General features: G+C 43.6%; 2 protein-coding genes across 4 annotated transcripts in view; both read left to right on the top strand.

Moving 5' to 3' along the window:
- RAB27A (RAB27A, member RAS oncogene family) overlaps window positions 1–3,323 on the top strand; it is a 175,610-nt gene extending 172,287 nt beyond the window's left edge. For 2 of the 3 annotated variants that reach the window (XM_040342719.1, XM_040342720.1), the window contains one exon: window positions 1,869–3,323. In XM_040342719.1, coding sequence (XP_040198653.1) covers window positions 1,869–2,070 — 202 coding nt within the window. In that variant the 3' untranslated portion in view covers window positions 2,071–3,323. The remainder of the gene's footprint in view (window positions 1–1,868) is intronic. The other variant, XM_040342721.1, reaches the window with a different exon arrangement.
- A 21,982-nt stretch (window positions 3,324–25,305) lies between these two features.
- RSL24D1 (ribosomal L24 domain containing 1) lies at window positions 25,306–40,255 on the top strand. Its single transcript, XM_040341547.1, is given in 7 exon segments — window positions 25,306–25,455; window positions 31,275–31,287; window positions 31,290–31,376; window positions 34,220–34,333; window positions 36,701–36,764; window positions 36,845–36,930; window positions 40,033–40,255. Coding segments are annotated over 7 exon segments (516 nt in total). The 5' UTR covers window positions 25,306–25,374; the 3' UTR covers window positions 40,104–40,255.
- The last annotated feature ends 31,834 nt before the right edge of the window (window positions 40,256–72,089 follow it).

Below are 72,089 nucleotides of genomic sequence, written 5' to 3'. Positions count from 1 at the left end.
AAATCTAGAATAGAATACTTTTTCATGGCACTGTATGTATGTGCCATACCCCTGGGATTCCAGTGGAAGCTGGAAATCTCTATTCACACTGGTAGTAATTAAGACGAACTCTGAGTTAGGCCCCTTTAACACTTGTGCGACTTGTCTTGGGACTGCAAAGTCACATGACAAGTCGTACCCCATAATTTCCAATGAGTACCATTCATATCTGTGCAACTTTAAAGTAGTCCCTGTACTACTTTGGTCCGACTTTGATGCGCGTTGAGGTCCATATACCTCAAGTTTACACAGGCATTCCCCATGTTGCGTCTAAATCACGGCAAAATAGCGTGACTTGGAAGTCGTGGTAGTGTGAATGGGGCCTTAGTTTGCAGAGAGATACCACTGCTTGAGTTTTCTATATCTGCTGGGAGGCTGTTAGTATTTTAGAATTTCCAGCACAAGGCTTGTGGTAGCTAGGACACTAGCGGCCGCTTGCTTCATAGCAACTGTTAACTTATCCCCAGGCCACATTCAGCTGTCTGTAGTGAGATTCCCCAGCCCACAACTAAAGGTAAGCAAAGGGACAGGGATGCTGGATCACATCATTATACAAATATGGCAATATTTGGGTAATGACATCAGCCAGCTGACTTGCCCCTTTATTTTTACCTGCTGCTGGGGGCTAGACATGCCATAAGAATGAAGTGTGGTATACACAGGGCTTTTTTTCAGGGGGAACTTGGTGGAACTCAGTTCCACCACCTCTGGCACAGACCCTTTGGTGCCTGCTCACCACAGTCTCTTGTAAACACAGAAGTCCAATTTCTGTGTTTACAAGTGACAGTTCTGCACTCTGTGTGTAACCCCCATAATGTCTGCACTCTGTATTTAATGCAATCCTGGCATTTAATGCCCCTTTAAGACCCTTCTACTGTTTGTGAAATCTGACCACACCCACTATTTGATGTGATTTGGAGGATTTGTGTGGGGGATGGGTTTTGGGGGGTCATGGTTGAGTTCCAGCACCTATTATTTGAGAAAAAAAGCCCTGGGTATACATATTCCAGCCTCTGTGCAGCCCCCTCCATGTGACAGATTCATGTACCTGTTCCATCAGGGTACATGAATGTCACTTGCAAAGACATTTGAAGAGCGAGGGAATTGTAAAGCGTATCTGACACTCTATGAATTTCCCAGATTGAGTCAACATGGCATACAGGTAATGATCATTTTCTGAAGCGGAAGTAATGGCAGCCTTCAAGCTTTTTGTGCACTGGTTTACTTTTAAAGGAGAGGTGCAGGATATAAAAACCCCCAAAAAACAAATGTACTCGCCTATGTGGGTGTAGCATGATTCTGATGCTGCAGCAGTCATTCGCCGGTTCCAAGAGCGAGAACTTGACTGATCATGTGCTTGCGGATCACTCAGTTGTCAGTCTTCACTGAGCAGAGAGCGGTGATCGTCAGCCACCACGCTTTGCTCTGCCCCTCCAGCGCTCACTGGAGCACTGGGCTGTGGAGGGTTAGGAGCAGCAGGCACGGGCTCTCTGCAGCATGCTGAGAACCTGAGCCAGCTGCTAGTCGGGCATCTGAGTGGATCCTGACATTATTGTTGGGATCCTTGAAAAGCTTGGAGTGGCTCTGTGACGGGTCACTGGAGTGCAGAAATAAGTGCATTCCTGTGACCCACAGGAGCAGTAAAGCCAAAAAAAGCTTTGGCCATACTTCTCCTTTTTAAGGGTTTATAAGTATAAAGTCGTTACTCCATGCTCTGTGCCTTTTAGTAAACCCCTCTACGAATTTTAGAAGTCTTTCCAAAGCAAATGTATATCATATGTCCCCTTTAGCTCAGTCTCTGTAAAATCTTTCTTTTTGTGTCCTTCCAGAATCCCTTACTTTGAGACAAGTGCTGCAGATGGAACCAATGTCAATAAGGCGGTGGAGACTTTATTGGATCTGATCATGAAACGCATGGAACGGTGTGTGGACAAGTCTTGGATACCCCAAGGGGTGGTACGGTCCAATGGCCACAGCTCTACTGAGCGGTTAACTGATGAGGACAAAGAAAAAGGCAAATGCGGCTGTTGAGACCACCCCTTTCCCCTCCCCCTTTTCCCAAAATCAGTAACGCTGTTGCTGTTCTGAGGTCATGATTGCTAAAATACATTCAAGTTTATATTTAGCAGGCAATGTGTTCTGTTCATGTCATCACTTCAGAACTTAAAGTGCATGTCCAGCTTAAACCTTTTTTCCTTTAAGTTTTGGTAAGAGTGGGGAAGGATCAGAACTTCTGTTGTGTTATTTCTGCTATTTGGGTTCTGTTGGAGATCCCTTTACTCATTATCAGAGTCACAACGGTTCCACCAGGCAGAGACTGAAGGAGAATCTGCAACAGGGATATACAGGTTGCAAAAAAAGTTTTATAGGGGGTTTTAGCCTTCCCCCTAAAACACTAAAAGAAAATTCTGAATGTCTTGCTATTGCAGATTTCCTATCTTCTTGTTTGTTGAAACTGTTGTCCACAGGGGCAGCAAGTGAATGTAAGGATCTCCAGTGGATCAGCAGATGGCAGTAAAAATCTACAGGGGTTCTACTCCTTTCCCAGCATATCCAGAACCCAAAAAAAGTTTTGACTAGGCATTCACATTGATTTTGCTTTCTTCTAGTTTCTGCAAGGTGCACTATGGCTTTATTTGCAAGCACAAGACTTTCTGAAGCCTTGTTGCCCCTGGCTGCGTTAGAATTTATATTAAATGTGGCATCTTTTATAAGACGGCATTCCTACTCTTGTCTCGTAGTTTACGCTTTTTTCCTACATGACTTACATCAGCCCCTTTTATAACTGTGCATGGCTGTTAATGCATAAATTATATATGCGATTTCTTATGTTTCAACAGGAATTTAGGGCAGAGTAAAAACCAGCAAAAATTCTTCAGGGCTGGTGCTAAGCGGTGACTTTGTATGTGCTTTATGGGACCCTTTTGGACAGAGACAGTTCCACATTGGTCCTGGTGAGACATGCTACCACACAAGAGCTCATTAAAAGCTGGGTTGGAAGTACTCCACTTGTTCAATGAATCGCAATACCTGTTATTTCCTACTCCTCTTTTGGTGTTAAATTGGTTGGGGGCTTCTTCTGTTCCTTTCTTTTTACATTGATTGATTTGAATATACATGTAGATGCTAATCCTAGTTGTATGTTTTGCTGAAATGTCAACCTTCCTGCATGCAATCCTACATACAAACAAAACGATTGGAACTAAGCGAATGTACTTGAATTTTTTTAAAACTCTGTTTTGTAATGTGGTTTATATAAAGATCTTGAACTTGCATTTATACTACTTTTAAAGTTGCCGGTTTTTTTATTTGTAGATTCAAGTTCCCTATCGTGTTAAAAGATAGGGCAGAGATGTAGACCAGTAAAAAATGAAATACATTAATAATTGCCTCTTTATAATGAGCGTTCAATTTTCAGCGAGTAAATGTTGTACACAATGCTAATTTGGAACATTGTTATACCTTGTTTCTTAAACTTTAGTATTAAAATAAGCGCTAGCCAATACAAATATTTCAAGCCAGATAATCCTGGTAGCCATTTTTGTCCCTAGTTATATCGTTTGTCAAGGGTTGTAGCCAGATGAGAACTAGGAAGACTCTTACAAATGAACTGCACACAATAATTAAATCCAGATACATTCTGTGTACATTACATTCCATAAATGTTCTACATTGATACATTTATGACATTAATTGACTGCAGGTGTTCTGTCAAGTTCTCCAACCTGTCAGAAACTCCAAACGCTTAACTTCCAGTTTATTTAAAACCAGCAGTAATTGGGGTTTCTGACAAATTGGTGGTTGGACACCGGCAACCGAATAGAGTCCGGTGCAGGATATTATGAGTTCCAATACTAGCCAGCAAAACTTTGTCCTCGTTAGCCGCTGTGCTGTCAAAACAGCTCAGTCTTCCTGTACTGGACTATTCGGTTGGTGTTGTGTCCAACCACCAAGTCGTCAAAATCTCCTATTTCTAAGGTTTTAAATAAACCAGAAGCGACGTGGTTGGAGTTTTTTGATGGGTTGGAGATAGTGACAGAACACAAGCCTATCAATAAATTCATCACATGACACTAGTTTCCTTGTTGATACATTTGAAATGTTACTAGAACTTTAAAATAGAACTATAAGCAAAACGTAAATTTTTTTTTCATTTCCACAGTAAGGGAGGGTTTATTTTGTACTACTTTGTTCCATTTTGAAGATATACCCTAATTTCTTGTCCCCCTATCCAAAACAGGAAGTGAGGGGAAATCCCTGCAAATTAAGGGAATCTCCTGGGGACCCCCAGAATTGGTGTCCCCATTGGAAGATTTCCCGTCTACTACTTTTTCTGGAAACAACTAATGTGGGATTTTCTTTTCCTTTCACTTTCAATGGTAATGGTAAACAGGACAAATCGAGAGAGGAAATCTCCCTAACAGGGCACAGGCAGCAAAAAAAAAAAAAAGAACCTATATAAAAAAAAAAAGTGTTTGCCTTTAGTTATACTTAAAAACTTTGGTTCTTAAAGTGGAGGTTCCCCCTAAAAAAAATTCTAACAATACATTCAGAAGACTGATTACACTGCGGGTAGGCTGGGTTTTTTTTTTTTTTTTCGTACATACCTCGTTATCGCCGTTTCATCCCTCGGCTTCCGGGTATGATTCTTGCTGGACCTAGTTGATTGACGTTCCTCCGATTGGCGCATACTGCACGTCACGACTTTCCGACAGAAGCCGAACGTCATTGCGCAGGCGCCGTATAGAGTCGGCTCTATACGGTGCCTGCGCAGCGACGTTCGGCTTCTTTCGGAAGGTCGTGACGTCAAGTATGTGTCGGTCGGAGGAACGTCAATCAACTAGGAACGCCCAGCCCCACTAGAATCATACCCAGAAGCCGAGGAATGAAACGGCGATATCGAGGTATGTACGAAAAAAAAAAAAGACCAGCCTACCCGCAGTGTAATCAGTCTTCTGAATGTATTGTTAGAAAAAATTTTGAGGGGGAACTACCGCTTTAAGGGGGGGTCACAGGTTTTACCAGTTTCTTTGTGGCAGGGAATGCAGACCTGAAGGTCAGATGGGAGGCGTTGGCTATTTTGCATCTGCTATATGTGCTGCCAAAGTTGACGTTTTGTAGGAAAATTTGAATATTCTAATTTACTAATGTAAAGTTTAGAATTTACTGTTGTACAGCTCATTGAGGTTTAGTCGGGCATAGATGGTTCGAATTTTGGCCAGTTTAGCTGGGACTGGGCGAGATTCGATCCTAATATGAGCAGGCTGATTGTACCCAAGTTGTTTCATCGATCAACTTGGGTTCAACCAGCAATTTATTGCCAGAGGCTGCTAGCATTAATCACTGTGTTCTCCTGGCAGGGATGTCTTCTCGTGCCCAACCATCCCGCCAGGGGAACACAATAGAGCTACAGCTCCACAAGAGTGACCCCCCCCATCTACACTGTGTTGATTTGGGGGGGGGGGGGGGATCGAGCGAGTGCATCTTCAGTGGCCTGCCTTCGACTGTTCAATCTGATGATGTGAAGTATATAAAGAAAAGTAAACAACCGCATTAATGGGATTAGGTGTGTTATGCCAGAGTATAAATTGGCACCTTATTGAAGGTTTGTGTCTTTTTGTATTTTTTTCTTTAAAATGACAGTTTAAAGCCCAACTCCATGAAACTTTAAAAAATGACCCCCTGGCAGGGGGGCTGCAACTGTTAGTTGCTCGTTTTAATCTAGTTGAGAGGAGACACACTTTTACTTCCTTCACTTCCTTAAGCTCCAGCAGTGGACTGTCCCTTGACGACATCATGCTCAGTGCTGAGCAGTGGACCTCACATTGGCCTTCATGGTGTCAGGTCCTTAGACTGCTGGAGTGTAGTGGAGAAGGCACTGGACCAATCTGCCAGCGAGGAGGATCCAGTAGGTAAAAAGATCCCTAGGCCTAAACGATTAGTTAACCCTTGCTGGTCAGGCTCAGCCCCACTGCATGGGATGATTTTTACGTTTCCTGAAGTTGGGTTTTATAGTTCTTCTATAGATAAGAAGCACATGGCAGTGCCCTAACTTTCTCCAGCATTTATGCACCAGTACTCACCTCTGAACAAAAGTTCAGAGAAATCTTGTGCCAAATTTATTTTTTGGCAATTTCAGATGGGGAAAAAAAAAACATAGTCAGTGAACCAGAACATGAAAGGGAAGTATCATTGTATGTCATGCGTTGTATGATCTTTTCTTCACATTTCGTTGTCCTACATTTACCTCTGGACACCACACATAAGGGATTTATATTCTGGTGTGTAAGAACTAATAGATTTCAGCAGCTTGGTGTTAATCGGTTATTGCCTGTTACACCACATTATTGCGTTGCACACAGTTTTACCCAGAAGAGCTGACCGTGTTTGACTTTTCCACTGGGGTTCTGTCTAGCTAATTACAAGCTGAAACCCCACACTGTGTAATAACCTACATCCCCGTGTAGACGCTGTACACTTGTTTTCAGACATTGTTCCCAATTATTTGATACTTTCCTAACCTAGATAAGATGTAACACAAGGGTCCCTCCCGTTCTTGTGAAAATGTTCGTTCTGCTAAATATAGCAAGTCTTCTGCAAACCTACAGAATAAAATCGATGAGTGCCTTTTTATAGCAATCATCCAAAGGGTATGAGTGTTTTCAGTCTCCGTGTGCCAAATAAATGAAACATTTGGTCTTCGGCTACATTCCGAGATGCTTAGAGTGTTGTCTGTGTACTTGTAAATGAGAATGTTGTTTTGCACAGCTGATATTTCATATTTTACTAGGCTCGATGCCATCTTGGCTACGAGATGATAAATACGTATGCCATTTTATAATGGTCTGAACGTGAAATTTCAATTGAGATTTAATACCTAAATGGCATATTTTTGATGATGTTATATTGTGTATATTGTCTTTAACTAGATGTTTTACAGATGAAATATATTAAATTCTGTTCTCAAATAAAGATATCTTACATTATTATTTCTGTTTCAGGTCTGTATTTATTTTCTGGGGATTTTCTGTATTTCTCTAGAATGTAAAAATGTTATTGCTCAAACCCACAGCAGTCGCTTGACTTGAAAATGTTTCACTCTAGCAAAACAAAACCATAAAAGTATGTAATTAGAAGAAAAGTATAGGATCGTAAAATAACAAAACTGCCTACTCGCCTGGATGGATGCAGCTTCAGTCCCCCACCACCTCTGAGAATGGAGTGATCAAAGACCTCTCAGTTCTCAGGCTTCAGAGAGCAGTGATCGTTTGGGTTCCATTCACAAGACTCCAAAGTTGTTCCCACTTTGGTGTGCAACTTTGGATACGAATTGGGCTTTGACTAGTGATAACGGGCAACTCTTGCATTGTATAACATTCAAGTATGACTTTTATGCAACTTTTGAGGGTTAACATTGGAGTCTATTGCCCTCAAGTTGCATGAAAGTCAGACTAAAGTAGTGCATGAACTATTTGTAAGTCACTGAAACTTTAAGTCACACATACATGAATGGTTATCATTGGAAAACAAGGAAATCGACTTGTCATGCAACTTGGCTGTCAACAGTTGCATGACAAGATGCACAATTGTGAATGGAGCTTTGGTCACCGCTCACTAGTAGCCTAAGTTCTGGAGGGGGCAGGAACGACTGGCTCAGGCTCTTGGCAGTGGGCTGAGAGGCTGATCCAGCTGCCAGTCAGGCATCTGAGTGGATAACGACTGTAAAGTCTGGATCGATTCAGAGCTTAGTCTGGCTGAGTGATGTCAATAAACAACGGACTTTAGCCTGCTATTGGCTTAATACAAGTCACAGGAGTGTAGAAATAGGTGCACTCCTGTGACCCACAGGAGAAGTAGGGCCAAAATCGTTTTGGCCCTACTTTTTCTTCAAAAGCACTCAGAGTACAGTTTTTTATTTCATAGCATCAGCATTGTAATAACAACAAACAATAGTTATGACAATCCAATTTAGGCTTATGTGAAATCTCTCCTCTTGTGTTGTGAGTGGTGTCTGTTTGCTGGTCAACTTTCTGGACTTCCAGTTTGCTTTGCAGCCTTTCTGCTGTTTACTTTCAATTTCTAAGGACTATATATCCCATGGTACCTTACTGTCTATACGCAGCGATTCCTTTTCCTATGACCGCCTCCAGAAACTTCTCCTTTCAGCACCTCTGTAGTTTAGAAGGCAGACTCTGTGAAATGTGTGACACAGCAGTGTCTATTCACAGGGTGTAATGAATTAGGGCCCTTTCACACGGAACAGATCTGTGATGATCTGACGCCCTGTCAGATCTCCGCTCTCCCCTATGGGGGGATCGGATGAACACGGAACGTCTGTCCGTGTTCACCCGATCCTATCCGCAGACGGATGGGGAAAAATAGGATTTCCTCCGTCTGCAGAATCGGAGCATAGCAGACCCGGATGAGATTGGGTGTCAGCGCATGTTCATCCGCTGACACCCGCTATCCCATAGGGATACATGCATGTCCCTTTTTCATCTGTAAACGGATGGATGAAAAAGTGGGCATACGGTTCGCTGGTGTGAAAGGGGCCTAAGGAGTAGGCTAGAAATCAGTGAAATGCAAGGGGGAAATGAATATGATTTTAAATTTCGATCGTAGATGCACCTACAAATGTAATGCTCACAAACTGATATTGGCCCAGAACATTTCCTTTCCTTCGTACCATGCAAATAAATTAGAACACCTATTAGGTTTTTATTGCTGTCTGTGCTCTGTTAGGGAGATTTACCCTTTTGATTGTCCTGTTTACCATTATCATTGAAAGTATAAGAAAATCACAAATATTGGGTTGTCCCCATAACAGTTAGAGGGGAACTCTTCCAATGGGGACACTAATTATGGTGACCTGGGGGTCTCCAAGGGATTACCTTAATTTGCAGATATTTCCTCTCACTTCCTGTTATGGCTGAGTAACAGGAAGTGAAAGGCAAATCTCCCCAGTAGGACACAGATTGTAAAAAAAAAAATGTGACCGGCATTATAACTCTCCTATACAGTGGGGTAATAATTTGATCCCCTGCAGATTTTGGAAATTTGCTCACTTTCAAAGAAAAGAAGGGTCTATAATTATATCCTAGGTGTATTTTAAATGAGACAGAATATCAACCAAAATCCAGAAAAAACACATGATACAAATGTTACAAATTGAGTTGCAGTAAAATAAGTATTTGATTCCCTACCAACAAACAATAATTCTGGCTCCCGCAGACTGGCTACCGTATGTGGTACACAGATTAGTCAATTTAAAGGGGAGTTCCAGCCAATATTTGTTTATTAAAAGTCAAAAGCTACAAAAAGTGTAGCTGCTGGCTTTTAATAGACACTTACCTGCTCCAGCGACGCGCCGGCCGGGGCTCCGCTCCTCTCCCCCCCTCCCCGGCCGGCGTCATCATTGTCACTGTGGGCACCCGGCCGTGACAGCTTTCGGCTTCACGGCCGGGCACCCACTGCGCATGCGGCACTACGCATGCGCGAGCGGCGCCGTCCGATTGGACAGGCGCTCGCCTACAGGGAGGGGCTGTGAAAAGGCGATTAAGCTAATCGCCTTTCCAGCCCCTCGGCAGAAGGAGGAAGTGGGACAGGAAGTCCCCTTCTCCTGAAGCCCACACCCCCCCCCCCAAAAAAAAAATGACATGCCAAATGTGGCATTTGAGGAGTGGGATAAGCGGAAGTTCAATTTTTGGGTGGAACTCCGCTTTAAGAAGAGGCACTTTATGACAAATCGTTGTGTATAAAAAGAGACCTGTCTCCAGAATCTTTCCCATTCAAACCTTACCATCATGGGCAAGACTAAAGAGCTGTCCAAGGAAGTCAGGGACAAGATTGTAAATCTACACAGGGCTGGAATGGGCTACAAGACCATCGGCAAAAGCTTGGTGAGACGGAGACAACTGTTGGAGCGATTTTTCGCAAATGGAAGAAACACAAAATAAACATCGCCCTTGGTCTGGAGCTGATGCAGGATTTTGCCTCATGAGGTAAGGATGATCATAAGAAAAGTGAGGGACAGCCCAGAACGACATGGGAAGAGCTTATGAATGATCTCCGGGTAGTTGGGACGACAGTCACCATACTACATTGGTAACACAAAACGCTGCCATGGATTGAGGTCCCCCTCAAGGAGACACATGTACAGGCCTAAGATTGTTTCTGGACAGCTGCACTCTGAACAAATTGTAGCCTTTTATTAAAAGGAGGACAGCACTACAAGTCACAGCAAAATAAAATAAAACCTGACTGCTGACGCGTTTCGCACTGAAACTAGTGCTTAGTCATAGCTTTGTTCCTGCTTTGCTAAGTGCATTGCCTGCACCTGAGTTGTCTGCAACGGAGGATATTCACCTGGGTTCCCACATGGAGCGGCTATTCCCTTTTGCCATGTACAGGCCTGTCTGAAGTTTTCCAATGAACATGATTCAGAGAAGGATTGGGATAAGTGCTGTGGTCGGATGAGACCAAAATTAAGCTCTTTGGCATTAATAGGTTTTGTAAAGGTAAAAAAATCTTTCCCTAAATAGCTTCCTTTACCTTAGTGCAGTCCTCCTTCACTTACCTCATCCTTCCATTTTGCTTTTAAATGTCCTTATTTCTTCTGAGAAATCCTCACTTCCTGTTTCTCTGTCTGTAACTACACACAGTAATGCAAGGCTTTCTCCCTGGTGTGGAGAAAACCTCTTGAGGGGGCGAGCAGGAGATTCAGGACACTCTACTTTGCAGATGGTGAAAGGAGCTGTGTTAGTGGGTGTCCTGACACTCCTGCTTCGCCTCCTCCCCCCTCAAGAGGCTTTCTCCACACCAGGGAGACAGTGTCGCATTACTGTGTGGAGTTTCTCAGAAGAAATCGGGACATTTAAAAGCAAAATGGAAGGATGAGGCAAGTGAAGGAGGACTGCACTAAGGTAAAGGAAGCTGTTTAAGGAAAAAATGTTTTACCTTTACAACCCCCCTCGACTCACCATGTTTGCAGGGGAAAAAAATGCTGACTATGACCTACAGTCAAGCATGGAGGTGGAAAGATTATGCTTTGGGTTGGTTTCTCTGCTAAAGGTAAAGGCTGACTTTGACGCATTGAGGGGCCATGTATTGTAAAATCTTGGATAAGAACCTTCTTCCCTCAGCCAGAACACTGAAGATGGGTCTTTCAGCATAACAATGACCCAAAGCATACCACCAAGACAACAAAGTGGTGGCTCAAGAAGAAGCACAATAAGATCATGGAGTAGCCTAGCCAGTCTCCGGACCTTAATCCTATAGAAAACTTGGTTTCCATCAGCGCAAATCAATACAAACTGAGTGGCCATAAACAACTGTGCAAAATAACAACAAAAGTGCAAAGTAACAAAACTCCCTCCCACCTGGCTGCTGCTAGCAAAGAAACGTGTTCACTTCACATTGATTAGATATATACCAAAAGAGCACAGCACTGTATTGGTATATATGTTATATAATGACTGTTGTATCTCATAATAAAAGGCTGTCCACTTTGCAAGGGAATGTCCCCCAGAGTTTGGGGCATGAAGTGAAGCTCTGATGACTTCCATCATCCAATCATGTGCCAGCAAAAATTTTGTTTTTTCTTTTCCTTGCATGTGATTGGGTATTCTTTGCAAAGTGACATTTCACCACATTAAAGGGGTTGTAAACCCTTGTGTTTTTTTTTCACCTTAATAATGCACCCTATACATTAAGGTGAAAAAACACCTGGCAGTCACCAGCCCCCCGTTTTACTTACCTGAGCCCTGGAATTTCCCACCCTCTTCCCAGGGTTCTCTGCTCTTGAATGGATAGATTGATAGCAGCGCAGCCATTGGCTCCCGCTGCTGTCAATCAAATCCAATGATCCGGGGAGCGGGGCCGAGTCCAACATTCGTGTCTATGGACGCAAATGCTGGACTCGGGAGCACTTCCGCAAGGTAACCCCTGGGAGAGCGTTTCTCATAGGCGGTTATCTGATGCGGGGAGGAGCCGCCGAGGGACCCCAGAACACGGTGTTTAGGGTCACTCTGTGCAAAACGAACTGCACAGTGGAGGCAAGTATGACATGTTTGTTTTGTTTTTTAAATACTCAAACCTTTACAACCCCTTTAAATAAGCTTTGGGGAAACTTCCCTTTGCACAAAGACCAGTCTATTTGCCTTTAGTAAACCAACCCCCTAAGCCCAGGTTCACACTGCTGCAGGTTAAAATTTGTGAGAGTTCACCTGACAAATTTCGATTTCAAACTGGCAATGCAGTCCAACTTCGAGGCGATTTGACAGACATCTGTGCGGGTTCATTCACAGATGTCTATTCAAATCGACCCCGAAGTGGCCAAAAAATGGTACAGGAACTACTTTTGGGAAATCGGTGCGGCGCCACAATGATTCAGACGGTGCCATTGCCGGCAATAGCCGCTGATTTGGCATGCGATTTGACATATTAAATTGCATGCCTAATTGGCCCAATATGAACGTGGGCTTAGTCAGCTTAGGCCCGGATTCACGTAGAAGAGCGCATCTTTGTGCGGGCGTAACGTATCCTATTTACGTTACGCCTCCGCAACTTTGACAGGCAAGTGCAGTATTCACAAACCAAAGTTGCGGCGGCGTAGCGTAAATAGGCCAGCGTAAGCCCGCCTAATTCAAATGTGGAAGATGTGGGCGTGTGTTACGTAAATTTATTGTGACCCCACGTAAATGACGCTTTTTACAACCGGCGCATGCGCCGTCCGTGAAAGTATCCCAGTGCGCATGCTCCAAATTAACCCGCAAGAAGCCAATGCTTTCGACGTGAACGTAAATGACGCCCAGCCCTATTCACGAACGACTTACGCAAACGACGTAAAACGTGAAAAATGCGACGCTGTTCCGACGTCCATACCTAACATTGGTCCGCCTCATAGAGCAGGGGTAACTTTACGCCGGACAAAGCCTTATGTAAACGGCGTATCTCTACTGCGACGGCCGGGCGTACGTTCGTGATTAGGCGTATCTAGCTGATTTACATATTTCTAGGCATGAATCGGCGTACACGCCCCTAGCGGCCAGCGTAAATATGCAGTTAAGATACGACGGCGTAGGAAACTTACGCTGGTCATATCTTATACAAATTCTGGCGTATCTGATTCTTTGAATCAGGCGCCAAGATACGACGCCTCAGACTCAGAGATACGACGGCGTATCTGGAGATACGCCGTCGTATCTCCTACGTGAATCCGGGCCTTAGTTGTTAAGAGCAATGCACTCCCTATGTGATTTAATATCTCGTCATTAATTGCGCTGAGCTCCAGTGGTTAATACAGAAACAGAAATAAATGTTGGTGCAAGCATTTAAAATGGGAAGTCTTTTAATAAAAAAGTACTGGTAACCTACATAACTCACACGTTGTGCTCCTTCAACATACCCTACACATTCCATCTAATGCAATTTTAACTGAACATTTTAAATTTTTAATAAGCGCCGGTTCTGAATGCTGACACAAAGGCTGCCAGCTCTGATCAGTGTCCGTCTGGGAATTACTTCCATCAAATTTGTTCATTACCCTCAGATGTATGTGTCTGGATTTAATGTGGATACTGCAAGCTGGGCTCCTGGTATTGTGATGCAGAGCATGGAGTTCAAATTTAAAATGGAAGTCGGTCAAAAAAAAAAAAAAAGTTACAATGCCTATTATTATGTGTCCATAAAATTATTATTTTTTTTATTCTGTGGGACCTTAAATGCCATTAGGACCTTAAAGTGAACCTGTGCTCAGACTGTTGCATGTTAAAGTTATATTAAATCCTCAGTTTAGGTGCTTTCAGCAGCTGATTTAACCACTTCCCCACCACCGTATAGTCATATGGCTGCCACAGTTACCCTTTGTCCCTCCAGGACGCCGTCATATAATGTCCTGGGATTCACTGCAGTGTGGAGGGTGTGTGCGCGCCGCCGCTGCATTACTGGGGACCCGATGCACGTGCCCGACGGCCATGATGTCCGCCGGGCACCAGCGATTGCCCGTCACAGAGCAAGGACGTGGATCTGTGTGTGTAAACACACACATCCACTTCCTGTCAGGTGTGAGGAGACCGATTCGTGTGTTCCCAGTACAGAGGAACACCGATCGGTCTCCTCCCCTTGTGAGTCCCCCTCTCCCTACAGTTAGAATCACTCCCTAGGACACACAATTAACCCCTTGATCGCCCTCTAGTGTTAACCCCTTCCCTGCCAGTCACATTTATACAGTAATCAATGCATTTTTATAGCACTGATCACTGTATAAATGTGAATGGTACCAAAATAGTGTCAAAAGTGTCTGATATGACCGCCGCAATGTCACAGTCACGATAAAAATTGCAGATCGCCGCCATTACTAGTGTAGCGCTCACCCCCGAAGGAGCCGCTGGTGATTGATTGGGCCTGTACTATGCTCTAACACCCCCAATAATTTGGTCTCTCTCCCCTCGACACAGCTGTGGTGCAGTGCTGGTGTGAAGCTCAATAATAAAAGACAGGTGAATAGACACAGATTATATTCACTTTACCTGTGCTGTTACCCGGGCATAAACTGCTACACCTGTTTGGAGAATTGACAAGCCTCACGACAAATTGTGTTAAAACAAAAGGTAACTTTACTAGAACAGGTTTTATCGTTAACATGGAACCACAATTGGTATACAATAATGAGACAAGAGATTGTAAGTGGCAATCGCCTGAGAGCCACCTGTATTGCTTCGGCAGGAGTGTCTCCAAGTGGAACTAAAGCTCTGGCCGCAACCTCAGCACCGGGCACCTTCCCACTTCCAGCACACCATGTAGACACTGTGAAACCCACTGTCAGGGCCAAAGCGCTGTACTTCCTCCTTTAACACACCAGCGTAGTAGATTGGCTTCCCGGCGGCTAACTGGGCACTTTAGGCGTGTGCGCATACGCATGTGACCTCTCGGGCCAATCACCAGCGTGACCGCCCTATTTAAACCAGCTCCTGTCAGTAGACAGGTTGCTGGTTTATCGTCAGCTACTTCCTGAACCTGTGTCTCTGGAAACCATTTCCTGTTGGAATTCCGTTCGACTCACCTCTCACCTGGAACCTGACTTCGGATTGCTTCACCACTCTATTGAACTCTTCTGACCCCGACCTCGGCTTGTGACCTGGACTCTGTTGTTGTTTCTCCTGCCCTTGAACCTCTTGGCTTGTGACCCGGATCTGCTGTCTTCTCTGCTCCCCGAACCTTGGCTTGCACCCCGGACTTTTCAGTTTGTTTCTTGGACTCTTTCAGTACCGGTTATCCAGCTTCAGTATCGTTTGTTCCTGTTTCCGTCTGCAGTCACCCAGAAGCACCTGTCATCTACAACCGTCACCGGTCAACGCTTCTGCACTGGCACCGGTACCGCCTCGTGCTTCCGCCACCTGTTCCAAAACTCAGTGGGCGGGCGCGCTTGGTCGTAAAGGTGAACCACCCTCGGCAATTCGGTCTCGGTGAGTACTTGATTCCTGATAGTATAAACCAGCCGAAAACAAAAAATGTCCGAGACCGACAGGGTGCGTTCACCTTTCGAGACACTTTGCCAGCAGGTGTCCGCGCTTACCGAGGCGGTGCAGAAACTTCAGGAGGGATATGTCCAAGTCGATGGCCGTCTACAACAGTTAACTGGGTCTCCTGGGGTAACACCCCCACCTGCTGCATCTGCTGTCGGGACTTCCTCATCACAGTCCATTCCCAGTTCAGCTGTCGGATTGATTCACCCGGAACCTCGGGTCCCTCCTCCGGAGCGTTTTTCTGGCGAACGCCGAAAATACCGGGCGTTCAAAAACGCGTGTACTTTATACTTAGACCTCCAGCCTAGAACTTTTTTCTCAGAGGCCGTGAAAGTTGGATTTGTTATTTCCCTCTTGTCCGAAGAACCCCAGGCTTGGGCGCACAGCCTAATGGAAAAACGAAGTCCGATCCTAGATTCACTGGACTCTTTCTTTGATCATATGGCTCAGTTATATGATGACCCGCAGCGTATGGCTTCTGCTGAGACCGTCCTCCATAATCTAACCCAGGGGAGGCGTCCGGTAGAGGATTATACCGCGGAATTCCGCAAATGGTCAGCTGACACCGGCTGGAATGACGCAGCACTAAAATACCAATTCCGCCAGGGACTCTCAGAAACTCTCAAGGATGAGTTGGCAAGAACCGAGGCTCCCGCTTCGTTAGAGGCCTTGATCCAGTCCGCCACCCAGCTGGACCGACGTTTACGAGAACGACGCACTGAGCGCTTCCAGACTTCACGCCCTGCTTGGGTTCCACCCAGGGTAGTTCCAGCTGCATCCCCTCCTGTGGCTCCTCAACACGGCAGTCTTCCAGACCCGGAACCCATGCAACTCGGACTGGTTCGAACCCCTCTCACCAGTGAGGAAAGACTGCGTAGACGCCAGAATAACTTGTGTCTGTATTGCGGTGCCACCGGTCATTTTCTTCGCACCTGCCCCATAAGACCGAGTAAGTTCCCGATTCAACCCGTTTTCAACCTTCATGTCTCAAATAGTTCTCAAACTCATCTTGTACTCTTCGTCTCTTTACAGCTACCGGAAAAGACCACCCGCCTCCCGGCCATCCTTGATTCAGGTGCATGCAGTAATTTTCTGGACTCCAATTTAGCCCTTAAACTCCACATACCCCTTCGCAATAAGGATCAACGCCTGCAAATACATTTGGCCGATGGCTCTCTTCCTAAATCGGGACTAGTCTCACAGGAAACTGTGCCTCTTCTAGCCATTACCGATTCAGGTCATCAGGAATTTCTACGACTAGATCTCATTCCTTCACCGCTTTTTCCTATTATTTTAGGACTCCCCTGGTTGCAAACACATCAACCTTGCATCGATTGGCTGAAGAAAGAGGTCAACTTTACATCTTCCTTTTGTGCCCAAAACTGCTGCGCACCCACGGTAGCCACCTGTTCAACTGTGGTAACCTCACCTGAACTTCCACCTCACGTCCCCTCTGTTTACCATGAATTTAAAGACGTTTTTGATAAACAGCAGGCTGACTCTCTCCCTCCCCATCGGCCTTATGATTGCCCGATTGATCTCTTACCTGGCTCTGAAATACCTTTCGGCCGCATCTTCCCGTTATCTGAAACCGAGCTTGCGGCTCTTAAGGAATACATCGACGAAAACTTACAAAAGAACTTTATCCGACCTTCTTCTTCTCCAGCGGGGGCAGGTATCTTTTTCGTTCAAAAGAAAGACGGCTCGTTACGACCCTGTATCGACTACAGAGAACTTAACCGGATCACCATCAAAAATAGGTACCCGTTGCCTGTCATACCAGAGCTTTTTCAGAGATTTCGAGATGCCCAGGTGTTTTCCAAATTGGATCTGAGGGGTGCCTACAATCTTGTTAGAATCCGAGTCGGGGATGAATGGAAGACCGCCTTCAGGTCACGGTTCGGTCATTTCGAATATCTCGTCATGCCATTCGGGCTCTGCAATGCCCCGGCCACCTTTCAACATCTGGTCAATGATATCTTTCGTGAGTATTTGGACGATTTTTTAGTTGTATACCTGGACGACATCCTCATTTTTTCCCCTTCTCTTGAGCTTCATAGGCACCACGTCAAGAAAGTTCTTACTATCCTCAGGAAACACAAATTATTTTTGAAAGCCGAAAAATGCGAATTTGAAAGAACGACGATACAGTTTCTAGGTTTTGTCATCTCCACCGGCGGGGTCGCCATGGATCCCCAGAAGATCAAAGCCATCTTAGACTGGCCGACACCAGTGGATAAGAAGGCAGTGCAGCGGTTTATTGGCTTCGCTAATTTCTACCGGCGATTTATCGTCGGGTTTTCTGCCATCGTGATTCCTATCACCAAACTTACCCACCAAGGCAGCCATTTTCACTGGTCGCAGGAGGCTCAGGAAGCTTTTGAGAAACTAAAAAAGATTTTTTCTTCAGCACCTGTCTTACGGCACCCTGATCCAAAGTTGCCCTTTACTTTGGAAGTGGATGCCTCTGAGACAGCCCTAGGAGCCATTCTTTCACAAAGGCAAGGGTTAAAGTCCCTACTCCATCCCGTGGCCTTTGCCTCCAGGAAACTAACAACTCCAGAGAAGAATTATGACGTAGGGGACAGAGAACTCCTCGCTATCAAATTTGCCCTCGAGGAGTGGAGGTACTTGTTAGAAGGAGCAATTCACCCGATTATAATTTTTACGGACCATAAAAATCTCGAGTACTTGCGCTCCGCAAAACGTTTGAGACCTAGACAAGCTCGATGGGCTCTTTTTTTTTTACGATTTAATTTCCATATTACTTATAGGCCTGGTTCGAAAAATGGAAAGGCGGACGCACTTTCCAGGATGTTCCCAGAGACTCCTTGCACAGCGGAACCAAGTACCATCCTGCCTTCCCGGAATTTTCTCTTGGTTTCTGAAACTGATCTGTTAAATTCCATCAAAATTGCATCCAGACAAATCTCGGACCCAGTATCATCGTCACTAAAGGAGCGCGATGGCTTATTTTGGCTTCAAGACAGGATCTACGTTCCCACCGAGATCAGGCAATCAGTTCTGAGCACCTTCCACGACCGTAAGTTAGCCGGTCATTTTGGGGCAAGGAAGACCTCTGAACTACTTTCCCGTTATTTTTGGTGGCCAAAATGGAAACAAGACTGTAAAACTTACATTTCTTCATGTGCAATCTGTCAACGCAACAAGGGTCCTAAAACCAAGACCTGGGGGTTACTTAAGCCTCTGCCAGTTCCAGAACGTCCGTGGGCTGATATTGCTCTAGATTTCATCGTAGATTTACCTCCATCGGAGGGCTTCACGACAATCCTGGTAGTCGTGGATCGCCTGTCTAAAATGGCACATTTTCTACCCATGGTTGGAACTCCTTCTGCTGCCGAAACGGCGAAAATTTTCTTCAAAGAAATTGTTAGGCTTCACGGGGTCCCCAAAACCATTGTCTCAGACAGAGGGGTCCAATTTACCTCTAAATTTTGGAGAGAGCTTTTCAGATCCCTGGAAGTCAAAACATGTTTGTCATCAGCCTACCACCCGCAAAGCAACGGGCAAACAGAAAGGACGAACCAAACTCTTGAACAATACCTCAGATGTTTTTGTTCTGCCTCCCAAGATGATTGGTCATCTCTATTGCCCACCGCGGAGTTTGCCTACAATAATTCTGTTCACACTACCACCAACCAAACACCCTTTTGGGCTAATTGCGGTTTTCACCCGGCCTTCCTGCCAGACCCTCTCCCAGAGATACCTGTCCCAGCTGCCCAGGAACGTATAACCACCTTACAGTCTAACTTTCGGAAACTCAGGGATGTAATGCAGCAAGCCCAAGAGGATTATAAGAAATTCTATGATAAGGGAAGGAAGGACTGTCCCTCTTTGAAATCGGGGAAGAGGTCTGGCTCTCCGCGGCTAATTTGAAGTTGCCAGTTCCTGCCCGGAAGCTAGGTCCGAGATTCATTGGCCCGTTTAGAATCAAACGCAAGATCAACGAAGTAGCTTTTGAACTTTCATTACCCAACTCCTATAGAATCCACCCGGTTTTTCATGCCTCCCTCCTAAAACCTACCATCCCCGACCCTTTTCAGGGAAGGGCAGCTCTTCCTGCACCACCAGTGGAGATTGATGGAGAAGAGGAGTTTGAGGTCGAGGCCATTTTGAGCTGTAGAAAAAAGGGGAGACAACTCCAATACCTGATCAAATGGAGGGGCTACCCTCCAGAAGACAACTCATGGGAACCTTCAAGAAATGTGCATGCCCCTCGGCTAATTCGTGTTTTTCACCAGGAGCATCCGGAGTTGATGGCCAGTTTAGGCGTCCGGAGTCCGCCCCTTGGGGGGGGGGCACTGTCAGGGCCAAAGCGCTGTACTTCCTCCTTTAACACACCAGCGTAGTAGATTGGCTTCCCGGCGGCTAACTGGGCACTTTAGGCGTGTGCGCATACGCATGTGACCTCTCGGGCCAATCACCAGCGTGACCGCCCTATTTAAACCAGCTCCTGTCAGTAGACAGGTTGCTGGTTTATCGTCAGCTACTTCCTGAACCTGTGTCTCTGGAAACCATTTCCTGTTGGAATTCCGTTCGACTCACCTCTCACCTGGAACCTGACTTCGGATTGCTTCACCACTCTATTGAACTCTTCTGACCCCGACCTCGGCTTGTGACCTGGACTCTGTTGTTGTTTCTCCTGCCCTTGAACCTCTTGGCTTGTGACCCGGATCTGCTGTCTTCTCTGCTCCCCGAACCTTGGCTTGCACCCCGGACTTTCCAGTTTGTTTCTTGGACTCTTTCAGTACCGGTTATCCAGCTTCAGTATCGTTTGTTCCTGTTTCCGTCTGCAGTCACCCAGAAGCACCTGTCATCTACAACCGTCACCGGTCAACGCTTCTGCACTGGCACCGGTACCGCCTCGTGCTTCCGCCACCTGTTCCAAAACTCAGTGGGCGGGCGCGCTTGGTCGTAAAGGTGAACCACCCTCGGCAATTCGGTCTCGGTGAGTACTTGATTCCTGATACCCACTATGCAGCACACAGTATTCGGCAAGAATGATATATCACAGTATAATTAACTCAATATTCCCCCTACAGCCTCTGGTCTTCTTTCTTATGTCTTCTGCTAGCTATTGTGAGACAAAGATTGTAATCCAAAGGGTTCTCTGATCAATAAAGCAATGTAGAACATAGAACAGTAGCTTAAATTGTGAAAAGTATCTGTGTACCTCTTCTTAGAAATGTACCTCCCGCGGTAGTCACTAAATAGTTAAATCAGGCTTGAGGCCTATGCAAAGGTGACTCTAAACTGAACTGAACTGTTCCGTGGAACTACCGGTCCCAGCAACACTATGCAATCAGTCTAGGTGTGTAAAAAGCAGTACAAAGTTCTGAGCATCAGCCCTCTCACCACACGAGGTCCAGACAGATGGATACCTCCGCTCCACAGGATCTCAGTCTGTTTGCTGCGACCACACTGTCATGCTGTTCTGTTTCACAGATGACCGGGAGTCCTCAGTTACCTCCTTCAAGGGTCTCTGGTTAGACCACACTGCTGCTCCAGCACGCTGTGGTATAAAGCAGAATCAAAGGGGTGCTGTTCTGCTCCGCACGATGTAGGCCAGAGCTCTATGGAACCCACACACAAACAGAGCTCTGCTGGCAGGCCATGCATCCCAGGGACAAGAGACCCAAGATGGCCACCTCAGGGCGTTTTATCTCCTACCCAGCATGCACTTCCGCCCCGAGTGTTCATGGGTAAGTCATTTGCATAATATTTCACCATGTTCTTGAAAACAAAAATAAATGAAGTCCATTTCACATTTTAGCCAAATACCAATTTATAGCATTAGTCATGGAATACCACTGCACAACATTAATATAATATTAAAAGGCAAAAATGCCTGCGCTACACTAGTAAAAAAATAAATAATAAAAATGCCATAATTTTATCCCCTATTTTGTAGACGCTATAACTTTTGCGCAATCCAATCAATATACACTTATTGCGATTTATTTATTTGTTTTACCAAGAATACACATCGGCCTAAACTGAGGAAATTTTTTTTTTTTTTTTTTTTTTTAAAGTTGGGATATTTATTATAACAAAAAGTAATAATTTTTTTTTTTTTAAATTGTTGCTCTTTTTTTGTTTATAGCACAACAAATAAAAACTGCAGAGGTTATTAAATACCACCAAAAGAAATCTTTTTTTGTGGGGGGAAAAATTATCAAAATGTACATGACTGCACAATTCTCATTCAAAGTGTGACAGCGCTGAAAGCTGAAAATTGGCCTGCGCAGAAAGGGGGTGAAATGCCCGGTATGGAAGTGGTAAATTACTGAGTATGCAGTTTATTTAACTTTTAAGGCTCGTTCACACCAGTGGCTGGACAAGAACATCGCCTCCGGTGTGCGGTTGAATGACAGAGGTCCTCATTGCTGCACATTTACTTTTAATTTTTTTATAATAATTCCATGTATAGATTTTTCATACATATTTACATTGGTCTGGACCAATACCTTGCAAGCTAGAAATCACTGAAGTGGACACTGCTTCTCCTATGATCTCCACTTGCTTCGGGGGCCTGAGCCAAGCGTCTAATTTTACACTGTATTTTATGAATGGACAAGGTAAAAAGGCGGGACAGTGACGTCATGGTCTCCATCTCGTCCAATCAGTGAACGCTTTTCATTCATTCAGAAAATGCAATACATCCTGCTACGTACTGTACCAAATGGCCGACCTGTGTTCGGTAAGCAGGGGTGTAGCTGGTTGGCTCAGAAGCAAGCAGAGATCACTGGAATAGTGGTGTCCACGTCAGGGTTTTCCAGGTTCCAGTGGCCTCGGTCATGTATAGTATATATACGTAGTTGCATTAATCCAAGCTGGACCAATGTAACATAGAAATTACCCATGACCTGCAATTTTTCTTTAAAGCGGAGTTCCACTCAAAAGTGGCCACATTTGTCATGTCATTTTTTAGGTGAGGGGGAGCGGGTACCTAGTTTTGACAGGTACCCAGGCTCCTGCTTCTGCTCTCGCTGCCTAGGCGGAAGTTCTCCTCTCCCCCTCCTCCTTGCAAACTTCTGGGACACGTCGCAGGTCCCAGAAGATTGCCCGGGCATTCAGGATGTGCAGCTCGACTCTGCGTAAGCTGTCACAGCCGGGTGCCCAGACTAGTGATGCCGGCGCCACAGAGAGGCAAGGGAGAGAACCGAGGCTTCGGGCAGCTGCATTACTCTGGATCGTGGGACAGGTGAGTCTGCCTTTATTAAAAGTCAGCACAGAAACGGCTGGACTCTGCTTTCATGAACTTAAATGAAATCTCACAAAGTGACATTTGATAAAATCCTATTGACCCCAGTGTAGTGCAAGGGGGTCACTGGTGAAGTGATCCGAATAGATGCTGCCGCCTCATGTGACTCGTGACCATCTTAGGTCAGGCAGAGCCTTTTAAAAGCAGAGCTCCAGAAAAAAATATAATATATGAACACTCGAGCAAAATTTTCAATCGGTTCTCAGGTGCTGCCACCGCCATTTTGGCTAAGGGAAACTGGCAGTGAGGACTTGTGGCTTCATAGGGCAGCCCGCGTGCGCAGGAACTGGCTATGTAAATGGCCTAGCTGCGGGGGAAGGAATAGGGGTGCCGAACTTTGGGCTGAGTTTGCTTTGGCAAAGTCAGACAAAAGTGAAAGCGGGTCCCTGTCAAAACCAGCTACCCGCTCCCCCTCAGGAAAGGTGCCAAATGTGGCAGCGGAGGAGGCATATAAGCGGAGCTTCCCCTTTTGGGTGGAGCTCCGCTTTAAGGCCCTGGCTCCCAGGTTTGGCGCTTCTGGCAAGTAGGTAGAGTAGGGACAGTACTAATGCTAGTGAAAGGTTCCTGATGAGGACGAAAAGCGTAGGGTTGCATCTCTTCTGAACACCTTTCAGATTGGGCAGGAGGTGGTCAGGCCGCATTTTTCCCCCTCTCAACAGAGGCTGCAAGTCTGGCTGGAATCTGCTCCTTCACGTTGTTGGTAACTGTAAGTGACCCGACTGGGTAGCTTTTCTACTGGGTTTGTTGTGAACTGTTGCTACATTACTTCAATACAAGTTTCTCAATCCACCGATCTGTGTGAATGATTGCCCACCTACACACAGGTGTTCCGTGCATGCTTGTGCGGCAATCCCATTCATGTTGATTGGGACACACTGACTGCATGGCCCCAAGTGCACATTATCTGTTCAGTGTTGTGCACCCACGTGGATGAGACTGCCTGCAGGGGGATGGGCAGAACACCTGTATATCAGTGTGTGGGCAAACATGGCGCTCACATGGCTGGTGTTAAGGTCCACCCAAAAGGGAAAGCTCCACTCCACAACAGCCTACCCCCCCCCCGCCACATTTGACACCTTTTGGGGGGAGTAGCGATTACCTGTCCCCACTTGCAGGGAACCTCGCCGCTGGGCCATTCAAAAAGCGCAGAGCGATTCACGCATGTGCAGTAGGTAACTGGCTTAGGAGTTGTAAGGCTTCACTGCCGGTCTTCCTTAACCACCTCAATACGGGGCACTTTCACCCCCTTCCTGACCAAGCCATTTTTCAGCTTTCAGCGCTGTCACACTTTGAATGACAATTGCTCGGTCATGCAACACTTGCCCAAATGAAATGTTTATCATTTTTTTTCACACAAATAGAGATTTCTTTTGGTGGTATTTGATCACCTCTGCGTTTTTTATTTCTTTCATTATAAACAAAAGAAGAGTGACAAGTTTTTGGTAAAAATAAAACGCAATAAGTGTATATTGATTTGTTTGCACAAAAGTTATAGCGTCTACAAAATAGGGGATAGATTTATAGCATTTTTATTATTATTATTATTATTTTTTTACTAGTAATGGCGGCAATCTGCGATTTTTATTGTGACTGCGATATTGTGGCAGCCACATCGGACACTTTTGACACATTTTTGGGACTATTTATATGGCGATCCGTGCTATAAAAATGCATTGATTACTGTATAAATATGACTGGCAGGGAAGGGGTTAACACTAGGGGGGGCGATCAAGGGGTTAATGTGTTCCTAGGGAGTGATTCTTACTGTGGGGGGAGGGGACTGACTGGGGGAGGTGTCCGATCGGTGTTCCTATGTACAAGGGACACACCATCGGTCTCTTCTCCCTGACAGGACTTAGATCTACGTGTTTACACACACAGATCCACGGTCCTGCTCAGTTACTGGGCAATCGCGGGTGGCCGCCGGCCACACGCGTCGGGTCCCCAGTGACGCGATGGGGGCGCGCGTGCCCCCTAGTGGCTCGGGAAGGCAAAGACGTCATATGACGTCCGCTCAGAACGAGTGCCTCATCGTCCTGCCGTCATATGACGGCGGTTGTAGGCTAGTGGTTAAAAGAAATGGCCGTGGCAGCACCCGAAAGCCGATTGAAAAATCGTCTGGGGTGCCAACATTGTGGGATCCCTGGACAGGTAAATGCCCATTTATTAAAAGTCGGCAACTGAGCTGCAGTATTTGTAGCTGCTGACTTGGTGGGAAGGGGCTGGAGCTCCATTTTAATGTGGTAAAACACTTTTTTAATGTCAGTATATCAGCCTACAAAGAAGAGGCAGCAGAGAGGAAATGCGTTTGGAAGCTCTGGGTTTCACACACAGACATTTCCTGTGTGTGTTCCCTTGGTGGAGCGGCCATGATATTCCAGCAGGTGGCGCTGTACAAGACTACACTGCGTAGCTGTTGCTATCAGACGCTCTGGCATGTTGGAAAACTCAATGTTCCTCCGACGTCACTTCCTTTCACGTTTTCTACGGCTACACAGCGGAGGGGCCACGGGCTAAGCAGCCGAGATGAGGGTCGAGAAGTGTTACTTCTGCTCGGCGCCCATCTACCCGGGACACGGCATGATGTTTGTGAGGAACGACTGCAAGGTAAGAGCGGGCAGCGTGGGAGGAAGAGATCACCGATCGGTGGTGTGATCACATGTGACCGTGTATGGGGGGAGGGGAGGAGCTCTGTGTACAATGCGATCTCTATTCCTCACACAGCCCAGCGATCTCATCTCTATTACCCCCTCCAATGCAGGATCTGATCCTCGGCTTGTCTATGGAGGATATAATAGAGAGGAGTATTTATTTTTACCACCTCAATACAGATCACTCTCACCCCATTCCTGCCAGGACAGTTCTCTGCTTTCAGTGCTGCTTATTATTATTATTATTCTAGGATTTATATTGTGCCAACAGTTTGCACAGCACTTTACAACATGAGGGCAGACATTACAAATACAGGAGGGATCCGAGGGGCCCGCTCCTTAGAGCTTACAATCTAGAATTATTCAGTATAAATGACTATTGGGCATTCTTGCAACACTGTTCCCTCTATGTAATTGTTATCACTTTCTTTTGGTGGCATTTATCACCTTCCTGCCTGGCCTATAGTAGAATGAGGGACTTTACCATGCTTTACATCGTGCTACTGGGGGGCGCAACACATCAATCAGTGGTGAGCGGTGTCCCTCGGATACACTGCATCACCAATCGGGGTAAAGAGCCGATGACGTAGGCTCTTTACCATGTGATCCGATGTGTCCAATCGCAGCCGATCCCATGTAAACAAATGCTGGTTATCTGCATTTCCTTTCCTCAGCAGTGCCTGAGGAAAGAAAAACAAAGTTCTGGCGCATGGAGGGTGTATGTCCCAATGAAAGGGAGTCTGATTAAAAGAGAGGAACAGAGGGATCAATAAATGTCATTAAAGCGGAGTTCCACCCAAAAATAGAACTTCCACTTTAAGTGTTGGTTCCCCCTAAAAAAAAAAACACATACCTCGTTATCACCTTTTCATCCCTCGGCTTCTGGGTATGATTCTTGCTGGACCTAGTTGATTGACGTTCCTCCAACCGGCGCATACTGCGCGTCACGACTTTCCGAAGAAGCCGAACGTCGTTGCGCAGGCGCCGTATAGAGTCGGCTCTATAAGGCGCCTGAGCAGCGACGTTCGGCTTCTTTCGGAAAGTCGTGACGTCAAGTATGCGTCGGTCGGTGGAACGTTAATCAACTAGGAATGCCCAGCCCCACTAGAATCATACCCGGAAGCCGAGGGGGTGAAACGGCGATATCGAGGTATGTACGAAAAAAAAAAAAAAAAAGCATACCCGCAGTGTAATCAGTATTCTCAATGTATTGTTAGAATTTTTTTAGGGGGAACCTCCACTTTAAGTGTTGGTGATCCCCTGACATGCCACATTTGAGATGTAATTTTGCCTGTTTTTACATTCACCCAGCTACCACTTCCTCCCCAGGCGCCGGAAGGAAGTTCACCTGCAATCTTCTGGGACACATCACTGGTGACAGAAGATTGCCCGGCCATTCACAGTGTGGCATGCGCAGTGCGCACCTGGCTGTGAAGCCACAACCAGGCGCCCACAGTTAGAATGCCGGCACCACGGATTGGTGGTTTGTGCGCCCGCGTCACTTGACCGTGGGACAGGTAAGTGTCTGGTAGAGCTGCAAGATTATTCGCGGAGAGAATCTCGATTCTCCCCGCCCGCGGGATGACCCGTGATTTTTCTGTTTCACGTCCGGTTCCACGTAACCAGCGTGGAACGCAAATGGCGCCGATATCGGAACCGCCGTCAGCAGCCTGTGCCGCTGGATGGATGCCTGGGCTTCTCTTGCAGATCTGTACAACTGTAGTTTGTATCCATACGCCACCCAGTGGTTGCTGGCGGTACTGCTTCTGATGTATTAATCTTTCTCATAGTTCTGTACAACTGTGTGTATCCATGCGCCACCCAATGGTTGCTGACGGTACTGCTTCTGATTTATAAAAAAAGAGACCAGTGATATGTCTATAATGTTAAAGACCAGGGCTGTGGAGTCGGGGGAAATTTTGGGTACATGGAGTCGGCAAACAATGCACCGACTCCTACTAAATTTAGATTGGAATAAAAAAAAAAAAAGCAAGTTTAAATGTCCCAATTCACAAAAAGTTATAATTAATGACTTCTCTACTGTAAGAATAAAGACCAATGCATGCAGTGCCTCACGTAACCGCAAAACGAACACGTTAAGTGACCGTGAAGAAGCATGCTTTTCATGTGCTTCACTATATGGCACGCAACGCACAATTAGGAGCTGCAATACTTATACTTTCCATAGTGTTGTGTTCTGCTTTTACAGGGAACGCAGCGTCCATGGGTAACCTAGCCTCTCACTGATAAGGGATTAAATAAATATGTTTTTTGCAGGACTAGAGAGTGAGACACTTGTATAAGTGAAGGGAATGGAGGGCCAATAGTTCAAGACTGAAGCTGTAAACCATTAGAAAAACTGCTGTCATTTAGCGAAGGCTATAAAAACTTGTAAACTCCGATTGTTAGCTTAAACTTTAAACATGACTTTGGGATTCTCCTAGGAAAATCATGTTTTAGAATAAATGCCCCTTCCTGGATCCTGCCACTGCCCTATCTTCAGCAGCAGATTTGTTTTTTCATTGTGTTTGTCTTTTGCTTAAACTGTGCAATACATGAGACTGTTGGCTTCCCAGCCAGTAGTCCTGCGGTAGGTTGCGTTTCTTTCCCTCAAGGAATGTATAAAATACATTTGCATATTAATACAGAGGAGTCGGAAGTACATAAAACTGAGGAGTCGGAACATTTATCTACCGACTCCTATAACTCCTATGAAAAAAGCAGAATCAAACTTTGATTCTGCTTTTTTTCATAGGAGTTATATGGTCTTTAACATTATAGACATATCACTGGTCTGTTTTTTTATATATTCATATTTTCAGATAAATCACAGATTTATTTATTTGGGGGGGGGGTTTCTGGCATTCAGTTTTTGAGAATCGTGATCTTTAGTCTAAGCAAAAGAATCGTGATTCTCATTTTGACCAGAATCGTGCAGCTCTAGTGTCTGGTTATTAAAGCGGTGGTTCCCCCTTAAAAACAACTTTTTTTTATTCCACTGGCCCCCCACATTACAATCGAATTAAGGCTCTTATTTTTTTTTTTGCTGCTGTACATACCTTGATACAGCATCTTCACCCGTGCATCCGGGTTGCGAGTCCCGCGGGAGTGGGCGTTCCTCACATGTGTTTGATTGACATTTTTCCCAAAAACGAGCTCCCCCCTGTCGCGTAAGCCGCGTCACGGTTGGCGAAAGGAGCCGAACGGCGAGTCGGCGCTATACTGCGCATGCGCATCGGCTCCTTTCGCCAATCGTGACGCGGCTTACGCGACGGGGGGAGAGCTCGTTTTTGGGCAAAATGTCAATCAAACACATGTGAGGAACGCCCACTCCCGCGTAACTCGCAACCCGGATGCACGGGTGAAGATGCTGTATCAAGGTATGTACAGCAGGAAAAAAAAAATAAGAGCCTTAATTTGATTGTAATGTGGGGGGCCAGTGGAATAAAAAAAAGTTGTTTTTAAGGGGGAACCACCGCTTTAAGTCGACAGCTACACTTTTTGTAGCTTCTGACTTTTAAATGGGTGGAGCGCCATAAAAATGGTATTCCTCTTTAAAGTAGCTTTGTATTCCTGCGGTGAGCAGTCTGCAAGTGGTTAAAAATAACAATAACAAACATGTTATACTACGCGGTCTGTGCAGTGGTTTTGCACAGGGCAGTTCAGAGCCTCCTTTTCTCGGGGGCCCTCTTCAGTGCTCCTGGCCCCTTTATTCTGATGAGTGTCTCCACAGCAAGCAGCTTGCTATAGTGGCAGCTGAGCTGCAGCTCCATGTTTCCATGCAGAAGCCCTCACACATACCGCTTTTGTAAATGTACCCCAGGCTGATATACCCATTACTCCAGAAATAATTTTGTTGCCCCCTCGCTAAATGTAGATGTTTTTTTAATTTGGGAATACAGTGTATGTCCCTCTACAGCAGTGGTTCTCAACCTGTCTAGTGCCGTGACCCCTTGATACAATTTCCCAAGTTGTGGGGACCCTTAACAGTTATAATCATTTCGTAGCGTGGGAGGCCAGCACCCACAGCAAGACAGTAATTTGCCCCCCTAAACCACTGATATTTAGCGCTCCCTGAGTCCCTTCAACTCGTACAGTTTTAAAACCCCTTATGGTACATTTTTGGATGTACCACGCTCTCTCTTTGTTCTACTTTCTTTCCCTTTTTATCTCTCTCTTAATTTCTTGTCGTCCCCCCCCCCACCCCTCTCTCGCCGTCTTTCTTGTTCTTTCTCTCCCTTTTTTCTTCCTTCTCTCCCTTTTTCTTTGTTCCTCCCCCCTCTATTCCTCTCTTTTCCCTGTATTCTCTTTTTATTCCTTCTCTTACTCCTTGGGGGGGGGGGGGGGCTTCTGATCACCCAACTTAGGTGCTCTTGATCAAGGTCATCTGCTGATCTAAGAACTGTAGTGGGGACTTTTAATGACAACTCTAATCGTAGGTAGTGTTACTCACTGTGTCTCTGACTTTGTGGTGTCTCGCAGCAGTGACACCTATGCTGAAATCAGGAGATGGGGTCTCCTTCAGCCCCTCCCACTTCAGATTCCTTACCAGTCAGCTGACCTCTAGTCTGTCCCCCAGCCATGCCGTGGCTGAGTGGGAGGCCGTGGGCTCCAGGAACAGCCCAGGCTGGCAGAGCGGTGCGAGCATCAGGAACAGCTGGAAATTCGGTGACCCCTAGCAAATTGCCATTCGACCCCCTCCCCAGGTTGAGAACCACTGCTCTACAGCTCACCATGCCATAACCTAATTGCTCCTAATTCAAGTAGGATGTTGTACCCACATGTCAGTGCACAGGAGTATCATGGACCCATTTGTGCCACACCTCAAGAATTTTATGGGTCGTGACGAAAGGGGACTTCTACGAGTACCCCAAATCTTAATGGGTCCGGATTACTTCCTTATACAGGAGGATTTATAGTACAAGAAAAACTGCGCTAATGATGAACTGGAAGGCTGCAATTAGGTGGTATACACACAAGCAATATAAATAAGAAAAATAACTGCGCCAACAAAAATTAATAGCAACCAAGACTAAATAGAAAATAAATTGTAAATATACAAATGTGAGTGTAAACTCAAAGCATATACATAAATTAGTTTGAGTTGGTTGAATTAAATAAGTAATGTCCCAAAAGTGTGCTGAATATTTTTCCTTGGTATCCGTAATCAAAACAAACACCACAGTGCACTTCACATCCATGAAGACCGGCCCACCACATGGAGAGCCGCTTACCACATTGACAGGTAAAACCAGCAGTAATATATATATATATATATATATATATATATATATATATATATATATATATATATATATAATATATATAATCCGTCCACAGGTTAGACGCTGGGTTATCGGGAGCCTCCACAGTGTAACCTCCGATCAGGAAATGCTGCACCCTTGTCATGCATGCGGTCTGTGGGTCATAAATTAAAAAGAGCGAACCATGGCCGTAAGAACGTTTGGGCAAAATCTATTAAAAAGTAGAAGATTGTACTTACAAACATAGATTCATAAAAGCGTGTAAAAACGAATGCTGGCCGGCGCTATAGGAGCCCTCCCTTCACGTTGAGCGCGGTGACGTCACTGTATGCTAATTGTCATTCAAAATGCGACGGCGCTGAAAATTGGCCTGGGAAGGAAGGGGGTTAAAAGGGAAGGAAGGGGATAAAAGTGCCCCAGTAGGGCAAGTGGTTTGAATTAACAAAACAACTAAAAATGGGCAATTTTTTTTTTTTTCAAATGCATCAATACAACCTTTCTTTCTTTGCAGCAATTTCGATTCTGCGGTCAAAATGTCACAAAAACTTCAAGAAGAAGAGAAATCCCAGAAAGATCAGATGGACAAAAGCATTCAGAAAGGCAGCTGGTAAGAGTTGACAGTGGTAAGAATCCCTGAACCTAATTAAATCAAATATCAGTATATAAAGAGTAACTGTCAAGATATATCTGGTTTTATTGTTGAACTTAAAGGGGGTTGTAAAGGTAGAAAAAGTTTTTTTCCCTAAATAGCTTCCTTTACCTTAGTGCAGTCCTCCTTCACTTACCTCATCCTTCCATTTTGCTTTTCAAATGTTCTTATTTCTTCTGAGAAATCCTCACTTCCTGTTGTTCTGTCTGTAACTCCACACAGTAATGCAAGGCTTTCTCCCAGATGTGGAGTGTCATGCTCGCTCCCTCGAGCGGGCGAGCAGGAGAGTCAGGACGCTGTCTACATTTCAGATAGAGAAAGGAGCTGTGTGTTAGTGGGCATCCTGACTCTCTTACTCGCCCCCTCAAGGGAGGAGCGAGCACGACACTCCACACCAGGGAGAAAGACTCTTACATTACTGTGTGGAGTTACAGACAGAAGAACAGGAAGTGAGGATTTCTCAGAAGAAATAAGTAAAGGAGAACTGCACTAAGGTAAAGGAAGCTATTTAGGGAAAAAATTGGACCTTTACAGCCCCTTTAAACAACACAAAAAGTCAAAGTGTGTGTGTGTGTGTGTGTGTTTGTGAAAAATAAGGAAAACCAATTCTACAGTGCAGTGGCGGACAAGATGTCTGGTTGACTGACATGATGCAGGTTACCTCTTTTGGCTTTTCATGCATCTGCTTATCCTGGAGGTAGACTGACAGTAGGCGCCAGTGAATCTGTAGACTGGCAGCTTTACTTTAGTGGATTCCTTAGTACTGTAATTTGTACAGGTAAAGATTTTAGGAAATTGCATACGATACATAGGCTGGTCCAGGGATAGGCAAATTAAAACTTGTATGGCCATACATATGTAAAAAAGATTGGTAATGTGGTCTTTATAACACTTGAGCTGTTCTGTAGTGGTGGTTCACATGGTATTGAAGCGATGATTTTTTTTTTTTTTGCACTGCACCACTCTTCCTTGACTACAGCCGTGGCCAAAAGTTGTGGAGACTGACAGAAACCTAAATTTTCACAAAGTCTGCTGCTGTTACATCTTTTTGTCAGATGTTACTATGGTATACTGAAGTAATGTTTACAAGCATTTCATAAGTGTCAAAGGCTTTTTGCATAAACTTAAAGTGGTTGTAAATCCTTACAACACACTTTATGCTACATGATATCTCCTAACCTGCGTGGTTTAGGAGATATCCCCCCCCCCTCCCCATTGGCACATGCGCACTGAAGCAACGGCACGTGGTGCCGTTGCTTCAGTTAGACGTGCCGTTACCCGGCGGCTCCTGTGCGCATGCACGGGAGTGACGTCATTGCGGCGCTGGCCAATCACATCGCAGGAGCCCGGAAGTCACTTCCGGGAGAGATGCCGCCGGATGGGGAGAACCAGGACCGCTGCCTGGGGTTCGATCTCAGGTAAGTAATTCATAATGAGCTAGTATGCTATGCATACTAGCTCATTATGCCTTTGTCTTGCAGGGTGTGTTTATCTTATTTTTTATTTTATTTTTTCCAGAGGGTTTACAACCACTTTAATGTAATTGGCAATATTTGCAGTGTTGTCCCTTCTTTTTCAAGAGTTAAGTTAATTTTCATGGCAAAGAGGGACATTGCAATTCATCTGATAACATTCTATTCTGAATATATGCAAATTGCCATCATAAAAACTGAGGCAGCAGACTTTGTGAAAATTATTATTATTTTTTAAAATGTACTGGTTGTGGGAGAAATTCAGAGCTGCCATTACTGACTTATTTTGCTAAAAAAAAAAAAATGCTAGAAGCTTTTTGCTAATCATCAGCCTAATACTATGTGAACCAGAGGAAGTCACAGGTCCTAATCGGCATTCTTCTGGGTAAGTGAGGCCTCGTACACACGGCCGAGGAACTCGACGTGCCAAACACGTCGAGTTCCTCGGTGAGTTCAGGGATGAAGCCGCCGAGGAGCTAGGCGGGACGCCTTCTCCCATAGAACAACGAGGAAATAGAGAACATGTTCTCTATTTTCTCGACGAGTTCCTCGGCGGCTCCATCGGGCCAAAAGTGTACAGACGACAGAGTTTCTCGGCAGAATCCGGGTTTGACCGAGTTTCTCTGTGAATTCTGCCGACAAACTCTGTCGTGTGTACGAGGCCTGACTCAACATATTAAAGCGGGGGTTCACCCTATTAAAAAAAAAAAAATAATTTTTTTTTTTTATTCTAGCATTACATTCGGCATCGTAGCGCGAGCTACAGTATGCCGGTCTTACATTTTTTATCCCCGTACTCACTGTGCTATTCCACATTGAAGATTCCGGGGAATGGGCGTTCCTATGGTGAGAGAAGGTGATTGACGGCCGGCCCTGGCACGTCACGCTTCTCCGGAAATAGCCGGAGTAGGTCTTGGCTCTTCACGGCGCCTGCGCATAGCCTGTGCGCAGGCGCCGTGAAGAGCCGAGACCTACTCCGGCTGTCTTCGGGGAGCGTGACGTGCCAGAGCCGGCCGTCAATCATCCTTCTCTCACCATAGGAACGCCCATTCCCCGGAATCTTCAATGTGGAATAGCACAGTGAGTACGGGGATAAAAAATGTAAGACCGGCATACTGTAGCTCGCGCTACGATGCCGAATGTAATGCTATAATGATGTTAAGGAGGGTGAACCACCGCTTTAACCACTTGCCGCCTGTATAACTTCTAAGGCCAGGCACCCAGAATTTTCATGAGGAGGGGTCAGCTGTTGCAGTCTCCATGTTTTTCCCATAAGTCGCTTTCTTTCAAAATCATGTTGGAATTTGCAAAGTAATATCGAATGTATAAATACAGAACATGATCTATCAGTTGCTTTAAAAAATGTTTCCTTGCAGGATAATGCTTTTGAATTTGAAAAAAGAAGAAACGAACCTGTCAAGTACCAGAGGGAGTTGTGGAGCAAGAGTGGTAATTTGTTTTTCTTCATATCTTTCACTGTTAAGAGGCCCTAAAAGTATACAGTATATACTCGAGTATAAGCCGAGTTTTTCAGCACATTGTTTTTGTGCTAAAAATGCCCCCCTCGGCTTATACTCGAGTCACCATTTTGCACCTGATCTCCCGGACTTTAGTGACCCGGTAGGTTCCCTGGATCCCACACATGTAGCCCCACTCTTCCTCCTACAAGTGTGCAAAGTTTGTTGTCCGGGGGACCTACGGCCGGAGAGCACTTCTGTGCTATGGCCCTAGTTGATTTTATTGCATGTGAAGTTGATTCGCCTCAGTGTAATGCCAGAGAGTGGGTGCATGTTTCTTGGGTGACATAAAGGGAACCGTTTGGTACCCAACGGTAGCTTGCCCTATGGAGGAAATGGTCCACAGAGTAAAATTAATGGAGGTCTTTGATTTTAAAGTGAGATTAAAGCAGAGGCTGAGTGGGACACAAGAGCGAGTGTATACACATAAAAGTCACATCAACAATTTAACATAAACGCTGCAAGATAACGTCAATGTATACTCCTTTTTAAATTGGCTATACGGTCTTTTAACAGCTCTAAAGTGGAAATGACAAGTTGGCCATAGAATAAATGAGCCAGTAGTGTGCCAATACACAGTGGCCCAGATTCAGGTATATTTGCGTGGGCAAAGGGCAACGATTTTTGCTCTGCGCCCACGCAAATATTTTGATATGCCCGCGATTCACGGAGCAGTAGCTCCGTAAATTGCGCGGGCGATATGCTAAATAGCCGGGCGTAAGGCTGCCTAATGTAAATGATCCCGCCGGGGGCGGGAATCATTTAAATTAGGCGCGCTCCCGCGCCGAGCGAACAGCGCATGCTCCGTCGGGAAACGTTCCCGACGTGCATTGCGGCAAATGACGTCGCAAGGACGTCATTTGCTTCTAAGTGAACGTGAATGGCGTCCAGCGCCATTCACAAATCGCTTACGTAAACGACGTGAAATTTAAATTTCACGAGCGGGAAGGGCGGCTATACTTTAGCATTGGTTGCCCCTGCTATAGCAGGAGCAACCTTGCGCTAAAGTCGCCGTACGGAAACTCCGTACCTTGCGTGCGCAGGGCCCGCGCAACTTTTGTGAATCGGTGGTAGTATGCAATTTGCATACTATACGCCGATCACAATGGCCGCGCCCCCTAGCGGCCAACGCAAGAATGCAGCCTGAGATATGAAGGCATAAGGAGGCTTATGTCTGTCATATCCTAGGCTGCAGTCCGCGTAGCGATGTTCCTGAATCAGGGGCATTCGCTACGCGGGAGCAAAACAGCTATTGCGCCGCGCAACCATATAGCTTCTTGAATCTGGGCCAGTATGTATAGTGTCAATGAGCCAGTAGGTTGATTCATGTACCCAACAGGTAATATCAGGAAGTCAGAAAACATGGACTGCCACTATTAACAATAAAAAAAATGCCAGCTCCTTCCTTCCTTCCCCCTGCAGTTATACAAGATGTTGCCCAATTGACAATCTTACCCTTAGGCTAGGTTCACACTTGTGCGAATTGGGTGTGGGTTTTCCTGCAGGAGATTGACCAGCTCTCTATGGAGCCGATTGGCATATCTCTGCTGTGGTGGAGCGGCTTGCACAGGATTCCTGTGCGTCTTTTGCTTAGTTTCTGATACCTCCCTGAAATGGAGAACAGGGATGCACCGGACCCCTGCTGTGAGCCGCATCTGTCAGTAGGGTGAACCCAGCCTAAATGTTTGTAGATGATGCTGATGACCTTGCTGTGCAGGATATAAAGATTTTAGAAACCTTGACTTTCTTTTTTTTTTTTTTTTTTTTTATAGCGTTGACATTCTTTGCCGATCACTTTACGTAGCTAATAGAACTATTCCTTATGGGCCCCTTTCACACAAACGTTCCGATCAGGTCTGTTTTTTTTCAAGCAGACCCAATCAGAAACCTCCATTCTCCTCTATGGAGTGACATGTCCCAATTGCACCTGTCTAAATCCAAGTTGATCTGATCCTCTAAAAGCAGAAGGGTGAGAATTCGTTCCGCTTCTGTCCAGCAGATCGGATGGGATGGCAGTCAGGTGTAAACACTCAGACAGTCTGTTTACATTCAAATACCCATAGAGGAGAGCAGGCTGTATCTGTGTCCTCTCTGCATAAACTGAGCAAGCGGAACCCAGCTAGAGTCTGCCCTGTGTTAAAGGACCCTAAAAGAGCGTACAATCTGTTGTGTATGCACAAACACCCAACATAAATTCAATGGAATTTGGTATTCTTTTCATCAAACGCAAAAGTGTACATTTCCAACCCTTGGGATGTGTCTTTGCACCATGTTTAATGACTATTACTTATTTTTGTAGTTGATGCAATGAAGAGAGTAGAAGAGATCAAGCGGAAGCGGCAGGCGCGGTTTATCATGAACAGGTGAGCTTTGGTCCACTGTCTTTAAGCTTTATGCTTGCATTTCATAGCACATATTTTCATACATTTCCTTTTTGTTCTAGATTGAAAAAGGGCAAAGAATTGGAGAAAGCCCAGGACATCAAAGAAGTCAAACAAAACATACATCTTATCCGGGCTCCTCATGCTGGTAAGTTTGCGTCTATTTGTCTTTTTTTTTTCTTATATGAAAGGATAAGTTCACCTTGCGTAACATGTTACGAATGACCGGCCCCCGCTCCCCGATTCGACAGCTAGCTGGGATCTTCTCCTTCCCCAGCTAGCTGTCACAATAAAAAAATAAATAAAAAATCTGGCCAAGCAGATCTTTGCCCAGCCACGTCACTCATTCACAGTCCCCTGTAAGTGGGAAAAGTACAAGGGGCTTTGCGGCTGTCGGCTTGTAGTTTTCAATCAACTACCATGGTACTGTGGTAGTTCAATCTCTCTTCCAGTCAGCATGTATCGGCTTCCTGGTATGAGCAAGCAGATATGCTGACAGATATGCAGGAGACCTACTTTACAGGCTCCTGCAACAAAAAATATTAAATGCACATTTTTGTGTTTTACCTGCAAAAAGTGATTTTTATTTAGTTTTTGCTTTTTATTGATTCAGTCCTGTGCTGAACATTTAGTTTAAAGCGGGGGTTCACCCTAAAAAATTTTTCTAACATTACATTGAGCTGAACGTTGGTGTGCAGGCGCTGTATACTGCCGACTCGCAGTCCAGCTTCTTTCGGCAACTCGTGACGCGCCGTAGGTAAGCTTTTGTCATCACGTCAATCACTTAGCCTGTGCATAGGAACGCCCACTCCCGCGGGATTCACAAGCCGGGGGCTAAATGGCGATAAAACGGTATGTATGGCAAAAAAAAAAAAGATCAGCATACTGTCAGTGTCAGAAGTCGGCTCAAGATTTTTTTTTTAGGTGAACCCCCGCTTTAACACGCTGTACAGCAGACAGAAGGCCCTTTTTTTCTTTTTTATGTATTCATATAGTCAAACCTAGTGGAGTGTGCACAGCTCTGGTTTTCTTTAAAACAGAACTTTACTCATAACAATTTGATAAAAAGTAATGTTCTTTAGCAAGAAACATATATTCCTTGTTAATAATTGTTACCAAAATGAATGTGTGCTGTAAATTGCCTCCAGCATTGTTCCTGTTTCATTTTGCTGAAGCCCAGAGTCCCTAAGCAGCAGTAAATCATTTTTGGCACCGTGTTGAAAAATAGAGAGCAAATGAGCATGTGCAGGGTGAGACAGTGTATTACTGGATTCTAAAAAGTATCTCACAAGTGAGAACACCTCTCACATTTTTGTAAATATTTGTATACCTTTTCATGTGACAACACTGAAGAAATTACACTTGGCTACAATTCAAAGTAGTATGTACAGCTTGTATAACAGTGTAAATGTGCTGTCCCCTCAAAATAACAGTCATTAATGTCTAAACTGCTGGCAACAAAGTTGAATATGCCCCTAAGTGAAAATGTCCAAATTGGGCCCAATTAGCCATTTTCCCTTGTGACTCATTAGTGTTACAAGGTTTCAGCTGTGAATAAGGAGCAGGTGTGTTATTTTTGGTGTTATCGCTCTTTCTCATACTGGTCACTGGAAGTTCAACATGGCACCTCATGGCAAAGAACTCTCTGAGGATCTGAAAAAATATAATTATTGCTGTACATAAAGATGGTCTAGGCTTTTTAATAAGATTGCCAAGACCCTGAAACTGAGCTGCAGCACGGTGGCCAAGACCATACAGCGGTTTAACAGGACAGGTTCCAATCAGAACAGGCCTCGCCCATCCATAGAAGTTGAGTGCACGTGCTCAGTGTCATATCCAGAGGTTGTCTTTGGGAAATAGACGTATGAGTGCTGCCAGCAATGCTGCAGAGGTTAAAGGGGCGGGGTGTCAGCCTGTCAGTGCTCAGACCTCACGCCGCAAACTGCATCAAATTAGTCTGCTTGGCTGTTGTCCCAGAAGCCTCTTGTAAAGATGATGCACAAGAAAGCCCCCAAACTGTTTTATGAAGACAAGCAGACTAAGGACATTGATTACTGGAACCATGTCCTGTGGTCTGAGGAGACCAAGATAAACTTATTTGGTTCAGATGGTGTTAAGCATGGTGATGGGAGTGTCATGGTCTGGGGCTGCATGAGTGCTGCCGGCACTGGGGAGCTAAGTTCATTAAGGGAACCATGAACGCCAACATGTACTGTGACATACTGAAGCAGAGCATGATCCCCTCCATTCAGAAGACTGGGCCACAGGGCAGTATTCCAACATATGCCACCAAACACACCTCCAAGATGACCACTGCTTTGCCAAAGAAGCCGAGGGTAAAGGTGATGGACTGGCCAAGCATGTCTCCAGCAGGTGGAGGAGCGCAGGGTTTCTAACATCCACCGCTCTGTATGTCATGGAGGAGTGGAAGAGGACTCCAGTGACAACCTGTGAAGCTCTGGTGAACTCCATACCCAAGAGGGTTAAGGCAGTGCTGGAAAATGGTGGCCACACAATATTGACACTTTTGGCCCAATTTGGATATTTTCACTTATGGGTGTATTCATTTTTCGTTTAAGCGGTTTAGACATTAATGGCTGTGTGTTGAGTTATTTTGAAGGGACAGCAAATTTACACTGTTATACAAGCTGTACATCACTACTTTACATTGTAGCAAATTCATTTCTTCAGTGTTTTCACATGAAAAGATATAATAAAATATTTACAAAAATGTGAGGGGTGAAGCCTGGAGCTTCTCTTTAAATGTATACTGGTTACTAAAACGATTAAAAACCATACATGTATTTTCACACACCAGACCTCCCCCCCCCTTTTTTTTTTGTCCTTTCCAAGTTCTGGGGATGGATTCTGCTTATAAGGTAGAAGGTGCCTTTTTCTTCTGCCAGCAGAGGTCAGGGTGTCAGCGGGGAATGTTGCATCTGCAGTACCTTGAATGTAATAAAGGAGATTTTCAGGATAACGGACATATTGTCCTTTGTGCTGTGATTACTTTTATACACCTGTTTATTAATGCAAATAGCAGATCATGGCTTTAACCAAATAGAGGTATATATTAAGAGATTGGGTTGATTTATGAACAAAACATTAGAATGGGGAAGGTTTGAGACCTAATTAATGTTGCTAGATACTTGGGTGGTTGCAGCATCTACAACTGTAGGTCATTGGAGCCTTCCACTTCTAGCAGGTGATGTAAGTGTAATTGAACATTTGTCTTTTTTTGTCATTTTAGGAAAAGCCAAAAAATTGGAAGACAAAATGGTTCAGAAATTACAGGAGGATTTGGATATGGAAGAATCATAGAAGTGGATATAAACCTCTATTTATATTGTCACTGCAGTGTGCTTCTATGGGGGAACATTTGTACAGCATTTCAGAACAGTCCAAACCGCATTTATGAAGCAAGACTGTGTGATTGGTCTGCAAAATAAATTTTTATTTACTCTTGGCTCATATTTTAATTTCTATGTGGTGAATACATATAAAGTGTGCAAAGGGCCAGAACCCTTCAAGGACTCGGAGTGGAATTGGAGATGTAGAGGATTTATTGAATTCCTTCATAATATCTGTATACAGGTGAAACTTAAAAAATGTGAATATCGTGCAAAAGTTCATTTTATTTCACTAATGCAACTTAAAAGGTGAAACTAATATGAGATAGACTCATTACATGCAAAGCAAGATGGTTCAAGCTGTGATTTGTCATAATTGTGATGATTATGGCTTACAGCTCATGAAAACCCCAAATCCACAATCTCAGAAAATTAGAATATTACATGCAGTCAATAAAACAAGGATCGTACATAGAACAATATTGGACCTCTGAAAAGTAGAAGCATGCATATGTACTCAGTACTTGGTTTGGGTCCCTTTTGCAGCCTCAATGAGGCGTGGCATGGAAGCCATCAGCCTGTGGCACTGCTGAGGTGTTATGGAAGACCAGGATGCTTTAATAGCGGCCTTCAGCATTGTTCGGTCTCATGTCTCTTATCTTTCTCTTGGCAATGCCTCATAGATTCTCTATGGGGTTCAGGTCAGGCGAGTTTGCTGGCCAATCAAGCACAGTAATCCCACGGCTTATTGAACCAGGTTTTTGTGCTTTTGGTAGTGTGGGCAGGTGCCAGGTCCTGCTTTAAAATAAAGTCTGGATCCCCATAGAGCTTGTCTGTGGAAATAAGCATGAAGTGCTAAAAAAAAATCTCCTGGTAGGCGGCTGCGGTGACCTCGGACTTAATGAAGCGCAGTGGACCAACACCAGAAGATGACACGGCTCCCCAAATCAACACAGACTGTGGAAACTTCACACTGGACTTCAAGCATCTTGCAGTGTGTGCCTCTCCATTCTTCCTCCATACTCTGGCTCCTTGGTTTCCAAATAAGATGCAACATTTGCTCTCACCAGAAAAAAGGACTTTGTACCACTGAGCAACAGACCAGGTCTGTTTTTCTTTAGCCCAGGTAAGACGCTTCTGACGTTTGTTGTTCAGGAGTGGCTTGATGAGGAATACAACATTTGAAGCCCATGTCCAGGATCCGTCTGTGTGGTGGCTCTTGATGCACTGACTCCAGCCTCAGTCCACTCCTTGTGAAAGTCCCCAACACTTTTAAATGACCTTTTCCTGACAATCCTCTCCAGGCTGCGCTCATCCTTCATGCTTGTGAAACTTTTTCTTCCACACTTTTCCCTTTCACATAACTTTCTATTAATGTGCTTTGATACAGCACTTTAGGAACATCCAACTTCTTTTGCAATTACCTTTTTGAGGCTTTCCCTCCCTATGGAAGGTGTCAATGATGGTTTTCTGCACAGCTGTCAGGTCAGCAGTCTTTCCCATGATTGTGATTCCTACTGAACCAGACCGAGACCATTTAAGGGTTCAGGGACCCTTTCCAGGTGTTATGGCTTAATTACCTGATTAGAGTGGGACACTTTGAGCCTAGAATATTGTGGATTTGGGGTTTTCAAAATTATGACAAATCACGGCTTGAACTATCTTGCCTGTAATGAGTCTATCTCATATAGTAGTTTCACCTTTTAAGTTGCATTAGTGAAAAACTTTTGCACAATCTTCTAATTTTTCGAGTTTCACCTGTATAGTAGAATTTAAGGCTTGGTTCACACTAGTGTGAATTTGATGTGAGTTTCACTGCATCCAATTCGCATGACAGGAGATTGTGACTGGCTCTCAATGGAGCCTGTTCTCATCTCGGAGGTGGTCGTGGAGCACATTGCTCAGGGGTCCTGTGCGTCTCTTGGCTCGGTTTTCTGCTCCAAATTCAGCCAAAAATGTTGGGTCCGATTTGTCCCTGAAACGGGGAGCATGAACGCACCGGACCCCTGCTGTTAGCCATATCTGTTCTTAGTGTGAACCCAGCCTAAAGTGATGAACTTCAGTTTCCAGTCTGGAATGTTCATTTCTATGTGTCTCTCTTGGATAGAGTGATGAATGCTTAGAACCACTGTCAGTTTTTACTGTTAATTTAGGGCTCCTTTATGGCCCTCACTATGACAGTTGTTTCACCAGATAGGAAGTGAGGTAAAATCTACACCTTGGACAAAGATAGAAATAATAATTAAAAAATCTGGAAAGTATTTTTAGCTTTCCCCTGAGAGATGGATAGAGAGATAGATATAGATTTATATATAAAATCTCTATCATCATGTAATCCCTGCTGTGACAGCAGAATGGGCATCTTCTCCCTCTGTCTGCTGTCACAATTATTAAAAAAAACAAACAGACGCAGCTGGTTGCGTCACTTATTCACAGTATTCTGTGAATGGGAAACTACATTTACCAGCAGCCTTTGTGGCTGTCACTGTTGAATACTGTTGTAGTTCATTAAAAGTTCCTATCTGTGTGTAACTAAATGCTCATACGAGGTATGAGCACATGGTTTACTCACAGTGCAAGAGCCCTGCATAGCACCCATGATCTTCTGTTTATTTGCATGCTTTATTCAGCTATCCCTGCTGAAAGTCAAGGATGTCATATGACTGCCTGCGGTAGGGAAGTGGACATCTTCAAAGTGGTTGTAAACCCACTGAAAAAAAAAAACTGCAAGACAAAGGCATAATGAGCTAATATGCACAGCGTACTAGCTCATGAAACACTCACCTTAGATCGAAGCCCCAGCAGCAGTCCTAGTACACAGCTCCGGCCAGCGCCATCGCTCCCAGGATTACTTCCGGGAATCGTGGGCTCCAGCACTGATTGGCCGGAGCCACAATGATTTCACTCTGGCACATGCTCGCGGGAGCCGCCGATAACGGTACACTAACTAAAGCAACGGCACGAACGAGTGCGCATGTGCCGATGACGTTGGCACATGCTGATACAGGTTATATTTCCTAAACTGGATTTAGGAAATATCCGGGGTAGCTACATGTAAGCCTTATTTTAGGCTTACCTGTAGTCAAAAGTGGATTGTAAGGGTTTACAACCACTTTTAAAGTATTGGTCTTCAGGAAATGCTAGTTGCTGGGTCAGTGACTCAAAAGACCCCCCCAGAAGGCCAGCAATGACAGTCTTTATACTTCTCTCATGGTGAGTTTTCTTTTAGGCTTCTTGCACATAGGCAAAAAAAAAATGGGTCTAGCCCTGTGGCGTATCTTTTTTTTTTTGTTATGGATATGAACACAGGTGGGGAAGGAACAATGCACTCAGCTGCACATCACATTCAACTTTACAAGGCAGCTCTGCATTAGATTGTTGGCTGTGAGAAACGTACTAGACCACTTTCATGCTAAAAACAGAGCCTAAAAAGCTCAAGAAAACCTATTTCCATTAAAATCAATGAATGCTTTCACACAGTGTGCTGGCAGGGCGGTGAAAAAACTCCCCTCTCCATTGAAATGAATGGAAAGCTCTTCAAAAGCACCTGAAAAGCTCTATAAAAGCGCTCAGTGGGCCAGATTCACAGAACAAGTACGCCGGAGTATCTACTGTTACTCCGGCGTACTTTCAAATTTGCCGCGTTGTATCTTTAGTTTGAATCCTCAAACCAAGATACGACGGCTTTTGGCTTCGATCCGACAGCCGTACGGCTTCGTACGCCTTCGGATCGTAGGTGTAATACTTCGGCGCCCGCTGGGTGGAGTTTGCGTCGTTTTCCGCATCGGGTATGCTAATTAGCTTTTTCCGGCGATTCACGAAGGTACGCGCGGCCGTCGCATTCTCTTACGTCGTCGCTAGACGGCTTTTCCCGGCGTATAGTTAAAGCTGCTATTTTGTGGCCTATATTTAGACTTGCCATGTTAAAGTATGGCCGTCGTTCCCGCGTCGAATTTTAATATTTTTTTTTTTGCGTAAGTCGTCCGTGAATAGGAAAGGACGTAACTCACGTCGACGTTCAAAAAATTACATCGGTGCAACGTCATTTCGCCCAAAGCACGGCGAGAAATTTAAAAACGGAGCATGCGCAGTACGTTCGGCACGGGAACGCGCCTAATTTAAATGATCCACGCCCCCTACCCGGATCATTTGAATTAGGCGGGCTTGCGCCAGAGGGATTTACGCGACGCCGCCGCAACTTTACAGGCAAGTGCTTTGTGAATCAAGCACTTGCCCGTAAAACTTGCGGCGGTGTAACGTAAATGCGATACGTTATGCCGCCGTAAATGTACCTGAATCTGGCCCAGTGTTTTTACTGGCAGTTTAGAAGCGCCTCAATGTGAAAGGGGCCTTAGTACTGGCATTGTTCTCCAGCCTGCTGTATGTGATATGTAACAAGGACCGTGCAATGTGTGTCCATCATCAGAAGATTCCAAGATCACGAACTGGTGAATTGGAATCCAGCAATATCAATTCCAAGAAGGTAGCCTGTGCTCTTTGTATGCATCTCAAATCTTTATTTAAAATTTACCGTATACTGAAACATACCTTGGAGATAATTAAAAGTTTGTATTGCTTGTGCTTTGCTGTGTCTTCATGTCAGTACAATAGCTATGGTAATATCAAATCTATATTTTATTCCTATGAATTCTCTGGTCGGCAGGAGTTTTCATTCATCAGCACCGTTCACTGAGTCGCAGATGTTGATGACAACTACTTTACATAAGAAATTACCGTAATATAAAAAAAAAATCATTTACACAGGTTGCCATAATGTTGTTTAATGTGGATTGAATTTCCATAAGGATGTCATTAGAGATACTTATATCATCTGGCTAAGATGCAATTATTGGTGATTCTAGAGTAAAATGAGATCCCATTATTAGTTTGCAATGCTTATGCTTATATTCCAGATAGTATTTAATAGTGTATGTGCAACTCTTGAAGTGTATCTTGTCTACAAATGCCAAAAATATTTTATTGTTCATGTGTAGAAGACAATCTTTTGGTTCAAGGAACTTCTATAGCTGATAGATTTAGGGAGTGCGAATGACAATTCTGAAACTAAAAATATGGGCACCTTATAGAGACGCGTAAAGGCTAAGTTCACTTTTTTGGAATAAATAATAAATGCAATTTCTTTTGAAAAAAAATTGCATTTATCATATTTTTCACAGGAGCTTACAGAGCACTGCACCCGTGATCATTAGATTGCGGGTGCAATGTCACAGTCGTTCTCCAGCTTTCTTGCCCATGCCTCCATACTGGCTGTCAGTTTGAAAGCTAGAGGAAGTGTCATTGAACTATGAGGGCACTCGTCAGCACCCTTGCAGTCCACTGAGAACTACAAGCCATCTACCAAAGTGGAAGATGGGACTTGTAGTTTCTTTATCCACAGATTCCTGTGAATGAATGACATGACTGTGCAGGCAGAGCCCAACAGAGCTGTGCCCATGTTGAAATGTAACAGTGGGCCAGATTCAGATACAAGATACGACGGCGTATCTCCTGATACGCCGTATCTCTGAGTGCGGGAGGTCGTATCTATGCGGAATATGCAAATTAGTATTTACCCCGATTCAGAAACGAACGACCGCCCGGCGTTTATTTTTTTACGTCGTTTGCGTTAGGCTTTTTACGGCGTAAAGTTACCCCTGCTAAATGAGGGGTATGTGCGGCGTATTTTATGTTAAAGCGGGGGTTCACCCTAAAAAATTTTTTTTCTAGCATGCCATTCAGCATACTAGCACGAGCTACAGTATGCCTTTATATATTTTTTTGGCGCCGTACTCACAGTTTAATCGCGTAGTAAAGTTTCAGACTCCCGAATGGGCGTTCCTATGCAGAGGGAACGTGATTGACGCCGGCTATGGCGTGTCACGCTTCCCGAGAAGAGCCGAAATAGGACTTTGCTCTTCACAAAAAGTCTTCTTGACGCTCCGATGTCTGTGCGCAGGCGCCATATAGCGCCGTGAACAGCCGAGTCCTACTCCGGCTCTTCTCGGGAAGCGTGACGCGCCATAGCCGGCTGTCAATCACGTTCCCTCTGCATAGGAATGCCCATTCCCCGCGGGGAGTCTGAAACTTTACTACGCGATTAAACTGTGAGTATGGCGCCAAAAAAAAAAAATATAAAGGCATACTGTAGCTCGCGCTAGTATGCTGAATGGCATGCTAGAAACTTGTTTTTCAGGGTGAACCACCGCTTTAAGTATGGCCGTCGTTCCCGCGTTGAATTTTGAAAATTTTACGTTGTTTGCGTAAGTCGTTCGCGAATAGGGCTGGACGTCATTTACGTTCACGTCGATTCCAATACGTCCTTGCGGTGTACTTTGGCGCAATGCACACTGGGATATTTTACAGACGGCGCATGCGCCGTTAAAAAAAAACGTAAAAAACGTGGGGTCAAGTCAAATTTAAATACAACACGCCCCCAACATCCCCATTTTAATTACGCGGCCTTACGCCGCAACACATACGTTACGCCGCCGTAAATAAGGGCGCACGTTCTTTCTGAATACAGAACTTGCGCCCAAAGTCTCCGATACGTTACGCCGGTATAAAGATACGCTCAGGTATCTGAATCCGGCCCAGTGGCTGCAGGGAGAAAAAAACCCTCTTGCTATCACAAGGTAGAGGATCAGGGGGTAGGGGCTGGGGCATGTAACGTGTAACATGTTTCAAATGGTGCACATAGTCTTTAAAGGGGTACATTTATACAATCACATGATCATCAGGCCCAGAGTACCAAGATCTGCAGGTGGTTGTAGGAGCGGCGTGTCTTAACCCAGAACAGACTGGGTGATGTATATATACGTGATCCAGCCTTCCTGTGCCAGGCCAGCCTCCTAGCAATAAAAGTTCCGTGGGCGGTCGCCAAGTGGTTAATTCCCAACAAACAAATAAAAATTGCCATTTAACTAGTTTGGAAACAACATGGCATTATTTGGAGTTTAGCCCATCATGCTGACCTCTACACACTCTGAACTTTGATGGGACTTCAAATAAACATGATGCCTTATGCCCCATACACACAAGCGGAATTTCCACCAGCAAAAGTCTGAAGTGAGCTTTTCATCGGAAATTCTGACCGTGTGTATGCTCCATCAGACTTTTGCTGTTGGAATTTCCGCCAGCAAAGGTTTGAGAGCAGGTTCTCAATTTTCAGATGGAAAAAATCCTATCGGAAAATCCGTTCGTCTTTATGCAATTCCGACAGGGAAAAAACACGCATTCTCAGAAACAATTCGACAGATGCTCGGAAGCATTGAACTTATTTTTCTCACCTTGTCGTAGTGTTGTATGTCACCGCGTTCTTAGCGCTCGAAAATTCAGAGAACTTTTGTATGACCGTGTGTATGCAAGCCAAGCTTGAGCGGAATTTTGTTGGAAAAACCATCCAACTTTTTTCAGATGGAAATTCCGCTTGTGTGTACAGGGAATTATAGCGCTGATTACAAAATACATTAAAACACTGCAGGTATGTACTCCGATCAGCCATAACACAGAGGCATGGACTCCACTGGACATCTAAAGGTATGCTGTGGTATCTGGCACCAAGCCATCAGTACAGATAATTTAACCTCCCTGGCGGTATGATTATTTCAGATTTTAGTTGCTGAAAGCGGTAACATTATTTTGCATACAAATTTGACGTTTTACATTGTAGGCCTGTAATTCTTAGGAATAACTCACTTAAATCTGTCCAAACAAGAGTCTAGTAGACATCCCGAGTATGATGAAGTTTTAAAAACAAAATCATAAATTATAATATAATAAATAACTATAAATACAGTGCAGACCAAAAGTTTGGACACACCTTCTCATTCAAAGAGTTTTCTTTATTTTCAAGACTATAAAAATTGTAGATTCACACTGAATGCATCAAAACTATGAATTAACACATGTGGAATTATACATAACAAAAAAGTGTGAAACTGAAAATATATTTCATATTCTAGGTTCTTCAAAGTAGCCACCTTTTGCTTTGATTACTGCTTTGCACACTCTTGGCATTCTCTTGATGAGCTTCAAGAGGTAGTCACCTGGCGCAGCACCCCATCACTCTCCTTCTTGGTCAAATAGCCCTTACACAGCCTGGAGGTGTGTTTGGGGTCATTGTCCTGTTGAAAAATAAATGATGGTCCAACTAAACGCAAACCGGATGGAATAGCATGCCGCTGCAAGATGCTGTGGTAGCCATGCTGGTTCAGTATGCCTTCAATTTTGAATAAATCCCCAACAGTGTCACCAGCAAAGCACCCCCCACCATCACACCTCCTCCTTCATGCTTCACAGTGGGAACCAGGCATGTAGAGCCCATCCGTTCACCTTTTCTGCGTCACACAAAGACACGGGGGTTGGAACCAAAGATCTCAAGTTTGGACCCATCAGACCAAAGCACAGATTTCCACTGGTCTAATGTCCATTCCTTGTGTTCTTTAGCCCAAACAAGTCTCTTCTGCTTGTTGCCTTTCTTTAGCAGTGGTTTCCTAGCAGATATTCTACCATGAAGGCCTGATTCACACAGTCTCCTCTTAACAGTTCTAGAGGTGTGTCTGCTGCAAAAGGTGGCTACTTTGAAGAACCTAGAATATGAAATATATTTTCATATTTGCAGCCCTATACACAAACTGCGATGCTCTGTGTTCTCTGACAGCTTTCTATCAGAACCAGCATGAACTTTTTGGGCAATTTGATCTACAGTAGCTCTTCTACTTCACTGACCAGCCTTTGCTCCCCACCTGCATAAGTGAGCTTTACCTGCCCATGACCCGGTCGCAGGTTTCCCTTCCTTGGACCACTTTTGGTCGGCTCTGACCACTGCAGACTGGAAACATTCCACAAGAGCTGCAGTTTTGGAGTTTCTCGGACCCAGTCATCTAGCCATTACAATTTGCCCCTTTTCAAAATCACTCAAATCCTTATGCTTGCCAATTTATGAAGCATTCAACGTATCAATTTCAGGGACAACATGTTCCTTTGCTGCCTAATATATTCCCCCCGCCTCCCACTTTCAGATGTAATGAGATAAATAATAATTGTTCTTCACTTTACCTGTCAGTGGTCATAATGTTATGGCTGATCTGTGTATTTACAATTTTAATTGTAAAGTTATTGCAATTTAAACAACATTTTGTCCTGATAATACATTTTATAAAATGTCACAGGTGTAAGAAAAATGTATTTTATTTTTCTATCTTATATTAAATCTGTCTAGTACTTGTCATAAAAGGGAGCACAGTAGACAGCAATGTCTAACAGAGGTCCGAATATGTCATGTCAACAACTCACAAAAACACGGCATTGTGTTGTAACTTACAGCCCCCCCCCCCCGAGTATCTTCAATAATGTTACTTTTTTCTTACATCTTCATTTTCATGTTGTACGTCTCTGACAGGTCTGGCTGATATCTGTGGTGTGTCTACACATGCTCTGGATCTCATCCCAACAATTGAGGTGTGCAGGGGAACCTCTTCTGCAAGAAGACAATGCCGAATTCCATAGACTAGTATTTTTTTTCTTTTTTGTATTTGCATACAAGGACAAGTTTAAACTGGAAGTTCAGTCAAACACTTATGCCCTGTACACACGATCGGTTCATCCGATGCAGGGCCAATCCTAGGCAGGGTGCATTACACCCAGGCGCCTGCAGAGGTGGGGGCGCCGAAGTGCCAGAGTTCTCCCCTTCCTCCTTCTCTCCTTGTTTGTGTCCGTCTCAGGCTCCACAGAGAGAGAATCTCGGTGAGTCACAGTGTTCTGTGTGCATGTGGGATGGCATCCCCAGCATCCCTTTACACGTGCTCTGGGCTGCCCCTGCTCTAGATGTTTTATGGCATGATAGATTGCATAGGATACACATACCTGCCCATTCCTGTGCCTAGTCCATCTACAGATGTGATGTATAATGAGATGTAAAGGGGAGGAGTTAGTAAAATGACAAAAATATTGCCAGAAAAATTTAGGCACCCAGGCGCCTATGACCCTAGGATCGGCGCTGATCCGATGAAAACGGTTTGATGGATTTTTTCATCAGATATCCGATGAAGCTGACTTTCATCAGTCTTGCCTACACACCATCGGTTAAAAAACCAACCTTGTCAGAACTCGGTGACGTAAAACACAACGACGTGCTGAGAAAAATTAAGTCCAATGCTTCCGAGCATGCGTCGACTTGATTCTGAGCATGCATGGATTTTTAACCGATGGACGTGCCCACAGACGATCGTTTTTTTCTATCTGTGTTTTAACCATCAGATAATTTTAAAACAAGTTCCTAGTTTTTTAACCGATGGATAAAAAAAAGATAGGGCCCACACACGATCGGTTCGTCTGATGAAAACGGGCCATAAAACCGTTTTCAGCAGACAAACCGATCGTGTGTATGCGGCATTACTCTACCCAAATCTACTCTCACCCCCATTCTAAGCCTAGACTATCCCCTATAAAGGAAAGATCTGTATACTTACCTACGCTGAGGGTGCTCTGGTCCTGTCACATGGGCCAAAGCACTTGCTTTAGTGAAGAAGAGAGATCGCCGACAATGGCAGCAGAGTCTGGGGGATGACCTCACCCATAGGCTTAGTGTGGGGCATTTGTTGTTGGCTGTCCTTCCTCTATACTGAAGCTGGGACCAGATTATGTGACCAGACCAGAGCATCCTTAGAATAGGTAAGCCACAGGCATCATTCAGATATCCATCTCTTCAGCCGACGAATCCCTGCACCATAAAAATGATCATAGCGGCGGTTCCACCGCTTGATCGTTCTTATAGGCGGCGGGAGGGGACGCCCCCCCCCTCCCGCCGCCATCCGGTGCTTCTCCGGGCTCTCCTTTGCCATCGGAGACCCGAGAGAAACGATCCACCGGCGTCCAATGGAAACCATAGAGTAGACTGGTGACCAGATGGTCACCAGTCATCTCTATGATCGTCGGAGGCCCGGGCGCGATCTTATGACGTCAGGCCCGGGTCCTGGAATGTAAACACAGCCGCAATCGCGGCTGAAAGCATTAGATCGGTGAATTTTTTTTCACGATCTAATGCTTTCCAGCCTGGAGGAGAGATCTCTCCATAAAGAGTACCTGTCACAAACCATTCCTATTACAAGGGATGTTTACATTCCTTGTAATAGGAATAAAAGTGATAAAAAAAAAAATGACAAAAAAGTGTAAAAATAAAAGAAATTGAGTAAAATAAAAAATACATTTTTTTTTTTAAACGCCCCTATCCCCGGTAGCTCGCGTTTAGAAGTGAACACACACGTAAGTCCCGCCCACATATGTAAACGCCGTTCAAACCACACATGTGAGGTATCGCCGCGTGCGTTAGAGCACCAGCAACAATTCTAGCACTAGACCTACTCTGTAACTCTAAATTTGTAACTTGTAAAAAAAAAATAAGCGACGCCTATGGAGATTTTTAAGTACTGACGTTTGGCGCCATTCCATGAGTGTGCGCAATTTTAAAGCGTGACATGTTAGGTATCTATTTACTCGGCGTAACTTCATCTTTCACATTATACAAAAAAATTGGGCTAACTTTACTGTTTTGTTATTTTTTAATTCACAAAACCGTTTTTTTCCCCCAAATAAAGGCGTTTGAAAAATTATTGCGCAAATACTGTGCGAGATAAAAAGTTGCAATGGCCGGCATTTTATTCCCTAGGGTGTCTGCTAAAAAAACATATATAATGTTTGGGGGTTCTGAGTAATTTTCTAACAAAAAAATTATGATTTATGCATGTAGGAGAGAAGTGCCAAAATAGGCCCGGTATGGAATTGGTTAATTCATTTTTAATATACAAAGCAAACTCCCCCATCTATCCATGTCTCCATGCTTTATTTTGTTGAGAAATCACTTTGAAAAACACTCCCTAGTATTTTTGGCCGTGCCCATCTTGAGTAAGGGGAGATGATTCATGTACCAGGTACTTCCTGGAATCCATTTGCTCTTAGCTCAGGCATGCCAGCAGGAGGAGGAAGATTCCTGAGATGTATGACATCATTTGCCTAGGCAAGAAACCAGGAAGTAACTGAAGTAATTTAAAAAAAAATTAAACAAGTAAATATGATATTCTTTCCTATCTATTTATCAAAGCTAGCAGCATGAGGATTCAAAATATTCAATGCTGATTGGAAGAGTAAAGATAAGGTTAATAACAATTATTCTTAAATATGCTGCCTCCTATACTGCACCTGTTAAAAAACAAAAATCCAGCAGTGTGAATGCCCTTTGGTTCAGTCAAGTGATCCAGCAGCTCTGGCCCCCCTTGGTTAGAAAGCAGCTGCTGCAGGGGAGAGGAGGGAGCGCAGACAATGGATGGGCAATGGGAGTCGGTGGGTGACATCACAACTGCAGGAATTCACGGCGAGCAGTGCTGAGGACCAGCCTGGAGGGACCCGGATCGGCGGGGAGGTTGTGGGAGCCTATGTGAGGTGGGTGTGTATTGTGCTTCAGAAGCCTCCGATCCCCAGTGCAGAAGCACCCAGTCCGCCTCTGATCCTGGCCCAGAGCCCGTACACTGCAGCTCTGGCAGAGTTTTGAAGAAGAGGCGGCAGTGGAGCTGGGAGCCATGTATCCCAGGAGAGAGCACCACAGCCCGCACACAGCAGTCTTTCTGCAGTGCCGCCCCCCCCTGAAAAATGCCGCCCAAGGCAATTGCCTTGTTTGCCTCGCAGCAGATACACCCCCTGACTACTGATCCCAGCCAGTCCTCTTCAGGCCCTGCCAGCCCTCCTGGCTACAGCTGCCCAACACCACTTCCCATGGCATCACAGTCTCTCCCGCTGGCTTTACATCCATCTCCAGCATGCCTCCCCAGCTCTCCCTACTGTGCCTGCCTCTCACTGACACCTGGTGGATACCTCCTGGAGATTTTCCCCCGGCAGTACCTCTACTGTCCTCTCCTGCTCCTGGTCAGAACACCCCTGTGGTTTCTACAAGGGTCCCTTTCACTCCCAAGCTCCAGGCTTAAAGTGGAGTTCCACCCATAAATATAACATTACATCAGTAGTTTTAAAAAAAATTCATTAGTCCTTTACAATTTTTTTTTTTTTTTTTAGATGCCTTCAAAGTGTTGTTGCTAGGCAGACTAGTTAATCTTCCCACTTCCTGCACCTAGGTGCTTAATGCTTCCTAACCTACACCGCACAGACTCCTGGGAATGTAGTGGGTGTAACTTTCCAGGAGTCTGTGCACTCCCCAGTCTCAAAGAATCATGTGACTTGGACAGCACAGGTGCTGAAACCTGATCTGACACTGCTTGTGCAGCACTGAACATGTGCGAGATCTGCAAGGCTGAAATCCAGGAAGTCATACAGTCTGGCTTCATGATGCCCACACTTAAGATGGCCCCAGTCAATTTCTATTTTATAAAGTGTCTAAATGCTGTAACAACCTAACAAAACGGACCTTAGTTTACAGACTAACTTTACTAGAATACATTAAGCTTGTGTATTACAGGGGTATTTATATATAAAAAGTGAAATTGTGGCCGGAACTTCGCTTTAAGCTCCCCCAAACTAGGGAGTTTCCTCAAAGGCCACACCAGCTAGTACACCATCTCCCAGTTCTTCCACCTGACAACTCCTCCCCTCCTTGCTATTGGGGGTACTGGCTGACGAGGAGGAGCCAAGACCACTGGCAGGGGACCCATAATGAGGAGGATCAGGGCTGCTCTGTGCAAAACCATTCCGCAGAGCAGGTAAGTATAACATGTTTGTTATTTTTATTTTATTTTTAATGAACTTTTAATGTCTACTTAACTTCTCTAATGTGTCTAAACCTACAAAAATGACTGGAGTGAGGCAGTAAGCTCAGTGGTGAGCAAAATGAATTGCTCCCTTATTTCATTTATTCCGTGAATGTCTATTTATATTCAGGAGAAGTTGATCTCCCACGTGTAGAGCAATCTCCTCAGTAGGAGTGAAATGGAAAGCATTATTAAAGATTAATGTAGCAGGACAATGTGTAATGGAAGCAGCTTTTGTTTTCTTACAGTGGTAAGTGTACAGTAGTTAAATGCATTTCATTTTCTTATGTGTTTCAGGTTTTGATTTAGTCACAGATAGACATGACAGACATGTACTGTATACTGACAAACCGTACCGCCAATGACAAAGTGAACAGACAATGGGAACGCTAGTTGTCACAAAATTGTTTTACTAAAGATGGCCCAATTTTAAAGTGACGCTAAACTTAAAAAAATATATATATATAATCTATTCAAGTATTTATTCCTAAAGAGTTTTTTGCTGAGAAAAAAAAACATTCCCCTCTGGGTGATCTATGTACATTACAAGGATTTTTACAATCTTTGCTGCAGATTCTGACCTTTTGTTATTCTGAAGAAATAGCTGTTTGTTTGCCTGGTGCCCATGTGCAAAATAAATGTGAATGGGAGTGATTCTATCACTTTTATTCAGTGCTTCACTTGCAGGGTTCAAATGAGGAAGTGGCAGGTCTGCATCTTTTAGATGTGACTTCCCCTGCAGGGGATGCCCAAAAATCTAACTTATATCGTAGTGTAGACTCAGGCCTCTACACACATTAGGTTAAACAGAGGACAACGGTCTGATGGACCAGTTTTATCGGGTCAAAAACCGATCGTGTGTGGGCCCCATAGGTTATTTAACCATCGGTTAAAAAAAAGTCAACTTGCTTTAAATTTAACCGATGGATTCCTAACTGATGGGAAAAAAACGATCGGTAGTAGGCACAACCATCGGTTAAAAATCCACGCATGCTCAGAATCAAGTCGACGCATGCTTGGAAGCATTGAACTTCGTTTTTTTCAGCACGTCGTTGTGTTTTACGTCACCGCGTTCTGACACAATCGTTTTTTTAACCAATGGTGTGTAGGCGCGACGGACCATCAGTCAGCTTCATCGGTTAACCGATGAAAATGGTCCATTGGTCCGTTCTCATCGGATGGACTGATCGTGTGTACGCAGCATTATAGGAGAATGTGTAAGGCAATCACACAACCAGGGCATGATATTTCTGGGGGGGCATTCTGTACAGATTCTGTGTACAGAACACCTCCAGGTAGCCATATTGCATTTTACAGAAAATTACAGAGCTGCAGAATGAAAAGGAAATGTAATTTTCAATAACATTCAATTACAATATGATTTGTCTTGCAGGTGTATATGTAGGGGTGCAACGGATCAGAAAACTCACGGATCGGATCGATCCTCGGATCAGGAGTCACGGATCGGATCATTTTTCGGATCAGCAAAAAAGACTAATCTTGTTACACCCAACAGAGTTTTAGATTTCACAGTTATTTTCAACACAAAACGGAGCTTAAATACAGAATATGTAAATCTGACGGACTGTTTACATGTTACATTTTAAAATCCACAGAAAACCTTACATGCTTGCTAATGTGACAGAACATCTCTGATATTAATATTTAACTTAATGTGAAAATCAGAGATGTTCTGTCACATTAGCAAGCATGTAAGGTTTTCTGTGGATTTTAAAATGTAACATGTAAACAGTCCGTCAGATTTACATATTCTGTATTTAAGCTCCGTTTTGTGTTGAAAATAACTGTGAAATCTAACACTCTGTTGGGTGTAACAAGATATCCGCTTGCCCTCTAATCACCATCATTACTCTAGTATCACCGGTGTCCCCCTCCTGTCCCCTCTGGTGTCACTGGTTTCCCCCCTCCTGTCTCCTCTACTCTGGTGTCACTGGGGTCCCCCCCTCCACTCTGGTGTCACTGGGGTCCCCCCCTCCACTCCACTCTGGTGTCACCGGGTCCTCCACTCCACTCTGGTGTCCCCGGGATCCTCCACTCCACTCTGGTGTCACCGGGACCTCCACTCCACTCTGGTGTCCACCGGGGTCCTCCACTCCACCCTGGTGCCCCCCTGCTCTGGTGTCACTGGTGTCCCCCCTCCCCTGGTGTCACTGGTGTCCCCCCTCCTCTGGTGTCACAGTGTGGTCCCCCCTTTTGGTGTCACTGGTGTCCCCCTCCTCTGGTATCACTGGTGTTCCCCTCCTCTGGTGTCACAGGTGTCCCCCTCTTCTGGTGTCCCCCCTCCTCTGGTGTCCCCTCCTCTGGTGTCACTGGTGTCCCCCCTCCTCTGATGTCCACTGGTGTCCCCCCCCTCTCTGGTGGTCACTGGTGTCCCCCCCTCCTCTGGTGTCACTGGTGTCCCCCCTCCTCTGGTGTCACTGGTGTCCCCCCTCCTCTGGTGTCCCCCCCTCCTCGGGTGGCCCCCCTCCTCTGGTGTCCCAGGTGTCCCCCCTCCTCCGCTCAGTACAGACAGCCATGCTCCCCAGGACAGACAGTCTATGTCCTACCAGCAGGTGCAGATCTCACAGACACTGTCTCCACATGCCTGCAGTCGGTGGTCCGAGGTCTGTAGTCAGCGCACTGAGGCGAGGAGGAGTGTCACACTGTGCACTGGCAAGCACACGGTCTCCACTGGGGTGGAGCAAGATGGCCGCCGCTCCGGAGCTAGGCCGAAGCTGGGGACTTTCCTACGGCCGAGGCTCCGGAGCGCTCCGCGGATCGCGTGGTGTGCCGATCCGAGCGGGTTGACCCGTTCGGATCACGGATTGGTGACGATCCGTTGCACCCCTATGTATATGCTATTTCTTTCTTTTTTTTTATCGGCTATTTTTGGCAAACTCAAAGCTGTAGAAAAACGTAAAGTGATTGTAAAGGCAGAAGCTTTTGTTATCTTAATGCATTCTATGCATGTAAGATCAAAAGCCTGTGTGCTGATAGCCCACCTAATACTTACCTGGCCTATCTTTGTCCAGCAATGTTTACAAGTGTCTCGGCCATCCGGGACTCTCCCTCCTGATTGACCGACACACACCAGCGGTGCCATTGGCTCCCGCTGCTGTCAATTAAAGTCAGCTACCAATCAGGAGAGTGAGGGGGCAAGGCCCGAGCCGAAGCTCCTTGTATAAATGACACAGCAGTTTGAGTGGCCCCATAGCAACCTGCTTGCTGTGGGGGGTGGCACTCAACAGGAGGGAGGGCCAGGAGCACAAAAGAGGAAGATTCGGGCTGCTCTGTGCAAATCCACTGCAATCACTTTTAAAGCGGATGTGCCACTAAAAAAATATATTAAAAGCCAACAGCTACAAATACTGCAGCAGCTGACTTAAATATTAGGACACTTACCTGTCCAGGAGTCCTGCGCCGTCTGCAGCAGAGGAGGAGCGATCGCTCGTCACTCTGCTGCTCCCCCCGCCATCCTCAGTGGGAAACCAGGAGAGTGAAGCGCTCCGGCTTCACTACCCAGTTCCCTACGGCGCATGCGCGAGTTGTGCTGCGCCGCTGATTGGCTCCCGCTGGCTCTGGGAGCTGAGTGTTCCCAGAGCACAATGGGGGGAGGACGGGAGGTGACGTTCTGCCCGCAGTAAACCCGAAACTGTGTGGCCGGAAAGTGGGTGCAAATACCTGTCCTTAGACAGGTATCTGCACCCCCCTCCCCCCTGAAAGTTGTCAAATGTGACACCGGAGGGGGAGGGTTCCGATCAGCGTGAGTTCCACTTTAGGGTGGAGCTCCGCTTTAAGTTTTTTCTTGAGTTCTGCATTGGAATTATTTTGTTTTGCACATGTATGTAGAAACATAAGCACCCTCATTTGCTCACTCCCAGACTATGACCGGTGAGGACAGTGGGATGTAAAGTGTGCATTAGAGCAGTGATATCAAAGAAAATGAATAAAGGATTGCACTGACTAGACCTCACTGTTATTTAACGGGGCCCCCACATAAGAGGACAGTAGAGTGGTAGAGAACACCAGGAGGAAGTGGGATGCAGCTCCTCTCAGATAGATCTTGAGATCCTAATTCCACATATAAGAACAAAAAAAGCCTGAAGCCTGACAGGCTGTACTACCATCAACAATTCTGCTTCACCTAACCACATGCCTGCAGAGCTATGCAGTCTCATGGTGATCTTTGGAGGTTTGTATGGGTTTATGAGCCTTGATCCACCTTTTAATTAGTGAGTAAATTTGTATTACTTTTTACACTTTTTAATACATTTCTACACCTAAAATGGAAGGTGCCCTCTTGTTTTTTTTTTTTTATATATAAAGCACTGACATGTCTTCATTGCTCGTTCCAAACAGAAGTGGGAGGAAAAGGAGAGGTTTGGTAACTCTCGTAGGGTGTTGCAAACAGGCAGAAAAACACAGTGTGCCAGCTTGCATTTAAACTGGCCGCTCTATATGTAGCTTCTGACAGGCTGCACAAGAAGACCAGTATCTCTACAACTATAGGTGACAGGAGCCCCACATTTTGACCAGTGGTGGGGTTAGGACTTTAGCTACCTGCACAAGTTTGTCTCTAACTCTCTTGAAGCTCAATCGTTTTTGTTTTTTTTTGGTATATATATATATATATATATATATATATATATATATATATATATGCCTCCCCTGACTGCACCTCCCTGGTTTAAAGTGATCATAATCTTACCCATTATCTTAAAATTACTTAAATCACCAACATATTTTAAATAGGTCTTCTCAAAAAACATTTGACCTCTTGGTTAAATTCTCTGCTATTTCATGTATTCACTATATTCATTGTTCCATGTTATGGTCTTTTAGTCAAGTTCTTTGGCGAGGGTTTGCTTCTATTATTATCTAAAAAAATGTGCAATGTACCAGAACTATTCAAAACGCTTTATAGTTTCATAGTTAATGTCTTTCTTTTTCTAGACAGAAGGTACTCAAAAAGCTGCAACAGAAAAAAATGGTTTAAAGAGGGGAACATGTATTAGTATCTAGAATTATAAATGACATTAAAGCTAAAGTGCAGGTATAAAAACTGACCACCAACACTGACCACCGATCTAAGAGAGCCCTTCACCACCATTTTAAGGGGACACTTTAATATACACTAATAAAAAACAGCAATTGAAGTGTAGGTATAGCCAAATCATTTTTTTTTTACTTGGAGTAGGGAAGGGTTAGAACACCCATAAGAATTTTAATTCTGTTTGTGTCCCACTAGGTAGATTCATTCTTGGGTATTTGTCTTGGTGGGCATTGTTAATGAGACAATAAGTGATGTGAAAGTAAAAAATTTGGTCAGCCTAGCAATATTGCTTAAAGCAATATGGACAAGTGAGGCCATTAACCTGACTGTGCTGTGTATATCCAAAAAATGAATTTACAGAAATACAAATTCTTAAACAGGTAAAGGAGTTTCCATATATGTATTTCAACTAAATATTTAGCTGTTTGCATTGAGCTAATATTTAAACTACCCCATTATTGAGTTAGCTAAAAATGTCATATACCGGTATGTTATATACAATATAGTTTTATTCACATAAACATATAAAACATTTATAACAGTTGAGACAAATGTAGTATTTTGAAATTTACAAGCAAATATGTATAACTTCTAAATCAGAATCTACCAAGGGGAAATTATATTGAGCTAAGGTGAATGTGATACTGATAATGTGGTAAATGAAAATAAATTTGAATAAATAAATCAAGCTGCAACACCTAAAACATGTGATATACACGTAACAAATTAGGAAACAAAAAGAGAAATTGGGTTGCGCTAGAGAACTCTACACAACCTGACTATTATGTGTGTAAAGTGAAAAAATATGAAAATAAATTTGAAAAATTAGTAATATGTGAATATTAAACTGAGTGAATATGTAAATTATATACATTAAATAAACTTAAATATAAATGTACTATAAAACGTGATCACTCTGAGTCATCAGATTGATAACATATGTCCAACCAGTGTATCAAATCCAACATGAAAAAAACACCAAAAATAAAATAAAAAAGTGAATCAAAAAAGGCCAAAAAAAGTTATATGAAATTTTTTTTGTCCAATTTCAAATAAATCCAAAAACAATAAAAGGATGGAAGAATGCAGTCCACCACCGGTTCAGAAGAAGATGGTTTGAAAGGAAGAAATCTTCAAGGTCACACCAGGAGAGGAGTAAGTGAGTACGCTTACCAGACAAGCTGGACCCCCTGTTAGATGGGGTCAAAAAAGGCACATCAATCCACACAATCCTATGATAAGAGATCTGGTGGGCTACGGCTCCTCGACTCCAAGCAGGTCCTCACCCCGTTCGTGCAGAGGACATTCAAGAGAATGAGAAAGTGACCCCAGTGTTATTTTCACACTGTAGACCATCGTTTTCAACCAGGATTCGTCCAGAGGTTTCTAGGGTTTCCGTGAGCAATTAGCCATTTTTGACTTTTTAGATAAGTTGCATCTGACACCAATAATCTTTTAGCTATTTGTAAGGTGTGCATTCTTTCCGTTACCCGCACTGTACTGAACTCCTTCTCCCACTGGACACCAGTGTAATGGGGCCCTTCTCTCACTGAGCACCATATAATGGTTCCCTTACCATAATGACCACCAATGTAAGAGAGCCTTTCTCCGAAGACTATCGATGTAAGATGGTCTTTTTCCCACTGATCTAAGGGAGTCCTTCACCACCATTTTAAGGGGACACTTTACTATCCACTAATGTAAGGGAACGCTATGGTTTTAAAACAATGCCTCTGTTTCTTTTCTAACCTTTATTATTATTTTTTTAGTTCAAGGGTTTCTCTGTGTTAAAAAGATTATGATAGGCTGCTCTAGAATACAGACCTACAATATACTATTTAGCCTGGCTTAATAAAATCTAATGTATAATTATAAAGAACAATCTAAGTTTTTAGGCCTTCAGTGAAACATGAGAAGATGTACAGTAAAGGTGTTCAGGGGTTAACACACTGCAATAATAAATGTGTGTAATATTTGCAGTCTATAAAATTGTATTGGGCTCATTGTCTCAAAATACTGAACCACACACTCATAAATCTGCATGATCATCAACATAATTGTAGGGCCTCCTGTTCGGTTTGCACCAGAACTTTCAAACATCGTGAAAGTTCGTAACCAAATAACGAACCCCATTGAAGTCTATGAGACGCAAATGTGAAAAATCAAAAGTGCCCATTTTAAAGGCTTATATGCAAGTAATTTGGCATACAATGGTTATGAGGGTCCGGGTACTGCCCTGGGAGACATGTATCAATGATTTTTTTGTTGTAAAAAACGTCATTTTTAAATGAGCTGTGAGTTATTGATGCTTAAAGTGAAAGTATAGAAATAAAAAATTCCTTTCAATAAAGTCCCTGGGGGGGGGGGTCCCTTATTCCATCTGTAAAGTGGCATACCTGTACTGTGTATAGAAGCTTCTGCAGCAATAAATGCATTTATAAAGCCCAATTTTTTTTTTTCCCTTCAAGTAGTTCGCTGCCTTCAACTCTGTATCATCTCCAACATATGTCCATTCTTAACCAGGACACCACAAAACTACTACTTCAGCCTCTACTAGTTATGTGGTCACCTCCTAGACTCCTTGCAACTCCTTCCTCATTGGCTTACCTCTACATAGATTATCCCCTTTCATTCTATCATGAATGCTACTGCCACACTCATCCACCCTACCATCCGCTCAGTGTCTGCCACCCCTCTCTGTCAATCCCTTCATTGGCTTCCACTCACCCAACAAATTAAATTCAAAATATTATTCAAAATATTAAACAAAACATACAAACTGTTGCCAGTGCCACTATATAAATCCTATATAATAATATACCTAATATATATATATATATATATATATATATTAATTGTAATAATACACATTCAGTGGTCTATGTCTCTAGATCTAGTGGTCATTTTGGTATTTTTTTAAGCTATGCTTGGTTTGAGCCTATCACTTGATTGGCTCTGTGGTGATCACATGCACTCTCTCAAGGAAAAAATAACTCTGTAGCAATACACACCAAACTGGACATGTGCAGCCCGTCCCCAGTCTCTGTAAATATCAGGTTATTTTTTGGAGACAGTGAAAGAAGACCAGGATCAGAGAGACAGGAACAAACAGCCTTTATACACAATGCAACGGATTAACCCCTTAGGTTCCACAGTGAGTATAACAAGCTGCATATACACACAAATTTTACTTTTGTGGGTTTAGTAACACTTTAAGCTCTGGTTCTAAACATAGACAATAAACCATGGATCATTGAATCATTTTTAGCATTGTACATTATTTGGTAATTGCCCAATTGCTGTCGCACACCAAGACCATATTAAAATATAATAACTCAAATGCTTAAAACATTCAGTGCACATAGAGAAAAGCACGTGGACAGAAATGTTATGTCACCCTTTTTTATCTAATGAATGGTGATGAAAATAATTGCTCTAAAGTTAAAATGGCAAAAGGCTGGAAATAACTGTAACTGTAGACATAAATTTCCTTGTCTGGCAATAAACTTGGCTGTTCACTCTCTAGATTATTTCATTGGATTGGCATTTAAGCATTCTCCTTTCTCTTTGTTGCTGTAGCATATAATTTGAATCAAGTCAATGATCCATTTTCAATGACCTTATTATCATGATACTGCATAATTACCATTAAATATTTAATACTTTTTAAGTATGAGGAATAATCTTTTTGCCCATATATAACTCAGTTTTTATCTGTTTGCTGAATCCAAATCTATTTCTTCTTTTTTTTTCTGGTATAGCCTCTCTTAAACAGTTTTGAACCAATAATGGCTGCTTATAAATTATTTTATATATATACAGTATTTATTATGGTCATCGAAAGTCAAGACTGGCATGTTCAAGTTTAGAATATATAGATGTCTCTTTGGGTTAGCATAGTAAGTTAACAAATTTCATACCCCAACAGAAGTATAAAATGAACAGTAGTAATATACAATACATATATCAAAGTTTTATATCTCATAATAATTTCTTTATGTATCCCATAGTAATCCACCTTCTTAGATATACATATTGAATTATAATATTATTATTATATGTTGGAGAATGCACCTGCAAGATTACTTTGTGTGTAACTTTAGAGAAATATAGCTAGATCCACAGAGATTTCCTTAACTTTAAGGCGGCGTAGCTTAGCGTGTTTAGGCTACGCCTCCGTAAGTTAGCGAGGCAAGTACTTGATTCTCAAAGTACTTGCCTGCCTAAGTTACGGTGGCGTAGCCTAAAGCGGGCGGGCGTAAGGGCACCTAATTCAAATGTGTCTGAGGGTGCGTGTTTTAGGATAATGAGGCTTGACCCGACGTGATTGACGTATTTTTTGAACTGCGCATGCGCCGGGCGTCTACCTTTCCCAGTGTGCATTGCGGCTAAGTCCGCCGCACGGGCCTATTGATTTCGACGTGGACGTGAACAACGTAATTCCCTATTCACGGAGGACTTACGCAAACGACGTAAAATTTTCGAATTTCGAAGCCGGAACGGCGGCCATACTTTAACATTACTATTCCAACTATTTGTTGGAATAATTTTAGGCCTGATAAAGCGTTACGTAAACGGCGTAAATGTACTGCGTCGGCCGGGTGTACATTCGTGAATAGGCGTATCTACTGATTTACATATTCTACGCCGACCGCAATGGAAGCGCCACCTTGCGGCCAGCTTAAATATTGCAACCTAAGATAGGACGGCGCAAGCCGTCGTATCTTAGATATGTTTAAGCGTATCTCTGTTTGAGAATACACTTAAACATAGGTCGGCGCAGATTCTGAGTTAGGTCGGCGTATCTACTGATACGCCGACCTAACTCTACCTGAATCTAGCTAATAGTCTCACACTGTCACTGGGGAAGAAAATGTGATAGATTTTTGGCAGCTGCTTTTGGGGCATGGAGATTTTGTGGGGGGTGCTTACACACTAACACTCCCACTGTCAGTACATACTGTATATGCAGCCTGGGGAATATTTACAGAAAAATGGAGCCCATGAAATGATGCATTGTCCATAAATCTGGCACCGTATTTAACTGGCTAAAGAAAACTGATATTTGCCATCTGCTCCATTTCCTTGGTGCTGCAAAAAAGTCTCCCCTTCATATCAAGAGCTCCCTTTCACATCAGAGTCCCTTCCTTTCACGTCAGATGCCCCTTTCACAACAGAGTCCCCCCTCTCCTTTTCACATCAGATCCATGCTTTCAAATTAAAGGCCCACTGCACATCAGATTGTCTCTCCCCCCCCTTTTACAACAGATTCCCCACGTTCATATTAGGAACCCTCTTTACATCAGAGTTCCCCTCTTTCAGATCAGAAATCTCCTCTTTACATCAGAAGCCCTCCTTCACATCACAGACCTGCTTCACATCAGAAGTCTCCCCTTTATAGCAGGGGCCCCTTTTACATCACAGACAACCCTTCACGTCAAAGTTCTCTTCTTTACATCACAGTCCTTCTTTTACATCAGTGTCTTTAGTCCCCCTTTCACATCACACAACCCCCTTCAAATCACAGTCCTCCTACCCTCTGTCATTCTGCTCTGAAGCTCTGTAAGGTAGGGCTGTGAAGGGGGTACTATGATATGCATGGGGGCTGTGGACGCTTCTATGTGGGGAAAACTAAGAGAGAGTAGTGGAAAGGAATACATTATCATGTACAGTATATGCAATGAGGACAAGCAATCTTTATCTTCCTTTAGACAGACATGTTGCTCAAATCCATCACTATCATTTTCCACACATATTCCATTAGATCGTGTGATCCCTGATCCTCGAGAGAGTTAAGATGGATTTTCAAATTGAAGACAACAGTTGCTCTGGGCCTAAATTAAGCCGATAATTTTAAGCCATTTTTGGAAGGTTCATTGATACATTTTGAATGAGTTTATTGATACATTGTTTGGATGTTTTTGTGGGTGATATATTCATTGTTATATGAATCATATAGATTCTGTTCTGCCTGGCATCTTTTGCTGGCTGGAACGCAAACTGCATTCCAAGATGGCTGCTCTATGTCACTGCCGTACATGTGCGGTGGTGTCTTTGCTGCTGTGGAGTTTTCCTTGTGCATGTGCAGTGGGGGATCCACCAGAGGGCGGTAGCCTTTGTATAGCATTTTTCTGTAATATGGAGGGACTGCGTGGCTGTCAGACTGGAAACTTGTTGGTTGCTTGTCGTTTGCTGGACACTTCCTTCCTGAGTGAAGCATAAAAAGTGAGTTCTCCATAAGAGGAGTGACAGCTTCTGATGTCCTTGGTCTGTAAATCTTGGTGGCTGGATGTACCTGTGCATGAAGCCCATCAAGCATGCTTCTTTGGTCTGTCTTTATTTATTTATTTTTAAATTTGGTTTGCTATATTTTAAATATAGGTTTTTGCGCTTTATAATACAAATATTATTTTGGTTATTGTAGTGTTCTTTATATTTTTAAAAGTCCCTACTGACCCTTGGATCTCTGCATGCTTTGCTGCTCCTCTTCACCTCAGGCTCTGACCACCATTGGAGTGCACAGGCTGGACTGTTTTTAAAATTTGCCATAGGCTGATTGCTTACATCTCTCATCAGTGGTGCTGAAATAGCATATATCTGATACTATATAGCTCTTGTTATGTGTATTCAATTTGTGGATCAGGAAACTCCAAACTGTGGCCCGTGGGCCAGATATCGCCCTTTGCTTGCCTTTATCCGGCCCTTGAGGCACCATTCCATCCACTGACTCCAATGATGAGGCACTATTCCTTCCCTAAACACCAACAATGGAACACCATTCCTCCCACTGATTCCAACAATGGGGCACTATTTCTCCCTCTGAAACCAATGATGGGGCATTGTTTACTTCCACTTACACCATGGTGTTTTTTAATCCCACTGGCCCTCCTAAAGCCTGAATGACAGTTAACTGCCCCTTTCCTTAGAAAGTTTGGAGACTCCTGTTGCGTATGAATGACTGTATATCTTCTATTTTTTATATGAAGGTTCAGTTTTGCCTCTGAAGAAGAGGAAACTCAAAACGTGTCAGTAATATATGTTGAGATACAGATATTATGTTGTTGTTGAGGTCTAATTATCGACCAATGAACTACGGTATATTATGATATTGACACCACTATATGTACAGCTATGAGAGGAAATGTGTAACTCTACATATTCAGCTTATCTGTTTTATTTGTTTTATTGTTGTTATAATAAAATGTGTGTTTTATTATATATACTGTATGTTTTTGTGTTGGTGTCCTAAAAGTCCCACACACTCACGTTAGAATTTTTCTTTGGATATACATTTGTATTGGGATGTTGGCACCATTTGCAGTCTCAAGTTACACTTACTGTATAAGTCATAAGATATTGTTTCTTAAGAATTGTATGAGATAGCATAGCACTATATTACTTCTAGACTTTCGCCAAAAAAACTTTTTGGGAAACTGAAAGCCCCACCATTTCTCCAGGGATCTCTAACAGTTTGTGGGAGATATGACAATCCAAAGACATTAGCACAATTAGTAATGTCATTTGCAGAGGCAAACTCAAGAATTGGACAGGCTTAATTATACAATAGAAGCTTCCAAATGCTGAATATTTTAAATAGCCTTAGGTCGCATAGTTTATCCTGAGTATCCACTGTAAGTAATCCTGTGAGACTTTAAATTACTTTGAACACAAATACTCTACAAGGGTCAGACAGAGCCTAATTATTCCTCTATTGGTTGATTAAGGATGATTGCCAACCAACAGTCACTAGGGAAATGTCTAAATAGAGATATCAATTCAATTTAGTTTCATTTTGGATCAGCAGGACTGGCGTTAATTGTTCAGCTCCATGTCCATACCACACTGAATGTTGGAATAGAAATACAAAATCTTTTACTTTTGATAGCAGTTTTTCTTTATCTTAAGGCAAACCTATTATCGACCTATAGAGTAAGCTGATGTCCTGATACATTGCAGAAAAGGTTTTAAAACATATGATGTTTTCCAACCAGCCAAATAACAAATGGTCAGTGCTCTATAGATCAGTGCTCATCAACCCTGTCCTCAGGGCCCACTAGCAGGCCAGATTTTATATATTACCTTGGGGAGATGCAGACTAGAATGCTGCAATCACTAATCAGCAAATTATATCACCTGTGATGTATTTCAGTTATCTTGTAAACCTGGCCTGTTAGGCTGGATTCACACCTATGCATTTTTAGTGCTTTTTGCATTTTGCAGATTGGCACTACAGAACGTGTTCCATAGCACACCATGTTAAATGGACTGCAGTGCAAATCTGAAAAATGCAAAAGGCTCTAAAAATGCTTAGGTGTGAATCCAGCCTTAGTGGGCCCTGAGGACAGGGTTGATGACCACTGCTATAGAGGACCACTTCTGAGTCCATAACACAATTACATTTTCTAATATAGCCTATAGACATTCATGTTTGAAATGGAAAGCAGTAGTGAAAGCAATGTTACATGTTTGAAGTTCATTGAAGACCAAGGTGATAATGCCCTTTATTTGTAAACCTAAAACTATATCTACAGCTTTCTGTCATCTAACAACTTTAAAACGCTTTCAATAGCATGGTGTTCAGCAGGGCCGATCCTAGGCAGGGTGCACAGGGTGCATTGCACCCAGGCGCCTGCAGAGGTGGGGGCGCCAAAGTGCCAGAGTTCTCCCCTCCCTCCTTCTCTCCTTGTTTGTGTCCGTCTCAGGCTGCACAGAGAGAGAATCGAGGTGAGTCACAGTGTTCTGTGTGCTGGGGGATGGCATCCCCAGCATCCCTTTACACGTGCTCTGGGCTGCCCCTGCTCTAGATGTTTTATGGCATGATAGATTGCATAGGATACACATACCTGCCCATTCCTGCGCCTAGTCCATCTACAGATGTGATGTATAATGAGATGTAAAGGGGAGGAGTTAGTAAAATGACAGAAATATTGCCAGAAATATTTCTGCACCCAGGCGCCTATGACCCTAGGATCGGCCCTGGTGTTCAGCCCAAAACATTTAGTAGCCAATATGGAGATATTAAATAGGGAGCACAGACAGACCAAGACTCAACCTTTGGAGCTCTGATCGAAATTTGGGTAATACCAATAAAATTATCAGTCATACTTACTTACATCTTGAGGTGTCTGAAAGAAGTTCCAGAGGCCAGTTTATCACAATTGCTCTAATCTGATTGATAGTCAAATTGATAGTACAGCTTTTCTGTACATAATCATCCTCAGGAGAGCGTTTGATGTGTTACCATGCATTGAAATGCAATGGTATGAACAGTTCCTCAAACATTCTTCATCTCCAGTCTGGGGATGTAAAAAACAGATAATAATGAAAGTTCTGGAGGTCGATGAAACACACTGCTACCAGATTTTTAGTGGAAAGCTGTAGCGAAATAAAAATGCTGATTAAAAAAAAAACGCTTAGGTGCAATATAAATAAGCAGTCGGCACTAAGAACTATGTAAAAAAAAAGTGCAGCGTTATAAATTGACTAAATCACAATAAATACATATACAGTTGCAAGAAAAAGTATGTTAACCCCTTTGGAATGATATGGATTTCTGCACAAATTGGTCATAAAATGTGATCTGATCTTCATCTAAGTCACAACAATAGACAATCACAGTCTGCTTAAACTAATAACACACAAAGAATTAAATGTTACCATGTTTTTATTGAACACACCATGTAAACATTCACAGTGCAGGTGGAAAAAGTATGCAAACCCTTGGATTTAATAACTGGTTGAACCTCCTTTGGCAGCAATAACTTCAACCAAACGTTTCCTGTAGTTGCAGATCAGACGTGCACACCGGTCAGGAGTAATTCTTGACCATTCCTCTTTACAGAACTGTTTCAGTTCAGCAATATTCTTGGAATGTCTGGTGTGAATCGCTTTCTTGAGGTCATGCCACAGCATCTCAATCGGGTCGAGGTCAGGACTCTGACTGGGCCACTCCAGAAGGCGTATTTTCTTCTGTTTAAGCCATTCTGTTGTCGATTTACTTCTATGCTTTGGGTCGTTGTCCTGTTGCAACGCCCATCTTCTGTTGAGCTTCAGCTGGTGGACAGATGGACTTAAGTTTTCCTGCAAAATGTCTTGATAAACTTGGGGATTCATTTGCCCCAAACCATGATGCCCCCACCACCATACTTCACAGTTGGGATGAGATTTTGATGTTGGTGTGCTGTGCCTCTTTTTCTCCACACATAGTCTTGTGTGTTTCTTCCAAACAACTCAACTTCGGTTTCCTCTGTCCACAAAATATTCTGCCAGTACTGCTGTGGAAAATCCAGGTGCTCTTGAGCAAACTGTAAACAGGCAGCATTGTTTTTCTTGGACAGCAGTGGCTTCCTCTGTGGTATCCTCCCATGAAATCCATTCTTGTTTAGTGTTTTACTGATCACGGCTCTGGAATGCTCTACCCACGACCATCCGCTTGGAAGAAAACCATCGGGTTTTTAGGAAAAAACTGAAGACCCACCTCTTCTGAAAGACCTGTACAACTCTGGATGCCAAGCGCCTTGAGGCGATTAAGTTCGCATTTGTTGCGCTATATAAGTTTCTCACTCACTCATCGTAGATTCACTAAGGGTGATGTTAGCATATGCCAGAGACTTTTGTAAGTCTTTAGCTGACACTCTAGGATTTTTCTTCACCTCATTGAGAAGTCTGCGCTGTGCTCTTGCAGTCATATTTACAGGATTGACACTCCTAGGGAGAGTAGCAGCATTTTCTCCATTTATAGACAATATGTCTTTCCGTGGACTGATGAACAGCAAGGCGAGATACTTTTATAACCCTTTCCAGCTTTATGCAAGTCAGCAATTCTTAATTGTAGGTCTTTTGAGAGCTCTTTTGTGCGAGGCATCATTCACATCAGGCAATTCTTCTTGTAAAAAGCAAACCCAGAACTAGTGTGTGTTTTTTATAGGGCAGGGATGCTGTAACCAACACCTCCAATCTCATCTCATTGATTGGACTCCAGTTGGCTGATACCTCACTCCAATTAGCTCTTGGAGATGTCATTAGTCTTGGGGTTCACATACTTTTTCCACCTGCACTGTAAATGTTTACATGGTGTATTCAATAAAAACATGGTAACATTTAATTCTTTGTGTGTTATTAGTTTAAGCAGACTGTGATTGTCTATTGTTGTGACTTAGATGAAGATCAGATCACATTTTATGACCAATTTGTGCAGAAATCCATATCATTCCAAAGGGATTCACATACTTTTTCTTGCAACTGTAGTAATATAGATACATAAAAAAGTAAAAAAAAAGCAAAAACACAAAAATCGGTGCTCATAAGCCAAAATAGTGAAAAAAAAAAATAATAGAAGAAGTAATATTGATCAGAATCCATCTACTTAGGTGAAAAGTGAAAAATCCAGTAAAAAATTCAGTGAATTTGAAAATTATCATATAGTGACACTGCAAACACAGATCAATGAAATCTTCAACCCATATTTATCCACCAGTAAAGGGGAAAGGTAATATTTTTTTTATATATTTTTGGGGATATTTATTATACCAAAAAGTTAATAATATTGAATTTTTTTCAAAAATGTCGCTCTATTTTTGTTTATAGCGCAAAAAATAAAAACCACAGAGGTGATCAAACACCACCAAAAGCAAGCTCTATTTGTGGGAAAAAAAGGACGCCAATTTTATTTGGGAGCCACGTCGCACGACCGCGCAATTGTCAGTTAAAACGACGCAGTGCCGAATCGCAAAAAGGGGCCTGGTCCTTTACCTGAATATTGGTCCGGGTCTTAAGTGGTTAAACTAACAGGGTTACTAACTAATCAATATACTCTTATTGCGATTTTTTTTACCAAAAATATGTAGAAGAATACGTATCGGCCAAAACTGAGGAAAAAAATTGTTTTTTTATATATTTTTGGGGATATTTATTATAGCAAAAAGTAAAAAATATTGAATTGTTTTTCAAAATTGTCGCTCTTCTTTTGTTTATAGCGAAAAAAATGAAAACCGCAGAGGTGATCAAATACCACCAAAAGAAAGCTCTATTTGTGGGAAAAAATTATTAAAATTTCATTTGGGTAAAGTGTTGCATGACCGCGTAATTGTCATTCAATTGTCATGAAAGCTGAAAAATGGTCTGGGCAGGAAGGGGGTGAAAGTGCCCAGTATTGAAGTGGTTAAAGAATGATAATAAAGCGCTCATGGTACAACCACTATCAAGCAATAAATTCATGCATACACACTCAACCAACTGATTCAATAATGCCCAAAGATGGAAACCTACAGTATGGAGGAAGAATGCTATAAGAAAAAAAAAAAAGGAAATTTGGACTTTATATGAGTTTTTGACTGGATAAATTCATATACCTCCATCCCTGTTGCATAATAAAAAAGAGGAGGGAATAATTGGGACTTTATATAAAGTACACAACTAAATTAACGAACCAATGGGTATATAATGGATATTTAATATTGCAACGGAGTTTGCATACATCTTAATAACAGAGGAAGATAATTAATCTCAGTAAATAATGTCTACATAATTCATGGATATATACACATAAGTATTGCAGCATAATAAAATATATAATGGACATTGAGTATGCATACCCAGAAAGCAATAAGCGTAACCACATAAAAGGAATAATAATATAAAAAGAAACGATTCATTATGGTATAAGATAAAATACTGATATGATACAAATAGTCGCTTTGACGTAGCATTGTAAATGCAAAATGCAAAATGGATGTATCTATAAAAAGTAGAAAATGCCAAAATAGTATATTGAAAAATATAAAAAAACAGAAAAAAATTTAAAGGAAAAGAAAAGGGAACTCTTACCTAGGGTTAGTATAAAGGTCAGATAAAGAAATAATATCAGTAGCTGGAGGCGTAGTGGAAAAATGTCAACTCCGGGAGCTGAGGTGGTGAAAGCTGCAGCAAGATGTCGGAAACAACACCAGTGGTTGAAAATCTATTGAGATAAGATCCCCAGTAAAACAGTTGTAATATTCAGTGGGTGCTATATGTGGTCCCAAAGGGCTTATAAAATGTTTTATTAATAAACAGTGAATCAGTGAAATGATTAACAACTGATAAACTGGGAAAAGGGAGGTAGGGGGGTAGTGAACCAGAAGAACATAGACCAAGGACTAGGTGATCAAGTGAA

This window comes from Rana temporaria, chromosome 3 (assembly GCF_905171775.1).
Source record: "Rana temporaria chromosome 3, aRanTem1.1, whole genome shotgun sequence".
Classification (NCBI taxonomy): Eukaryota; Metazoa; Chordata; class Amphibia; order Anura; family Ranidae; genus Rana; species Rana temporaria.
The sequence above is the reverse complement of the archived record's forward strand: the minus strand, read 5'-3'. Positions and strand labels throughout refer to the sequence as shown.